We start from the raw sequence: 72,089 nt of genomic DNA, 5'->3' as shown, positions 1-72,089 counted from the left end.
GAGATTGGGAGTGTGAGAGAGAGAGACTGGGAGTGTGAGAGAGAGATTGGGAGTGTGAGAGAGAGAGAGATTGGGAGTGTGAAGGAGAGAGACTGGGAGTTAGAGAGAGATTTTGGGAGTGTGAGAGAGAGAGAGATTGGGTGTGTGAGAGGGAGAGAGATTGGGAGTGTGAGATAGAGAGATTGGGAGTGTGACAGAGAGATTGGGAGTGTGAGAGAGAGAGAGATTGGGAGTGAGAGAGAGAGAGACTGGGAGTGAGGGAGAGAGAGATTGGGGGTGTGAGAGAGAGAGATTGGGAATGTGAGAGAGAGAGAGACTGGGATTGTGAGAGAGAGAGAGAGATTGGGAGTGTGAGAGAGAGAGAGAGAATGGGATTGTGAGAGAGAGATTGGGAGTGTGAGAGAGAGAGAGACTGGGAGTGTGAGAGAGAGAGATTGGGAGTGTGAGAGAGAGAGAGATAGGGAGTGTGAGAGAGAGAGAGATTGGGAGTGTGAGAGAGAGAGATTGGGAGTGAGAGAGAGAGATTGGGAGTGTGAGAGAGAGAGACTGGGAGTGAGAGAGAGAGAGATTGGGAGTGTGAGAGAGAGAGATTGGGAGTGTGAGTGAGTTAGAGATTGGGAGTGAGAGAGAGAGAGATTGGGAGTGTGAGAGAGAGAGATTGTGAGTGTGAGAGAGAGAGATTGGGAGTGTGAGAGAGAGAGAGAGATTGGGAGTATCAGAGAGAGAGATTGGGAGTGTGACAGAGAGTTTGGGAGTGTGAGAGAGAGAGAGATTTGGAGTGAGAGAGAGAGAGACTGGGAGTGAGAGAGACAGAGATTGGGTGTGTGAGATTCCTGGGAATCTACAATGTAAAGCGGGAAGCGAGGATCTCTTTTGGGCGATTAGAGATAAGGAATAGGCTTGCATCTGCAAGGAAGCTGCAGTGGCCACCTACCTCTCTGCGAGATGCCCTCTGCTCTGCCTCTGGCCCCAATGCCTGCCAAGCCCCTCCCGATCACGTCCAGCACTGCCTCCTCTAAGGAAGTGATCACTGGAGTCTTGCTACCCCTCTCCCGGTCGGCTCCTGCTGTTGCTTGCCATGTGCTTGCTTTTCCTGGAACAGAAAAAGACTGGCGATTGTGAAGGAGTGTATTGGCAGGCGTGTTTTTGTGTGTGTGTGTGTGTGTGTGTGTGTGTGTGTGTGTGTGTGTGTGATGCCTCACATGGTTGAGGAGCTGTGAGATGTGTCTGAGGTGTGTGTACTCTTCTGATGGGTACATTAAAACCAATAGACTGTAACTAATAAAACTTTAAAAGAACCTTAACAAATTAAATTAAAATTTAATTGGCCGAGGGGATTTTGGACTCCAGTCCCCGTGGCACCCACCGGTCATGGAAGGCCTCAAGCATGCCGGTGGACACCACGTGCTCCATCTCCAAGGCCACCCGGGCGCGGACATGGCTGCGGAAGAGAGAGGCAGGCAGTCAGGCCCCCTCGACCACCCGCTGCCTGGGCCAGTTGGTTGCATTATCACCCCGGCCAATGAAATTTTAATGTAATTTGTTAAGGTTCTAGGTAATAGAAAAAGGTTATAGCCTAAAAATTAAAGCCAAGCCTTTCAAGGTGGGAAGTTAGGAAACATTTCTACATGCAAAGGTTGTAGGAATTAGGAACTCCCTTCCACAATCAACAATTGTTACTAGGTTATTTGTTAATTTAAACTGAGATTGATATATTTTTGTTAACCAAAACTATTAAGGGATATGGGGTAAAGGCAGGTCTATAGCGTTAGGTCACAGGTCAGCCATGATCTCATTGAATGGAGGAACAGGCTCGTGGGGCTAAGCAGCCTGCTCCGGCTCATATGTTCCCTCCATCATAACGTCAGGAATGGGCCTGTTCACTAATAGTTGTAGTACTCAGCTCCATTCACAACTCCTCAGATAGTGAAGCAGACATATATATGAGTGAGAGGGGAGCAGAGCGTTATGCAGATAGATTTAGATGAGGAAAGGCGGGAGGAGGCTCTAGTGGAGCACAAACAATGAAATGGACTGGTTGGATCGAATGGCCTGTTTCTGTGCCTTATAATTGTGAAAATTGACAGACAGGATGTACTAGAAGGGCTGGGTATGCTTAGAGTGGATAAGTCGCCTGGTCCAGATGGCTTGCATCTCAGAATGCTAAGGGAATTGGGGGAGGGGAGAACGGAAGTGCTTGCTATATTTTCCAATCTTCCCTGGATGTGGGGGAGGTGCCTGAGGATTGGAACCTGGCAAATGTGACACCATTCTTCAAGAAAGGGTGTAAGAACAATCCTAGTAACTGCAGGCCAGTCAGTTTAACATCAGTAGTGGGTAAAATTTTAGAAACAATAATCAAGGAAAATATTAACGGGCACTTGGAGAGGTTTAAGCTACTTAAGGAGAGTCAACACGGGTTTGTAAAACGAAGATCGTGTTTGACTACACTAATTGAATTTTTTGATGAAGTAACAGGGAGGATCGTTGAAGGGAATGCAGTGGATGTTGTCTACATGGATTTTCGGAAGGCGTTTGACAAAGTACCAAATAGAAGGCTGGTTAACAAAATTGAGGCTCATGGAATAGGTAGGTCAGTGGCAGCTTGCATAAGGAATTGGCTTAAGGACAGAAAATAGCTAGTTGTGGTAAATAGCTGTCTTTGAGACTGGAGGAGGGTAGACAGTGGTGTTTCCCAAGGGTCAGAACTGGGACCACTGCTTTCTTGATATAAATAAATGATCTGGATATTGGAATACAGAGTAGAATTTCTAAATTTGCTGATGACACCAAACTTGGGGGTGTGGCAAACAGTGAGGATAATAACAATCGACTGCATCAGGACATAGAAAGGCTAGCAGAATGGGCAGACACGTGGCAGATGGAATTTAATACAGAGAAGTGTGAGGTGATGCATTTTGGCAGAATGAACAGGGAGAGGCAATATACACTTAATGGCACAGTTTTAAAGAGTGTGCAGGGACAGAGGGACCTGGGAGTTAATGTGCATAGGCCCCTGAAGGTGGCAGGACATATTGAGAGAGTGGTTAACAAAGCATATGGGATCTTGGGCTTAATAAATAGAGGTATTGAGTAGAAAAGTAGAGAAGTTATGCTGAATCTTTATAAAACGCTGGTTAGGCCACAACTGGAGTATTGTGTCCAGTTCTGGTCACCACAATTTCGGGAGGACATGAATGAACTTGAGAGGGTGCAGAGGAGATTTACCAGAATGGTTCCGGGGATGGGGATGTTAGCTACAAGGACAGGTCGGAAAAGCGGGATTTGTTTTCATTAGAGCAAAGGAGGTTGAGGGGTGATTTGATAGAGGTGTACAAGATTATGATGGGTTTGGATAGGCTGTTCCCACTAGCTGATGGTACAAAGACTAGGGGACACAGATTTAAGGTTTTGGCAAGAGTTACAGTCGGGATGTGAGGAAAAACTTTTTTATGCAGCGAGTGATGAGATCCTGGAACTCGCTGCCGATGGAAGTGGTGGAAGCGGAGACACCCAATGTTTTCAAGGGGGGACTGGATAGGCACTTGAGGGAAATAAACTTGCAGGGCTACGGTGATAGAGCGGGGGAATGGGACTGACTGGACTGCTGTACAGAGAGCCGGCATGGACTCGATGGGCCGAATGGCCTCTTTCTGTGCCATTATGTCTCTATGGCCCTATGACATTGTCCCTTTAAAGAGACACAGAGACACTGCCCCTTTAAACAGACACAGAGACACTGCCCCTTTAAACAGACACAGAGACACTACCCTTTAAACAGACACAGAGACACTGCCCCTTTAAACAGACACAGAGATACTGCCCCTTTAAACACTCACAGAGACACTGCCCCTTTAAACAGACACAGAGACACTGACCCTTTAAACAGACACAGAGACACTTTCCCTTTAAACAGACACAGAGATACTGCCCCTTTAAACAGACACAGAGACACTGCCCCTTTAAACAGACACAGAGACACTGCCCCTTTAAACAGACACAGAGACACTGCCCCTTTAAACAGACACAGAGACACTGCCCCTTTAAACAGACACAGAGACACTTTCCCTTTAAACAGACACAGAGACACTGCCCCTTTAAACAGACACAGAGACACTCTCCCTTTAAACAGGCACAGAGACACTGCCCCTTTAAACAGGCAGAGAATTATATCGCCGATCCTTTATCGTTGCTGGGTTAAAATCTTGGAACTCCCTCCCTAACAGCACTGTGGGCTTCCGCGACCGCTGGGCGCCACGGGGACTGGAGTGCATAATTCATTTGGACAACCAAATTTTAATTTGATTTGTTAAGGTTTATTTAAAGTTTTATTAGTTACAGTTTATTTTGCTTGGTCCAATCAAAAGAGGAACAGCACTGTGGGAGTACCTTCACCACACAGACTGCAGCGGTTCAAGCAGGCGGCTCACTACCACCTTCTCAATAGCAACTAGGGATGGGCAATAAATGCTGGCCTTGTCGGTGACGCCCACATCCCATAAAAAAATTAAACAAAATATAAGTGTTGCCCTAAAGCGGACAAACCAAATTTTAATTTGATTTGTTAAGTTTTAGTTGAAATTTTGTTCATTTACAGTCCAATTTGGGCTTTTTTTGGTCCAAACTAAAAGAGTGCCCTAAAACGGGCACTTGTTCCTCTTTTTAATGAACCAAGTAATATCAACAATAAAACTGTAAATAAACCGTTAAAAAAAAACTTCAAATAAACCCTTGGAAATCAAATTAAAATTTGGTTCTCCAGCCCAATTATGCACTCCAGTCCCCGCGGCGCCGACCGGTCACGGAAGTGATCGAGCGCGCCGGCGGACACCGCGTGCTCCATCTCCAGGGCCACCCGGGCGCGAACATAGCCGCGGAAGAAAGGGAGGCAATCCGGCCGGACGACCCCCTCGACCGCCCGCTGCCTGGACCAATTAATGACTTTCTTAGCCAGGCCCAGGAGCAGACCCACGAGGAGGTCCTCCAACCTGCGCGCTCCCCTCCACACCGGGTGAGCGTAGATCAAGAGCGTGGGGCTGAAGTGCAGCCAAAACTTGAGGAGCAGCCCCTTCAAATAATGAAAGAGGGGCTGCAACCTCTCACACTCAATGTAAACATGAAACACGGACTCCTCCAGACCGCAGAATAAACAGGTGGTCTGGAGTCTGTGAACCTACTTAAGAACCTATTGCACGGGACTGCCCTGTGCAACACCCTCCAGGCCAAGTCCACAATAGAACAAGGGAGGACTCCCGCATAGAGAGCCCCCCATTGGGAACTCCGCCTCCATCGGAAGGTAAAACGGCACGCCACGGCGTGTCCGGACGGCAGGCGAAGATGGCAAAGTGGAAGGTGTGCAGGAGCAGCCCGTACAGGAAACCCCTCCGTGCGGAATGAAAAGGCACGGAGGGTATTTCCTCGAGACAGCTCAAGTTGTGAGGCGCCGGCTCCCGAGGGGGGTTCGGGGCTGGGCGCCGACAAGGAATTCCGTCTGAACGGGGGAAAGCTCAGACGGGATCACCCCATGCGCCTGAGCCGCCTCGATACGCCTAGTGGTGCCGGGGCGCACTTTCGCCTTTATCGACTCGATGCCATCGGCCGCGAGCTGGACGTTGACCCAAGACATGCGCCTCGCCAACTCCTCCGGCGCCATCCAGCCTGCTCCTCCGCCATCGAGCAGGTCCCCGACTCGAGTCATCTTGCCAGCCATAGCTCTACGCTCCACCAGCCACCCGAACCTGCGGACGTGGAGGTGCGGATTCCTGAACAGTGGCTCCCGAAGGACAGCCACCATTCCTGTCGGGGGAGAGCTGCGCCTGGAAGCAACCTGATTCCAAATCCATAGCAGTTCCTGGTAGAAGACAGGCAGCTCTCGCAGGCTGGCACACGTGCCACCCACATTCACAAACAGGAGCTGCGTGTCATAATTGATGCCGCGCAGCTGGCGGAAGAAATACGTCGCCAGCGCACACCATCTTGGAGGAATCTCAACAGACAGGTATCTCTGCAGCGTCTGAAGATGGAAAGTCGCAGCCTGGGTGCGAAGGCACACCAGCGCCTGACTGCCCTCCCAAAGTGGGAGACTCAGAACTGCGGCAGAGACCCAGTGCATCCTGTTGTTCCAGAAAAAGTCGACGAGATTCTTCTGTATCTTGGCGACAAACGCAGGGGGAGGGATCAGAGTAACCAACCGGTACCACAACATGGCGACCACCAGTTGGTTTATGACCAAAGCCCAACCCCTGTAGGACAACACTCGGAGCAATCCTGTCCAGCGTCCTCAGCGAGTGGCGACTTTGGCCTCCAACTCATGCCAGTTCGCCGTCCAGGCGTCCTCGGCCGGGCTGAGGTAGACTCCCAAGTAGAGGAGGTGCGTCATGCTCCAGACGAAGGGCCTGAACTCCTCCGGCAGGGAGTCCACCCGCCACTGACCCACCAGGAGTCTGGAACATTTCCTCCAGTTGATACTGGCGGAGGATGCGTCCGAGTAAATCTGCTGGCATTCCCGCATCCTCCGCAAGTCAACGGGATCTGTGACCATGAGGAGCACGTCATCGGCGTAAGCTGAGAGGACCACCTCCACGCCCGGCCCTTGCAGAGCCAGTCCCGCCAACCTCTTCCGCAAGAGGCGCAGGAAAGGCTCTATGCAAATGGCATATAACTGGCCGGACATGGGGCATCCCTGATGCAACCCCCTCCAGAAGGGAAGGGGCGCCATCAAGGACCCGTTAACTTTAATCAGACACTCCGCGGCAGCGTACAGAAGTCGGATCCGGGCGACAAAATGCATCCCGAACTCGAATGCGCGCAGAGTCCCGAAAAGGTACTCGTGATCCACCCTGTCGAACGCCTTCTCCTGATCCAGGGAAAGGAAGGCGACCGACAGACCAGCCCTCTCGGAATGGTGGACCAGGTCGCGGACCAGATGGATGTTATCATGGATAGACCGGCCCGGGACCGTGTAGGACTGGTCGGGGTGGATCATGTGGGCCAGCACGGCACCAAGGCGAGCAGACATGGCCCTGGCAAAAATTTTGTAATCCGTGCTGAGGAGGGAGAACGGGCGCCAGTTCTTAAGGAGGCGGAGACCGCCCTTCTTAGGCAGCAGGACAATCACCGCCCTGCGCCAAGAGATGGGCATCTCCCCGGTTGCCAAACATTCCCCCAGGACCCGCGCTTGGTCGCCCCCCAAGACGTCCCAGAACGCCCTGTGGAACTCCACGGTCAGCCCGTCCAGCCCCGGGGACTTCCCCCTAGAGAGCTGGCGGAGGGCGCCGGTCAGCTCCTCCAGAGTCAGAGGAGCGTCCAATTTTTCGGCACCCTCCAGGCCGACCTTCGGCAGGTCCTCCCATAAAACTCTGCACGCACCCTCGCTGGACGGATCCGGAGAGAACAGAGCCCCGTAATAGGGGCGGGTCTCCGCGCGGATTCCCTCCGGATCTGAGACCAGAGATCCGTCGTCGGCCAGCAGCTCCAAGAGCTGCTTACGGACCCCCCGTCTTTTTTCCAGCGAGTAGAAGAAGAGGGTGCCGCGGTCCAGGTCCCGCAGGAACTGGATCCGCGACCTCACGAACGCGCCTCGGGACCCGACGAGCTGCAGGTCCTTCAGCGCGCCCTTCTTCTCTTCGTACACCAACCGCAGGGCCGGGTCCTCGACGCCTTGACTGAGACGGGACTCCAGGTCGAGCACCTCCTTCTCCAACCGCCCGACCCGGGCCTCCCGCCTCTTGGTCGACCCACTCGCATACTCCTGACAGAAGAGACGGAAGTGAGCCTTGCCCACGTCCCACCATAGCCTCAAGGAGGGGAAGCCCCCCTGCTTCCTTCTCCAGCAGACCCAGAACCAACTAAACGAATCCCGGAAACATGCGTCCTCCAGCAGCAGGTTGTTAAAGTGCCAGTACGTGGACCTCCCCCACGTGCGCAGCGGAACGAGCTCCGCCCACACCAGGTGGTGGTCCGTGCATGGCACTCCCGCATGGAAGCCGCCGGAACGCAGGAGACGTATGCTCGGGAAATGTAGAGGCGGTCGATTCTGGACGCTCCTCTCCCAGACCTCACGCAAGTGAAGGCGCTGGAGTCGGGATGGAGATTTCGCCAGACGTCCACCAAGTCGAGGGACCCGACCAGGTCCCTCAACTTCTCCATCGCCGCCGGGTTTCGCAGGCCGCCCGTGCGGTCCTTTGCCTCGAGGGTGCAGTTAAAATCCCCCCCGAGGATGACGCACTCGCCCGCGTCGATGGAGCCCAGAAGAGTGGACACTTCTTCAAAGAAGCGCGCTAGCTGCGCACCGGTCTGAGGGGCGTACACGTTCACTAGATGGAGCGGCACGCCCCCCAGGTGAACAGTGACCTGGAGCAAGCGGCCCGGCACGAGCTCCTTGACCCCCAAGATCTCCGGCTGAAAATGCGGTGCCAGCAAGATAGCCACCCCACTGGAAACACTGGAGAGGTGACTCATGCTGACCCCTCCTTGCCACTCCAGGAGCCACGTGGCCTCATCTCCCGGAACGGTGTGGGTTTCTTGCAGGAAGCACACCGCATACTTCCCGTCCTGAAGGACCGAAAAGTTATTAAATCTGCGGCTAGCTTCCCAACAGGCACTTTTTGCGATGATTGTTGTTTGATCCTCTTTTTGTGAAAACATAAATTTAGACAAATAAAAACTGTAAATAAACCATTAAAACTTCAAATAAACCTTAAGAATCAAATTAAAATTTGGTTTTCCAACCCAATTATGCACTCCAGTCCCCGAAGCGCCCACCGGTCACGAAAGTGATTGAGCGCGCCGGCGGACACCGCGTGCTCCATCTCCAGGGCCACCCAGGTGCGAACATGGCCACGGAAGAGAGGGAGGCAATCCGGCCGGATGACCCCCTCGACCGCCCGCTGCCTGGACCAATTAATGGCGTTCTTTGCCAGGCCCAGGAGCAGACCCACGAGGAGGTCCTCCAAACCGCCCGCTCCCCTCTGCACCGGGTGACCATAGATCAAGAGCGTGGGACTGAAGTGCAACCAAAACTTGAGGAGCAGCCCCTTCAAATAATGGAAGAGGGGCTGCAACCTCTCACACTCGATATATATATGAAATACGGACTCCTCCAGACCGCAGAACAAACAGGCGGTCTGGGAGTCCGTAAACCTACTTAAGAACCTATTGCAAGGGACTGCCCTGTGCAACACCTTCCAGGCCAAGTCCCCAATAGAACAAGGGAGGACTCCCGCATAGAGAGCCCCCCATTGGGGACCTCCACCTCCGTCGGAAGGTAAAACGGCACGCCACGGCGTGTCCGGACGGCAGGCGAAGATGGCAAAGTGGAAGGTGAGCAGGAGCAGCCCGTGCAGGAAACCCCTCCGTGCGGAATGAAAAGGCACGGAGGGTATTTCCTCGAGACAGCTCAAGTTGTGAGGTGCCGGCTCCCGAGGGGGGGTTCGGGGATAGGAGCCGACAAGGAATTCTGTCCGAACGGGGGAAAGCTCAGACGGGATCACCCCACACGCCTGAGCCACCTCGATACGCCTAGTGGTGCCGGGGCGCACTTTTGCCTTTATCGAGTCGATGGCATCGGCCGCGAGCTGAACGTTGACCCAAGAGATGCGCCTCGCCAACTCCTCCGGCGCCATCCAGCCCGCTCCTCCGCCATCGAGCAGGTCCCCGACTCGAGTCACCTTGCCAGCCACAGCTCTGTGCTCCGCCAGCCACCCGAACCTGCGGACGTGGAGGAGCGGATTCCTGAACAGTGGTTCCCGAAGGACAGCCACCATTCCTGTCGGGGGAGAGCTGCACCTGGAAGCGACCTGATTCCAAACCCATAGCAGTTCCTTGTAGAAGACAGGCAGCTCTCGCAGGCTGGCATGCATGCCACCCACATTCACAAACAGGAGCTGCGTGTCATAATTGAGGCCGCGCAGCTGGCGGAAGAAATACGTCGCCAGCGCACACCATCTTGGAGGAATCTCAACGTACAGGTATCTCTGCAGCATCTGAAGATGGAAAGTCGCAGCCTGGGTGCGAAGGCACACCAGCGCCTGACCGCCCTCCCTAAGCAGGAGACTGAGAACCGCGGCAGAGACCCAGTGCATCCTGTTGTTCCAGAAGAAGTCGACGAGCTTCTTCTGTATCTTGGCGACAAACGCAGGGGGAGGGATCAGAGTAACCAACCGGTACCACAACATGGCGGCCACCAGTTGGTTTATGACCAACGTCCGACCCCTGTAGGACAACACTCGGAGCAATCCTGTCCAGCGTCCTAAGTGAGTGGCGACTTTGGCCTCCAACTCGTGCCAGTTCGCCGGCCAGGCGTCCTCGGCCGGGCTGAGGTAGACTCCCAAGTAGAGGAGGTGCGTAGTGCTCCAGGCAAAGGGCCTGAACTCCTCCGGCAGGGAGTCCACCCGCCACTGACCCACCAGGAGTCCGGAACATTTCCCCCAGTTGATCCTGGCGGAAGAAGCGTCCGAGTAAATCTGCTGGCATTCCCGCATCCTCCGCAAGTCAACAGGATCCGTGACTATGAGGAGCACGTCATCGGCGTAAGCCGAGAGGACCACCTCCACGCCCGGCCCTTGCAGAGCCAGTCCTGCCATCCTCTTCCGCAAGAGGCGCAGGAAAGGCTCTACGCAAATGGCATATAACTGGCCGGACATGGGGCATCCCTGACGCACCCCCTCCTGAAGCGAAGGGGCGCCATCAAGGACCCGTTAACTTTAATCAGACATTACGTGGCAGCGTAAAGAAGTTGGATCCAGGTGACAAAATGCGTCCCGAACCCAAATGCGCGCAGAGTCCCGAAAAGATACTCGTGATCCACCCTGTCGAACGCTTTCTCCTGATCCAGGGAAAGGAAGGCAACCGACAGACCAGCCCTCTGGGAATGGTGGACCAGGTCGTGGACCAGATGGATGTTATGATGGATAGACCGGCCCGGGACCATGTAGGACTGGTCGGGGTGGATCATGTGGGCCAGCACGGCGCCAAGGCGAGCAGACATGGCCCAGGCAAAAATTTTGTAATCCGTGCTGAGGAGGGAGACCGGGCGCCAGTTCTTAAGGAGGCGGAGATCGCCCTTCTTAGGCAGCAGGACAATCACCGCCCTGCGCCAAGTGGGGGGCATCTCCCCGGTCGCCAAACTTTCCCCCAGGACCAACGCGTAGTTGCCCCCCAAGACGTCCGAGAACGACCTGTAGAACTCCACGGTCAGCCCGTCCAGCCCCGGGGACTTCCCCCTAGAGAGCTGGCGGAGGGCGCCGGTCAGCTCCTCCAGACTCAGAGGAGCGTCCAATTTTTCGGCGCCCTCCAGGCCGACCTTCGGCAGGTCCTCCCACAAAACTGTGCGCGCATCCTCGCTGGACGGATCCAGAGAGAACAGAGCCCCGTAATAGGCACGGGTCTCCGCGCGGATTCCCTCCGGATCCGAGGCCAGAGATCCGTCGTCGGCCAGCAGCTCCAAGAGCTGCTTACAGACACCCCGTCTTTTTTCCAGCGAGTAGAAGAAGGGGGAGCCGCGGTCCAGGTCCCGCAGGTACTGGATCCACGACCTCACGTACGCGCCTCAGGACCCGACAAGCTGCAGGTCGTTCAGCGCACCCTTCTTATCTTCGTGCACCAACCGCAGGGCCGGGTCCTCAACGCCTTGACCGAGACAGGACTCCAGGTTGAGCACCTCCTTCTCCAACCGCCCGACCCGGGCCTCCCGCCTCTTGGTCGACCCCTTCGCATACTCCTGACAGAAGAGATGGACGTGAGCCTTGCCCACGTCCCACCATAGCCTCAATGAGGGGAAGACCCCTGCTTCCTTCTCCAGCCGGCCCAGAACCGACTAAACGAATCCCGGAACTGTGCGTCCTCTAGCAGCAGGTTGTTAAAGTGCCAGTACGCGCCCCCCCCCCATGCGCACAGCGGAACGAGCTCCACCCACACCAGGTGGTGGTCCGTGCACGGCACCGGCCGCATGGAAGCCGCCGGAATGCAGGAGACGTATGCCCGGGAAATGTAGAGGTGGTCGATTCTGGACGCTCCTCTCCCAGACCTCACGCAAGTGAAGGCGCTGGAGTTGGGATGGAGATTTCGCCAGACGTCCACCAAGTCGAGGGACCCGACCAGGTCTCTCAACTTCTCCATCGCCGCCGGGCTCCGCAGGCCGCCCGTGCGGTCCTTTGCCTCGAGGGTGCAGTTAAAATCCCCCCCGAGGATGACGCACTCGCCCGCGTCGATGGAGCCCAGAAGAGTGGACACTTCTTCAAAGAAGCGCGCTTGCTGCGCACCAGTCTGAGGGGCGTACACATTCATAGATGGAGCGGCACGCCCCCCAGGCGAACAGTGACCTGGAGCAAGCGGCCCGGCACGAGCTCCTTGACCCCCAAGATCTCCGGCTGAAAATGCGGGGCCAGCAAGATAGCCACCCCACTGGAAACACTGGAGAGGTGACTCATGCTGACCCCTCCTTGCCACTCCAGGTGCCACGTGGCCTCGTCTCCCGGAACGGTGTGGGTTTCTTGCAGGAAGCACACCTCATACTTCCCGTCCCGGAGGACCGAAAAGTTATAAAATCTGCAGCTAGCTTCCCAACGGGCACTTGTTGCAATGATTGTTGTTTGATCCTCTTTTTGAGAAAACATAAATTAGACAAATAAAACTGTAAATAAAACCATTAAAACTTGAAATAAACCTTAAGAATGAAATTAAAATGTTGTTCTCCAGCCCAATTATGCACTCCAGTCCCCGCAGCGCCCACCGGTCACGGAAGTGATCGAGCGCGCCGGCGGACACCGCGTGCTCCATCTCCAGGGCCACCCGGGCGCGAACATGGCCACGGAAGAGAGGGAGGCAATCCGGCCGGCCGACCCCCTCGACCGCCCGCTGCCTGGACCAATTAATGGCTTTCTTATCCAGGCCCAGGAGCAGACCCACGAGGAGGTCCTCCAACCCGCCCACTCCCCTCCGCACCGGGTGACCATAGATCAAGAGCGTGGGACTGAAGTGCAACCAAAACTTGAGGAGCAGCCCCTTCAAATAATGGAAGAGGGGCTGCAACCTCTCACAATCGATATATATATGAAACACGGACTCCTCCAGACCACAGAACAAACAGGCGGTCTGGGAGTCCGTAAAACTACTTAAGAACTTATTGAACGGGACTGCCCTGTGCAACACCCTCCAGGCCAAGTCCCCAATAGAACAAGGGAGGACTCCCGCATAGAGAGCCCCCCATTGGGGACCACCACCTCCGTTGGAAGGTAAAACGGCACGCCACAGCGTGTCCGGACGGCAGGCGAAGATGGCAAAGTGGAAGGTGTGCAGGAGCAGCCAGTAAAGGAAACCCCTCTGTGCGGATTGAAAAGGCACGGAGGGTATTTCCACGAGACGGCTCAAGTTGTGAGGCGCCGGTTCCCGAGGGGGGGTTCGGGGCTGGGCGCCGACAAGGAATTCCGTCCGAACGGGGGAAAGCTCAGAAGGGATCGCCCCACACGCTTGAGCCGCCTCGATAAGCCTAGTGGTGCCGGGGCGCACTTTCGCCTTTATCGACTCGATGGCATCGGCCGTGAACTGGACGTTGACCCAAGACATGCGCCTCGCCAACTCCTCCGGCGCCATCCAGCCCGCTCCTCCACCATCGAGCAGGTCCCCGACTCGAGTCACCTTGCCAGACACAGCTCTGCGCTCCGCCAGTCCCCCGAAGCTGTGGACGTGGAGGTGCGGATTCCTGAACAGTGGCTCCCGAAGGACAGCCACCATTCCTGTCGGGGAGAGCTGCGCCTGGAAGCGACCTGGTTCCAAACCCATAGCAGTTCCTGATAGAAGACAGGCAGCTCTCGCAGGCTGGCACGCGTGCCACCCACTTTCACAAACAGGAGCTGCGTGTCATATTTGAGGCCGCGCAGCTGGTGGAAAAAATACGTCGCCAGCGCACACCATCTTGGAGGATTCTCAACGTACATGTATCTCTGCAGCGCCTGAAGACGGAAAGTCGCAGCCTGGGTGCAAAGGCACACCAGCGCCTGACCGCCCTCCCTAAGCGGGAGACACAGAACTGCGGCAGCGACCCAGTGCATCCTGTTGTTCCAGAAGAAATCGACGAGCTTCTTCTGTATCTTGGCGACAAACGCAGGGGGAGGGATCAGAGTAACCAACCGGTACCACAACATGGCGGCCACCAGTTGGTATATGACCAACGCCCGACCCCTGTAGGACAACACTCGGAGCAATCCTGTCCAGCGTCCTAAGCGAGTGGCGACTTTGGCCTCCAACTCGTGCCAGTTCGCCGGCCAGGCGTCCTCGGCCGGGCAGAGATAGACTCCCAAGTAGAGGAGGTGCGTAGTGCTCCAGGCGAAGGGCCTGAACTCCTCCGGCAGGGAGTCCACCTGCAACTGACCCACCAGGAATCCAGAACATTTCCCCCAGTTGATCCTGGCGGAGGATGCGTCCGAGTAAATCTGTTGGCATTCCCGCATCCTCCGCAAGTCAACGGGATCCATGACCATGAGGAGCACGTCATCGGCATAAGCCGAAAGGACCACCTCCATGCCCGGCCCTTGCAGAGCCAGTCCCGTCAACCTCTTCCGCAAGAGGCGCAGGAAAGGCTCTACGCAAATGGCATATAACTGGCCGGATATGGGGCATCCCTGACGCAACCACCTCCCGAAGCGAAGGGGCGCCGTCAAGGAGCCGTTAACTTCAATCAGACACTCCGCGGCAGCGTACAGAAGTCTGATCCGGGCGACAAAATGCGTCCCGAACCCGAATGCGCGCAGTGTCCCGAAAGGATACTCGTGATCCACCCTGTCAAACGCCTTCTCCTGATCCAGGGAAAGGAAGGCGACAGACAGACCAGCCCTCTGGGAATGGTGGACCAGGTCCCAGACCAGATGGATGTTATCATGGATAGACCGGCCCGGGACCGTGTAGGACTGGTCGGGGTGGATCATGTGGGCCAGCACGGCGCCAAGGCGAGCAGACATGGCCCTGGCAAAAATTTTGTAATCCGTGCTGAGGAGGGAGATTGGGCGCCAGTTCTTAAGGAGGCGGAGATCGCCCCTTTTTGGCAGCAGGACAATCACCACCCTGCGCCAAGAGAGGGGCATCTCACTGGTCGCCAAACATTCCCCCAGGACCCGCGCGTAGTCGCTCCCCAGGACATCCCAGAATGCCCTTTGGAACTCCACGGTCAGCCCGTCCAGCCCCGGGGACTTCCCCCTAGAGAGCAGGCGGAGGGCGCCGGTCAGCTCCTCCAGACTCAGAGGAGCGTCCAATTTTTCGGCGCCCTCCAGGCTGACCTTCGGCAGGTCCTCCCACAAAACTCTGTGCGCATCCTCGCTGGACGGATCCGGAGAGAACAGAGCCCCGTAATAGGCGTGGGTCTCCACGCGGATTCCCTCCAGATCCGAGACCAGAGATCCGTCGTCGGCCAGCAGCTCCAAGAGCTGCTTACGGACCCCCCATCTTTTTGCCAGCGAGTAGAAGAAGGGGGAGCCGCGGTCCAGGTCCCGCAGGAACTGGATCCGCGACCTCACGAACGCGCCTCGGGACCTGACGAGCTGCTGGTCCTTCAGCACGCCCTTCTTCTCTTCGTACACCAACCGCAGTGCCGGGTCCTCGCCGACTTGACCGAGACGGGACTCCAGGTCGAGCACCTCCTTCTCCAACCGCCCGACCCGGGCCTCCCGCCTCTTGGTCGACCCCCTCGAATACTCCTGACAGAAGAGATGGACGTGAGCCTTGCCCACGTCCCACCATAGCCTCAAGGAGGGGAAGCCCCCCTGCTTCCTTCTCCAGCCGGCCCAGAACCGACAAAACGAATCCCGGAACCGTACGTCCTCCAGCAGCAGGTTGTTAAAGTGCCAGTACGTGGAGCCCCCCGGCGCGTGCAGCAGAACGAGCTCCGCCCACACCAGGTGGTGGTCCATGCACGGCACCGGCCGCATGGAAGCCGCCGGAACGCAGGAGACGTATGCCCGGGAAATGTAGAGGCCGTCGATTCTGGTCGCTCCTCTCCCAGGCCTCACGCAAGTGAAGGCGCTGGAGTCAGGATGGAGATTACGCCAGACGTCCACCAAGTCGAGGGACCCGACCAGGTCCCTCAACTTCTCCATCGCCGCCGGGCTTCGCAGGCCACCGGTGCGGTCCCTTGCATTGAGGGTGCAATTAAAATCCCCCCCGAGGACGACGCACTCGCCTGCGTCGATGGAGCCCAGAAGAGTGGACACCTCTTCAAAGAAGCGCGCTTGCTGCGCACCGGCCCCAGGGGCGTACACGTTCACTAAATGGAGCGGCACGCCCCCCAGGTGAACAGTGACCTGGAGCAAGCGGCCCGGCATGAGCTCCTTGACCCCCAAGATCTCCGGCTAAAAATGCGGGGCCAGCAAGATAGCCACCCCGCTGGAAACACTGGAGAGGTGACTCATGCTGACCCCTCCTTGCCACTCCAGGAGCCACGTGGCCTCGTCTCCCGGAACGGTGTGGGTTTCTTGCAGGAAGCACACCGCATACTTCCCGTCCCGAAGGACCGAAAAGTTATTAAATCTGCGGCTAGCTTCCCAACGGGCACTTGTTGCGATGATTGTTGTTTGATAACTGTGGGGGCAACCCAGTCTCACCCTTATTGGTCCATCAAAAAGACCCAATGACTGAGGATCGGTTTCGATTCGCAGCGCCTTTTCCACTCAAATCTTTTATTTAAATCTGGTAATACTTATTACAATACATCAACTTCATAATAAATCCATTACATTCATTAACCACAATAAGGCTAACCTTAACAAAAATCAACTTTAAGATTAACAGTACAAATAAAATAATAAATTTTTTCAGACAAATACAATGTCAACAATACAATTACCCATAATAAAAAACAATACATACCGGTCCTACTGACAATCTAGTAACTCCTCATTTTTGCTTAGTATAACCTGTTGTCTTTTTAAATTTTAACATTCAAGTACAACAGCACTTATACAACTCAACAGTTACATAATAAATCCATTACATTCATTCACCAATTATAGTCAACAATATAAATATAACAATAAATTTTACAGGTTTATCAATAATATTTAACAGTACAAACTGCAACTATTCAATAAACCAAGAATCCGTACACGCCAGTCCAACTGGCATTGTTCAATCATTCATTCCTCCATTCGTCCATTCGTTCGCTCAAGCGTAAATTCCATGTGCATGTGTGCCGTTTCTATCTGCATGCATGCCTATGTGTTCGTTCATCTGTCCGGCAGACCTCACGCTCACCAGGCGGCACTCGATTCACCTTGGGAGCGAGGGTCCTTCATTCAGTCGAACGCAAGTTCCAATGTATATACGTGCGTATCATTTGTCTACCTGTATGCATGTGTGCGTTCGTTCATCCATCCGGCAGGCCTCACGCTCACCAAGTTTCCCCCATCCCGGGGAGCGGGCCCTTCATTCGGTCGAACGTAAGTTCCATTATGTATGTGTGCGTGCGTGCATATATTTGTATCCGCATGGGTGCGTTCACTAGAGCGTTCGTTCGTTCGATTAAGGAAGGTTATAACATTAGATACCACCACAACATATACAGTCCCACACCCATATCAAAAATCACTTCAAATAAACTATTTTTAACCAAAACCCCAAAAACTTCTTCAACAAAGTAATACCAGTCCAACGCCAGTCCTATTGGCTCTCTCATAACTCCTCGTCTTCACTTGATGTTATCCAACCATATAATGTCATAATCCTTATCCACAGTCTTCAACCTTTCCACAGAAAAAGAAGCCGTCCACTTTCTCAAATCCCGTAAAAGAGGAAAACAAATACAAAAAATTTCCTTCTTCTTGCTGTTATCACTCACAGGACCCAACCATCAAGACATTCGTTATCCCTTGCCAATACTTATTTTGCCTTTTATCTTCCTTTTATTTTCCTTTTTCACTTTTAATCCATTCTCTTTTCCCATCATTGGCTGTTCAAACACGATACTATAGATGGGAACAGTCTGTCTTTCCTCCACCAAAATGGCGGCACAAACCCGATCCCATCACCGAAACAAAGCCTCACAGCTGCCAGCAGATGGAGCACAGGCGGGGCAGCTGGAACTCATTCGGGCCAGAGACCGTTCTTCGACCTTAGTAACCGTACAACATGCTCACCCACAGCATCATCCGACTCCGCTCCTGGCGGCCAGCCGCTCCACCCTAAGCCCCCCGCCGCCTTCCGCACTGGCGTTCCCCCCGAGCAGCCGAGGTGTGGAGCAGTCTGTTCATCCAGCACCGAGCCGAGCTGAGCTGAGCTCGCACATACGCACCAATAATTTGGGTTGAAAGAGGCTCCAATGGAGAGATAAACATAGGAGGAATAAAGTTCCATGTTGATCTGCTTGTTGACAGCATCCTCACAGTCCTTGTGATAGTTCTGACGCACTTGGGAGGCCATCTTAACTCTTCCTGTTGCAAAGCACTGAGCTCAAACTCCACTGTAGTAACAACCTCACACTGGAGAGGTGACTCATGCTGACCCCTCCTTGCCACTCCAGGAGCCACGTGGCCTCGCCTCCCGGAACGGTGTGGGTTTCTTGCAGGAAGCACACCACATACTTCCCGTCCCGAAGGACCGAAAAGTTATTAAATCTGCGGCTAGCTTCCCAACAGGCACTTGTTGCGATGATTGTTGTTTGATAACTGTGGGGGGGGGGGGGCAACCCAGTCTCACCCTTATTGGTCCATCAAAAAGACCCAATGACTGAGGATCGGTTTCGATTCGCAGCGCCTTTTCCGCTCAAATCTTTTATTTAAATCTGGTAATACTTATTACAATACATCAACTTCATAATAAATCCATTACATTCATTAACCACAATAAGGCTAACCTTAACAAAAATCAACTTTAAGATTAACAGTACAAGTAAAATAATACATTTTTTCAGACAAATACAATGTCAACAATACAATTACCCATAATAAAAAACAATACATACCGGTCCTACTGACAATCTAGTAACTCCTCATTTTTGCTTAGTATAACCTGTTGTCTTTTTAAATTTTAACATTCAAGTACAACAGCACTTATACAACTCAACAGTTACATAATAAATCCATTACATTCATTCACCAATTATAGTCAACAATATAAAGACAACAATAAATTTTACAGGTTTATCAATAATATTTAACAGTACAAACTGCAACTATTCAATAAACCAAGAATCCGTACACGCCAGTCCAACTGGCATTGTTCAATCATTCATTCCTCCATTCGTCCATTTGTTCGCTCAAGCGTAAATTCCATGTGCATGTGTGCCGTTTCTATCTGCATGCATGCCAATGTGTTTGTTCATCTGTCCGGCAGACCTCACGCTCACCAGGCGGCACTCGATTCACCTTGGGAGCGAGGGTCCTTCATTCAGTCGAACGTAAGTTCCAATGTATATACGTGCGTATCATTTGTCTACCTGTATGCATGTGTGCGTTCGTTCATCCATCCGGCAGGCCTCACGCTCACCAAGTTTCCCCCATCCCGGGGAGCGGGCCCTTCATTCGGTCGAACGTAATTTCCATTATGTATGTGTGCGTGCGTGCATATATTTGTATCCGCATGGGTGCGTTCAGTAGAGCATTCGTTCGTTCGATTAAGGAAGTTTATAACATTAGATACCACCACAACATATACAGTCCCACACCCATATCAAAAATCACTTCAAATAAACTATTTTTAACCAAAACCCCAAAAACTTCTTCAACAAAGTAATACCAGTCCAACGCCAGTCCTATTGGCTCTCTCATAACTCCTCGTCTTCAATTGATGTTATCCAACCATATAATGTCATAATCCTTATCCACAGTCTTCAACCTTTCCACAGAAAAAGAAGCCGTCCACTTTCTCAAATCCCGTAAAAGAGGAAAACAAATACAAAAAATTTCCTTCTTCTTGCTTGTTATCACTCACAGGACCCAACCATCAAGACATTCGTTATCCCTTGCCAATACTTATTTTGCCTTTTATCTTCCTTTTATTTTCCTTTTTCACTTTTAATCCATTCTCTTTTCCCATCATTGGCTGTTCAAACACGATACTATAGATGGAAACAGTCTGTCTTTCCTCCACCAAAATGGCGGCACAAACCCGATTCCACCACCGAAACAAAGCCTCACAGCTGCCACCAGATGGAGCACAGGCGGGGCAGCTGGAACTCATTCGGGCCAGAGACCGTTCTTCGACCTTAGTAACCGTACAACATGCTCACCCACAGCATCATCCGACTCCGCTCCTGGCGGCCAGCCGCTCCACCCTAAGCCCCCCGCCGCCTTCCGCACTGGCGTTCCCCCCGAGCAGCCGAGGTGTGGAGCAGTCCCTTCATCCAGCACCGAGCCGAGCTGAGCTGAGCTCGCACATACGCACCAATAATTTGGGTTGAAAGAGGCTCCAATGGAGAGATAAACATAGGAGGAATAGAGCTCCATGTTGATCTGCTTGTTGACAGCATCCTCACATTCCTTGTGATAGTTCTGACGCACTTGGGAGGCCATCTTAACTCTTCCTGTTGCAAAGCACTGAGCTCAAACTCCACTGCAGTAACAACCTCACACTGGAGAGGTGACTCATGCTGACCCCTCCTTGCCACTCCAGGAGCCACGTGGCCTCGCCTCCCGGAACGGTGTGGGTTTCTTGCAGGAAGCACACCGCATATTTCCCGTCCCGAAGTACCGAAAAGTTATTAAATCTGCGGCTAGCTTCCCAACAGGCACTTGTTGCGATGATTGTTGTTTGATAACTGTGGGGGGGCGGGCAACCCAGTCTCACCCTTATTGGTCCATCAAAAAGACCCAATGACTGAGGATCGGTTTCGATTCGCAGCGCCTTTTCCACTCAATCCCATGCGACCTGACAAGATGCTGTCTCTCAATCAGCACGGACACCCATTGGACGAGAAAAATGCTGACGTCACTTGTCACAAGGATTTGATTAACGCTGCGGTTTGATTGGTCAACGCACGGTTAGAGTCCCGTATAAAGCAGAGCTGTGGGCTGAAGAAAGGTAAATACAGAGGTGAGAGACGCTCAGCGAGGTTTGACCTGATATTCTGTGGAAGTAGTTTCTGGAGTTACAGCAGAGCAAGTTTTAGTGAGCGGGCGATTGTTTCTCTCCCTGCTCTGTTTGTTTTCCTTCTGTGTTTAGTTGGGAACCAAAAGTTTCGGGTTGAAGTTGGAGCAGTTTCTGTGCTGATGATGTTTGAGATAGTTGCTGTAATCTCTTATTTAATTATTTATAAGCCGCTGGTTAACCGGCGTGTTTGGTTTTCCAGGTCTTGGGGCGGTCTCCTGGTCTCGGCTGCTTGAATCCTTCTGATTTAGGCTAAGCCTCTTTTGTAAGCTACTCGGCCGGGAGTGCAGCGCTGCAATCAGAAGAACATAAATAGGCCACTTGGCCCCTCGAGCCTGCTCCGACATCATTTCTGAACCTCCTTCACTCTTTGCTGCCACATTACCGTGTCTTCAAGATATGTTAATGACCATTCCTAACTGAGCTGATTGTCTCCTTCTGATGCAGATCCGATTAAATGTCATTCGGTGTAAAACTAGCAGATATGGAGTGGTGCCAAAATCAATTTACCTTGTATACCTTGGAGATGTGGCGTTCCAAAGGCTGTGGTGAGCCCTCTGATTGAACGGGAAGAACTCTGCGATTCCGGTAAGTTGCTTTTTCTTTCTACTCACTCGGTCTCTGAAATCCAGATGTTTGGGAGATCCCTGGTTTAGCGGCCGAGTCTGGAGAAGGTTCACTCGGTGTCCTGGATGTTTAATGTCTCCTGACTATTAGAATGATCTCTCTTCTAATGGTGTTAAGAATCTTAAACTTTCATTCATGTAGCGTCTTTCATGACCTCGATGTCCCAAAGCACTTTGTGCCCAATAAGACATTAAGTGTAGTCACTTAAGTTGTGATGTGAGCGTGGAGTTTAATCTCAGTCCAGATCTAATGGCTTGCCCCACATCTTTCCACTGTCTCTAATCTTACTCTGGGTTTGTAGAGAGGAACTAGATGTGAGTAGAATTTTTACCTTGCCAGTTGGGTGTTGGAGGGGCCCTTGCTCTCAAGAGCTGTGACGGGGCACTAGTTCACTTGCTGGGCCTTAACGGTTTGGTAAATTTGGAAAATACTTTGCAAACTTGTGAGAAATATATCAAGGCATTGTAACATTTAATTTGTAATCAAACTGGGTCAATTAATTAGAAAACAAATTAAACCTGGTCCATCTGCAACTCGGTCATGATGGGCGGAGTTTAATGCCCACTTTACTGATCAACTTGTGTCGAACTGTGGTTCTGCTGGTACCGCCCACACCTGAAGGTTATGGGTTAATTCCCGTTACAGACACTTGAGCATAATAAAATCTAGGCTGAGACTCCAGCGCAGGACTGAGTTCTGCATTGGCTGGAGGGTGAGATGTTGAACCGAGGCCCTGTTTGCTCTCGGAGATTTACAAGATTCTAACAGTGGTTGAAGAGCAGGGAGTTCTCCCTGATGTCCTGGCCAATATTTATCCTCAATCAGTATCACTAAAGCAGATTATTTGGGCACTATCATTGCGGGAGCTTGCTGTGTGCAAATTGGCTGCTGCGTGTCCCACACCGACAGTGACTCCACTTCAAAAGTACGACTTTGGCTGTAAAGCGCTTTGAGACGTTTGGCGGTCGAAGAGGCGCTATACTGATGCAAGTCTTTATTTCCCAAGAAAATCTGAACTTTGACCAGAACCGATGCTATCGGACAACAGGAAGAGGAGGAGGCAATTTAGCCCCTCGAGCAATATTCTGCCGTTCAATGAGATCATGGCTGATCTGTGACCTAACTCATTCCCGCCTTTGCCCCTTCTCCCCGAATACCTTTGGTTAACACATCTCTGAGTTAAATTTAACATTTGAGCTATCAATTGTTTGCGGATGAGTTCCCAAATTCTACCGCCCTGTGTACTGTCATCTCTCCGAATAAAGTTTCACTTTCTGCACCGAACCTGGTACTGCCGGGTTAGACACTTTCGATGTGAAGTTTACTTTTCAAACTTTGTCTCGGTGACCTACCCGTCCGACCCGGCTATTCACGTGGGCCACTCGAGTGATCTTTCCAATCCAGGCTTTCGGGAGTCTGGGCTCACAACCCACAGACCAGGCTGGGTTCAAATTACTGCCGTGAACAGACCGAGCCTGGAGAGTGTTCAACTTCTCACTGGGACCGAACCCATTGCCTGCCGCAGTCTCTGGGCTGGAAGTTCCCGGAGGATTATAACTGGCTGGGTTAGAATGAAATGTCGTCATCCTTTGCTGAAGTGGCTTGGGAGAGAATGAACTGTTCTGACTCGGGTTATTGTGTCTCTAACGCTGGGCTGGGATCCCTTTCAAGGCTTGTCATGCAAGATGTGTCTATCGTAGAATCCTTTTACAGCGCAACTTCTGCTTTTGTGACCGACAACCTGCGATGCTCCGTGAGCGCCCGCCGTTTAAACCGAATAACGAGTTCGGAATGGATCTGTTTGGTGCCTGTATATATGCTCCTAAAATCAAGCGAACCCGAGCGAGTGATTTTGAAGGTTTGGCGGCCGAGGATTTACCCCGTTCCTTTATTAACCGCTCACCCTCTGTACACGGAAAGGCTGCGAATTCCTACTCCGGGGGGTGTCTTTTGTGGGATCGAGGGCTCAATCCAGACTCGGATCCTGGAGTTTGTGAAAATGGCTGTAGACTGCTTAGAATACCGGCTTGGCCTCAGTATCAGGGGGCGGTCAGAACTCTTATATACCATCACCTAAACTCCTGCCTCTCTCCTCCTGTCTGTGCAGAGGGCGGAGCGTCGAGCGCTGGAATCCCCACCACTCCCCCGGACACGGTAAATTCGCTGGCGGCCAGGAGACGGTCCACCGACGGCCGACTGTTCGCTGCTGAGGGTCCGGCCCAGCCTCTGGGGTAAGTAATGCCGAGTCTCCGTCAACCTCCAGCGGCGGAGTCCTTTAGATTAGCCGTGTCACCATTCAGTCTCCGCGTTGGCCGTGAAGACCAGGCTCAATGTGAGGAATGAGTTCGGGTTTCCAGGAATTATCCAGGATCTCTGAAGACCCTGCCTGATCCGATCTGGCTTGTCTGTACTCCCCCTCCGCCGCCCGGTGACTACCGAAGGATTGGTGATTAGCTTCGTTGAGTTGGGGTTCGAACTGGTTTAGCATAGATTTTAGGGGGGATTGTTGCTACCAGAAATGTAACATAGCATTAATTTAAAAAGCAGACCCTCCAAGGTAGCAATCTCTGGATTATTCCCAGTGCCACGTCCTGTGAGTAGAAATGGGAGGTGAATGAATGGCTAGAGACATTGTGCAGGAGGGAGGGCTTCAGAACCCTGACACATTGGGAGCAGTTCTGTAGCGGGAGGGGCCTGTTCAAGAAGGCCGGCTTGCACCAGAACAAAGCTGGGACCAATACTTCTGGACAAGTTAGTAAATGTTGGGAGGGTTTAAACTAATTCGGCAGTATGTTTGGGCACCAATATGTAGTATTTATAAAGTAGAAATAAGATGTACACTACGGAGTTCTAGTTAGAAATACAGAATTGGGTGGGATCATAGAAAATAAAGTCCAAGTTAGGTTTGGAGTACATGTGTGCACAGGTTGGTGAGCTGCAGGCGCTAAAAACCACGAATATGTGGCACTAATGAGAACTGGTTCAAATGTGAGGATGGGATGCTTCATATGGTGATTCCGAAGTCTTCAGGAGAGATGGGGAGGGGACCAAGCACGAAGGGTAGCACTTTTGATTGAGGATCAAAGACAGAATCTTTGATTGTAGTTGAGAAACAGTGTGGAGATATTGGGCTACTTGGTGTATTTTATAGGCCATTAAATAGTGAAGGAGATACATGGGCAGATTTTTCAAAAAATAGAGATGCATGAACGATAGTAGTGATAATGGGAGACATTAACTCCCTCTACGGAATGGGGCAATGATTTTTTTTTCAAGGAGGGAATTCAGGTGTGCTCAAGAGAAATTTATTTATCAGGTTTATTAGCCAAAGAGGAAAGGAGGCATTGCTGGATGTAGTCCTGGAACTAACTCGATCAATTGGCGAATGTCACATTTGGAGAGCATCTCGAATATTTATCATAGTATGGTAAGATTTAGTCCAATTACGGAGGGCTATTTTCAGTGAATTGATTAGGATCTGGCCCGGGTAAATTGGAGTTGCAAGACTTGATGTCAGACATGACAAACCATGAGGGTGAAACCAATCGACTGCAACAAGAGATAGAAAGGCTAGCAGAATAGGCAGGCAAGTGGCAGATGGAATTTAAGTGAGGTGATGCATTTTGGGAGAAGGAACAGGGAGCGGCAATATACACTTAAGGGCGCAACTTGTGTAGGGACAGAGTGACCTGGGAGTTAATGTGCATAGGCCCCTGAAGGTGGCAGGACATATGAGATCTTGGGCTTATTAAATAGAGGTATTCAGTAAAGAAGTTATGCTCAACCTTTATAAAGCGCTGGTTAGGCCACAACGGGAGTATTTCATCCCGTTCTGGTCACCACGTTTTAGGAAGGATATGCAAGTCTTTGCGGGTACAGACGAGATTTACCAGAATGGTTCCAGGGATGAGTAATTGCAGTTACGTGGATAGCGAAGCTGGGGCGGTTCTCCTTGGAGCCGAGGAGGCTAATCGGCTGTTTAATAGTGTTTAAAATCAAAGGGTTTAGAAAACTTCTTACAATGGCTGAAGGGTAGCTCACGAGGACACAGATTTAAGGTGATTGGCAAAAGAACCAAAGGCGACATGAGAAACTTTACGAGTGGTTAGTCTTTGGAATGCACTGCCTGCTGGGATGGTGGATGCCGACTGAACAGTAGCCTTAAGGGAACTGGATAAATGCTTGCAGGGGATAAAAGTGCAAGGATTGCACGCCGAAAGAACAGGCGCAGGCGCAGACTCTCACTACTCTCTGGATATCGTGACTGTCGGCCTTGCTCTGGCGGCTCCTCACTTCACAGTTCACTGGCTGCAAGTGCAAGTGGAACAGTCAGCTCGAATGCTGTTTGAAGACTCGCCTTGTTAATTCAGCCTGGTTACAGCCCGGGAGCCAGGGCTGTGGTTCATTGAGCCTCTTTAAACTGTGGCCAGAAATCGGCTGGCTTCTCCCACCTGCCCAATTTGGTCTCCTTTGAGAACTGGCTGGTCTTGGTCGTAATTTCTCCCACCGCCAGTTGCTCATATCTAGACTTCACCAGTAATTTGTCCGGTAAATTAAGCTCGAGTTCCTTTCCAGAACAGTGGCCGATTCACCAGGTAGTTAACTCCCACAGTCAGGACTAACTGAATGTGGTATTAATAACCAACAGGTTTCACTTGGTTCCATATAACGCTTCCTTATTTCAGCCTGAAGATGGTCTCCCTCTGATAAAGATAATTGGATGTTCAATGAATCGCCTTCTCTTCCGGCAGGCTTGCTGCAGCCCAACAATCGGGAGGTGCTCGAGGTCACGTGGTGATCCCCCGGAGTCCCAAGCTGACTCTACCTCGAACTCCTACCGTTCTCAAGTAAGTTGCAAACACGTCGGTCCGAACTGGGCTTGTTCCTTCAGTGTCCAGCTTCCCCAATGATTTGACTTTTTAGGGCGGTGCATTTTAACCGAGAATCAATCGGTGGGATAAATGCATGGCTCTTGTTGCAACTGTTCTTTCTCACGGTCCCGGGTCTGATGGGGGCCAGGGAAAGATTGCCTTGTTTCCCTTGCTAATAGTTGGGCTAGAGCCCTGCATACAGCTTTGGGGTCGCCATTAAATGAAATGTGATTGCACTAGAGAAGGTACAAGGGGATTTACCAGGATGATGAAAGGACTGGAGAACTTTAGCAATGAGGAATGATTGGATGGGCTGGGGTGGTTTGCATTGACTTGTATAAACTGGGGTCTAGATAGTGGATAGGACGGACCTATTTCAGTTGGAGGTCAATAACTAGAACAGATTGAAAGTCGTCTTTAGAGGTGTTTTAGAAATGTTCACCTGGGGTGGTGGGGTCTGGAACTCGCTACCTGAGAGGGTGGTAGAGGCAGAGACCCTCATCGCATTACATAGTACTTGGATATGCACAAAGTGTAGTAACCTGTAACGATACGAACCAAAAGATGGAAAGTGGGATTAGACTAGATGGCTATTTCGACATTACATGATGGGACGAATGGCATCCTTCTGTACCGTAAACTTCCGATTGTGATTTCCATCAATCCCGATTCACCACATTGAGCCTCTATCTGCTGTTGTCACCCGTGCTAACTGCTCTCCTGTCAAATCAAACCTCGAGTTTCGGATTTGCCTCGGATTCATCAGGATTAGTTAAGTGAACTCATGCCGCCCAAAAGTCAGTGTCCGGATATCGCCTTTTGAGACCTGTGAATTCTAAATTCACGCTGCTTCTTGCAGTGATTCCCTGGGTTAAACGCACCACTTAGGAACTAAGCTTCGATCGGTTTTAATTATTTAGTCTGGACCTGATTTCTACCGCTTCAGCGGAGTGTTGAGCCATCAGGTATCCCCACTATCCATTTAGAATAAGAGGTGGGGATGGGGAATGGCTCCAGTGTAGTGTCACCTCTGGTCTCGTAAATCTGATTCTGAGGCGTTGGCTCCCTGTCTGTTGTCCGTGCGTGAGGCTCCAACCCGCGCAGTTCAATTATCTAACCAGGAACTAGCGACCCTCCAGTGACTCTGGGGCCGAGGGGAAGTAGGACTGGGAATAGAAGTGACCATTGCAGACCTGGTGATTTTTGAAGTTCAGAGCCAGATTAGCTATCGCAGCCCCGCTAATGGGTGACCTGTGCTAAGGAAGTCTACAGGACTCCGAGCTGGTCTCGCTCACCCCGAAGGTTTGAGCTTTCACTCGATGCTGGAGGACATTTTCCCTCCGAATAACCCTGAACTTAAACAGCCCGAGACCTGGCTAGAGGATGATCACCAGCTGACTCATGACTCCAGTGAAGCCCCCTATAGTTCAGGTCCTGGCACCTGTCCCAATTCCTGCTCACCTTGTAAATTACTGGGGTTGGGGTGCAAATTGAACCTGGATTTCCTTAGGAATTCGCCACTTTTGTGGGAGTGAGGCAGGGAGGAGACAAGCGAGGTTGTTCCCAACTGAGCAGCAGCTGAGTGAGGAGTTTGTGGTTTCAAGTCTCACTGCAAAAACCTGTACAATAATCTAGGCTGACACTCCAGTGCAGTACTGAGGGAGTGCTGCACTGTTGCTGGTGCTCACCTTTCAGATGAGACATTAAACCCAGGCCCTGTCTGTTCTCAGATGGACCTAAAATCTCCCATGGCACTAAAACAGCAGGAGTTATCCGTGGTGTGCTGGCCAATATTCCATCAATCAACGTCAGTGAAACATATCTAAAAATACTGCAGATGCTGGAAATCTAAAATAAAAACCATGCTGGAGGTCAGGTAGCATCTGAGAAACAGATTTAACGTTTCATGTCGATGACCTTCCGTCAGTACTGGAAAAAAGCAGGAAATGGAACAGATTTATAAGCAACTGCAGGGGCTGGGAAAGTGGGGAGGGGATGAAAGAACAAAGGGGAAGGTCTGTGATGGGATACAAGGCAGGAGAGGTTCAGATAGTCAAGGCAAAAGGAGGTGGTAATGGGACAAGTTAAACAAAGTATCAGATTAAACGTTATCTAGTCTGTTTGTGGGAGCTTGTGTCCAGATTGGCTGGCACGTTTCCTACATTACGACAGTGACTACACTTCCAAGTTTTAAAGCATTTTGGGACGTGAGCTATATAAAACAGGTCTTAAAATAAACTTGCTTTCTTTCTCTTTGGAGAGCTTGAATTGTTGGTGCGAATCAAGTTCATGAAGAATAGACTGTCTAATTTGTAGTGTTGGCCAGACTGCGTGAACTAACTGCCAACTCCGCTTTTCTGGGTGAACTAATCACATCTGTGCTTCCCTTTATCCCTAGGCGGTCCAGGAGCCATGTATACTGGAGGCCAATGAGCTCGGAGGAGCGGGAAATGTCGACAATCGCTCGATTACAAAGGGAGACGGCAGAGCACAGGCGGCTCAACGAAGCAATGAGGCACCTCGCGATTGCTGGCACAAGTAAACTGGTTGACTGCGCGTGGCTGATTTGGAAGAGATTCCAGGTGTCCCTTTTGTAGGGAGGTGTCTATAGCCAGTGTTGGAGAGATGAAATGCAAGGTTCATTAATGCTATTTCGTGAGGCTGACTAGATAGCCCACAGGCTATTTGTAACCCACTGAACTATGGGGAGAAGGCTGGTGTGTATGGGGTGCGTAGGTTGTATTGCCTTCCAAGTAATTCAGATTCTGTTTCTACAACTGGAGCTCTACCTGCGATCATGTACAGAGTTCAATTTGATTCCCAACATTGTCCATTCTAAAAGCTCATTTTTCATGATTGCCACTGTCACCAGTTTCATCTGAGTCTGTTCTACAAGGGAAATAATCCCGGACCATTAGCCAATTCCATCAGTTAGTTGATCAGAGGCTGATGGTCAGTATTTAACACAGCGGCAGAGGCTAATAATTGGGTCCGTTTGAAGATCGGCTTCTTTAAACTGAGTTTGGAGTCACCAGTCGTCTGTATCTGTATTGTCTCTTCCACTCGGAAGTTTCTTCCCAGCAGGATGGCGTGGCACCACATCCCTACTGAGCATCCCGGGGATGGATAGCACTGAATGCTTTCACTAGCACTGAGTGACTTCAGAGTGGCCTCAATTCCTTCTGGGGCCCTGGATCATTCTTCCTGTGCCGATACATAAGGCAGTAGCCACACGACACCGCTCCATTCTGTCTTGGGCTTTTAACTCCAGCTCATCCTTTCAAGTTCACTTCAGCTGCATCCCTGTTGGGTTGCGCCCAGCTCCACATTTGTTTAGGATCTTTGTCAGGAATACAGGATATGATTAATCCAGGTCCATCTTCTGGCTGATGGCATGCAGTACACTTGGACCATCAGATCACGGTAAAGCTATTAGGATAAATGATCGTCCACGAGAAAACATTGGGTGTGGTCTCCCACTATCAATGGCCTCCAGGATCTTGCCCAAGTGGTTATGTTTGAGATGGTTCTATGCAGGAGCGGGCACATCTCTGAGCCTGATCATTGCCATATTCCAATGTAGAGCTGCTGACATGTCAAGTGGTGTCCCTCGTGTTTCCCTCTTCTGAGATGGATGATGGCCAGTGAATTGCTGTCGTTGATGCTCTGCCAGAGTCCAGCAACTCTGCCCCAAGGCGTGAGACTGTCCTGAGCCTTAATCAGCACCACATAGGTGGCCCGTTTCTCAAGTTCTGGGAGAACTTGAATATTGACCTTGTGCCCTTCTGAGCTGCGTCACTTCAAACGCCCTCCTGTTAATTCTGAAATGGTCCCCTTGCTCTGCTGATGTATCCAGTTTTATAGAATGTTTCTTGCTGTTTGCCTTCACTTGCACTGCAGCAACCTCTTCAGCTCCTGCTGTGGACTTTCCGTTAAGGGTTCAGAAAGTGAAAATCCCACAACTTTTAAATTTTGGGGGTGACTGGAGAAGTGATATCCCAAGTGGGAAGCAGGGAGATCCATGAGGAGAGACACCCAGATTTCCAATATGCATCGAAGATTCCACATGACAAACTATAGGTTGACTAAAAGGTTCAGAGATTACATTATAGGCTGTGGAGCAAACAGGCTATTTGGTGCAACCTGTCCATGCTGGAATTTATGCTCAACTTGAGCCTCCCCCTGTCTTTCGTCATCTAACACTATCTGTAGCCCTCTATTCCCTTCTCCCTTAAGTACATCCATACTATTTGCTTCAACCACTCCCTGTGGTAGCGAGTTCCACATTCTCACTGAGTAAAGAAGTTTCTCCTGAATTCCCTATTTGATTTCTTGGTGACTCTTATATTGATGGCCTTTAATTTTAAAGACCTCTTGGGTCACTACTCAGCTGTCTCTTTCAAGAGAAAGGAGACCCAGCCTGTCCATCCTTTCCTCAAGCCAGCTAGTTATCCATTTTGCTACTTGTCCCCTGACTCTGCATTCTCTGACTTTGTTCATCAGTCTCTTTTGTAGTACCTTATTTGAAGGCCTTCTGCAAATCTAGATAAATTACACCTACTGCATCACCCTTGTCTGCTCTCCCTGTTGCCTCTTCAAAAAAATTCAGAGGTTGAACAAACAAGCTTTCCCTTTTGATTTCAATGTTGACTATTCCTTTGGCGTTTCTAGATTTTGTTTTCTTCTTTAGTAGGTATTCCATTTATATTTCCTACCATCATTAAGCTGACTGGTCTATAGTTCCCTGGACATGTTCTATCTCTCCTTAAATATAGGTATATTCGCTAACCACCAGTCCTCTGGCACCACCATTTTTAACGAATTACTAAATATATGTAGTATGAGCCTATCTCTTCGCTAGATTATTTTAAAATGTGCAGATGTAACCCATCTGAACCAGGTTTTTCCTTAGGTTGATTAGTTTATTTAATATCTCAATGCACATTTCTAATTTTGCCTTCCAGCGTCATGTCCACCTGTTCTATCTCCCTGGTAAATATAGAAGCCAAGTAATTATTTAATTTCTGCCATCTCTCTATCGCTGCCTGTGGTATTATCCTGTCCATCTTAGTGGCCCTATTCCCATTCCGACCTCTTTTTTTTTTTTTAGCTTGTCCAAAATATATTTTACTACATGTTCCTTGATTTAATTTCATAGTCCCTCTTTGCCTTCCTAATTGTTGACTTCTCTCCTAATCTCGTCGTATTCTCCCTTATGCTCTCCCCTTGCTGTCCACGTAATGTATGCCTCTTTCCTTACCCTCATTTTTCCCTTGTGGCTTTAATCATCCATGATATCTCATTAGTGTTCAGTTTGTTTTTAGCACAATCTCGAGAATGCGAGCTTGGGTGAAGGATACAGTGGGCACTTGCTAGTCAGGCTGAGGGTCAAAGGTGAGAATCGGGTCTTGTGGGCAGACTGGGGAAGGCCTGATGCCTTTCCCATCTTGAGTTAATCTACAGGAAGACATTGGATTCATCAATTCAATGTAAAAATGGCAAATTTGTAGCTAAACCTGGGACCGGGTAAAGAGGTGCTTGTGTGGGAGGAAAAACCGGAGGGAATTTGGATGGAGCAGTGCCTGTTAAGTACCTATCGGTAGTGTGGAAATGGCAAATGCGTGTTCGGTCTGTAAGCGGACTGAGCTATCCGATGCCGCCTTAATCTTGTGATCTCCTCTCCGGTCAGAACATGAGGAATTCCATCCCGCTCACCAGGCCGATCAATATACAGCTCCACACACAGGCCAGCCGAAGGTCACCGGGAGTTCGGATCAGACCAAGAGTACAAACTGTCGCACTTCATCAAGGATCTCCGCAAGTACCTGCCCTCGGTGAGTGAACACCGAGAACCACGGTAACATTTCACCATCCATTTAACGCTGAGGAAGAATCCCAAGATACCTTGAGCAGTTTGTCATTAAAAGCCCTGATGCCTACATAAACAGGAGCAGGCTATTTAGCCCCTCGAACCTGTTCTGCTATGAGATCATGGCTGATCTGTGACCTAACTGCATATACTCGCTTTTGCCCCATATCCCTTAGTACCTTTGGCTAACGATCGATCCATCTTAGATTTAAAATTAACAATTGATCCCAGCATTAATTGCCGTTTACAGAAGTTTCAAACTTCTAACACTATTTTATGTCGAAGCGTTTACTAACTTCACCCCTGAAAGGTATGGTTCCAATAGGCTATGTCCCCTAGTCCTAGACTCCAACCAGGAGTAATAGTTTCTCTTTACCTTCAGTTCGCTTTTAACTTCAACCAAATCCACTTAACCTTAAATGCCAGCTAATACCACTCCTGTTTGTATAATTTCTCCTCGTAAGTTAACCCTTGGCAGTCAGGTATTCTGGTAAACCTACACTGCACTCCCTCCAAGGCCAAGCCAATATACGTACCCGTACGTACCAGATTTAGGAACCGCTTCTTTCCCAGGGCTGTCATCCTACTGAACGCCACAAATAAACTCTAAAGCCTGCACATCTGCCAATGCACTTTATTATGGTTATGCTTATGTTAATGTATTACAAGCCAAATGTATGTTGCATGTTTAAATGTCTTAATCTAAATGTACACTCAGGAACCGCAAGCCTATATTTCGTTGTACTGCACTTGTGCACTAACAATGACAATAAAAGTTGATTTGATATCCTTAAGGTGTGGTGCCCAGAACTGCTCAGTTCTCCAGGTGTAGTCTAACCAGGGCTTTGTCTAACAGTAGCATAACTTCTACCTCTTCCCCCTTGGTTAATCCTCGAGATATAAGACCAGCATTCATTAGCTATTTTTGATTTTCTGTAGCTGTCCGTGAAATTTTAACGATCTATGTACATGGCGGGAGGCTTTTTTTAGACCTCTACTGTTACTAGCTTCTCACCATTTGGAAAGTACTCTGATCTATCCTGCATTCAAAAGTGGATGACCTCACACGTGCTTTGAAATCCATTTGCCACAGTTTTGCCCATGCGCCTTTCTATCCCATTTAGGTAATAAATAGTGAATAGTTGAGGCCCTACACATTCGTGTGGGACACCACTAGTTACATCCTGCCAATTATCCCTACTGTCTCCTGCCACTCATCCAATTTCCTAACAAGGTTAATGATTTGCCTTTAATTCTATGAGCTTGAACTTTTAGCTAACAGTCTTGAGGAGTTTATCGAATGCCTTTTGGAATTCCATAGACCCTCCTCCGACTCCACCTCCGTCAGGCATGACCTGCCTTTCACCGATCCATGTAGGCTTTCTGATCAGCGGCTTTCTGATCAGCTGCCACTTTTCAAATGTTTAGTCTCTGCATCCTTGGATTCTAGTAATTTCACAACAGGTGTTGGGCTAACTGCTCTAATTCCTGGTTTCACACTCCTTGAATAGCGAGTATCATGCAGTTTTACCATTAAAGGAATAGTTGTTGAATCGAGAACAATTTGGAACATCATAGTTGGCGCATCTGGCATGTTCTTATCTGCTCCCTTTAAATCCCTGGGATGGGAGCCATTGGGTCACTTAGTGCCATTACTGTTTGCTTTCATTGAGTCCACATTTCGTTGATGTCTGGCATTATTCAACATGGCCACCATTTCCGTATTTTCACTTATCGATTTTCAAGGGGGCGCATGTCACTCACGACCACCTGCTTTTTCCTAATAATATAAATGTAAATAATTGATTGGTGCCATAATCTGAGCAGATGAAGTCCATGCTGTAATTGAGTAAGGAAATGGCAGACTTGCGAAATAATAAGTGGAAACTGTAGAATTAATTGGCTTTAAATCTAAGAATGGTAATGGGGGCTGAAGATTGACAAATCTCCACGACATTAGTGGTAGATTGACTGAGCACTTGGACAACGGAGCCAGCATAGCGTTGTAAAGGGTAATTGATTTGCCTATTTTTCTTGGTCACGTTGTAAATGTATTTAAATGGAAATTAATTTAAAGGAGTTTTGTGCATCTTGGTAAGGAAATGAGTGCACAATCCTTGGTAAACAAGAATTGAAATGGAGTAGAGGAGAATGTCTCGCAGATTCTCAAATCAAAAGTAGCAACAGCAAGGCCGGTTTAAGAGCGCATACAAACCGAACACTGGGTTTTACTAGAAGCAAAGAATTGAAGAGCAGAAGTTCTGGTTAATTTGTATAGGACTTCCTGTACTGTACACGTGATCTCTATTGAAAAATGAGGCACTGGAGAAGGCTCATCGGTGCAAGAAATTGCACGGATCAGGAAAGACTAGCTGGCTGAGGCTGAGGTGACCTGATGGAAGTCTCCAGTTATGCGGGGCTTTGGAGGAAACAACTAGACAGATGTGTCTTCTTGTAGAGAACCCAAAACTAGATCATAAGATCGTCCCTAATTAAACCGAGTAAGATTTCAAAAACTACTTGATAGAATGTGGAACTGGATACCACGAGGGTAGTTGAGGCAAATAGTATAGATGCATTTAAGGAGCAGCTACATTAACGAGGGAGAAAGGAATACAAGGTTGTACCCATGGAGTTGATGAACTAGGGTTGGAAGGAAGCTCTTGTGTAGCTTACAGCAGTAGGACTGAGCGGCCTGTTCCTGTGTTGGGGATTCTATGTAATTCTACGGATGTTATTTATATGGACTTCAGAAGGTGTTGGTTTACGGTTTCACGAAATAGACTGTTGGCATAAATGAAAGCACATGGAAAAGGAGGCAGCCATTTTAACATTGGTTAGCAAGCAGGAGACAATACAGCTACTGGACATGTCCTCCAATTGGCAGGTTGTGACTGGCGGTTCCCCACGGAATCCGTACTGGGGGGGCGGCGGCTTTTCACTTTCAATGAGTTGGATGAAGGAATAGAGATCCGTATATCCAAGTGTGTTGACGAGAGCGAGTTGGATGGCGCAGTTAGTAGTGTAGGTGGGAGCAGCAATTTTCAAAAGGCCACTGATCGAGCAAAACTGTGGCCAGCTGGAGTATAATGTAGGGAAGTGAGGTCATCCACTTTAGACCCTGAGGAACTTGGATCCGAGTATTTTTATAAATGGTCAGCTAGGAACTGAAGGAGTAGAGATTGAGGCACATGAGCAGATCATTAAACTAGTGGACAGGTACAAAATAACTTTACAAGGCTATGGGATGTTGGGCATCCTCGAGTAAAGGCCATCAGTGGAAGTACTTGGTTGTACAGAGCTCTGTTTGGACCACCTCTGGAGAACTTGGTTCAGTTCTGGGCAACGCGCCTCGGGAAGGATGTATTGGCCTTGGAGAAGGTGCAAGACATTGTATGCATTGATATCAATCCTGGGATTGGCGAATAGATTGAGATTCTGCACTAACGCTATTGTCATTCCAGACACACAACCAGAGGATGCACCGTGCCAAAGCCGTTCAACTTGTCTTGCCCCAAGAAAAGGGAGTGCAACGATGCGGCTCTCGGGCAGTATATCTCGATGGCAGAGTACATTGACATGTTTGAACATCGCACACAAGCGAGAGGCGGCAAGCGGGCCAGGCGCCAGGAGACACCAGGTACTACAGTCGGCTCTTCTCCCGACCATTCTCGGAGGCCCTCTCTTCGCTCCCCCCTCCTCCTCCTCCTTTCCCCCCCGCCCTGCCTTCTCCGCGCTCTCTGCCCATAGTCTTCAATTCAGAAACCTTGAAATGAGAACCGATTTAAACGTTGATTTCCGCCCCCCAAAATTGTCATGTTCGAGCATCTCTGGACACGCCCAGCTCTTACTGCCCGACCCGAACAACGCGGTGCCCGAGCTAGTATCGGAATCTGCCGCTCTGACCAAGGCCCACGGCGGGGCTGTGTCTGTTGAGAAGTGGCTTGAGGCCCAAGTATTTTTAGAGCCGGGAGAGGCCTCGCCACCTCCGGGCTGGATTTGAATCTGACCCGAGGTAAACTGACAGCGTCTGAGCTTTGAGACTCTGCCAACTAATGGCTCTGGACATTGAGACCCAGGAATCGTCCGTTTGTTTCCCAACAGGACCCTGGGGATTGGAGTCTCGTTCCCTGACGGGTTATTGGAGGGAGGTCGGATGAACGGGCCCGCACTCTTCCTCATTGTCAATCTGCTCTTTGTGCTATTAACGTACAAAGAACTGGGTAAAGGGAAGCTTGTTTAAACTGGACTGAAATAACTGGGTGGGCGCGGGTAACCATCAAACCCTGGATTTGTATCCCTTCTCCCAGCGGGTTGCGACATGAACGGGAAGATCTCGGGTCCTGCTGAGTGACTCGGTCTATCGCGGGCTGTCCGGGACACAAACTATTAGAGCGGGGCCGGGTGAGTCCAGCTAGTCAGAAGTCACTGTCTTGAGACTGAATTCCGCGTTTCTCTTTCCCTCTGCACTTTACAGATGAACAAGGCGGGTTGAGGCTAAAGGGAGACTGTGAAAACCGGGATCAGTGAGCAGTCGAGAGCCGGAATTTCCTGATCAGTGTCCGTTTGTCGTTGCTCAGTCCGGTCTTATCCAAGGGCCTCCTTTGTGAAAACTCTTCCATGTTTTAGTTTTACTACTGCCACCGGTATAATCCTCATCTTGCGGTCAGTGAATGATTCCGGTCCGGTTTAGTGTCTCGTCAAAACCCAACCAGGCAGCGGAACTGTTTGCTAAGCTGAAATTTTGAAAACGGGCCAGCGCCCGAGAGGTAACGTTTTAAGACCGGGGTTTATTTCACTGCTCCAAGGTCACGCGGGGCCTCAGCGGGTCAGTGAAATTTTATTCATTCTTCAGACCGATCCGCCCTCCGCTGGCGCTCACCCGGCCGATTCGTCAGTCGCTGACCTTATTGGATCAGATATGTTTAACTTTGTTTGAATAGTGATGCACGAGTCTCTAATCTCCAAGATTTGCTCTTCCTGACCCCCAGAGGGGAATCTTCCCCAATCCAAATCTCCTTTCCCTGTATCTGGTGTCGAAGATGCTGATGGCCGTTACTGCGGGACTGTGGTCCCAGGGGAGCCGGGCAGTAAGTGGCCAGGGATTGTCAAACTCGGTACATGTATGGATGTGGTTTTAATGTTTAATACTTGTTTGTACTTAATAAAGACCTTCCACGTAAGGTTCTGGTCTCCGGTGTTTTGGATCTTGAACAGCCTAGCTTATTATTTGTGAAGTGAAATTCGCTGTCGCAGGAATAGCAAATGAGACTGGGCCGGAGCTGGTTAAACTCTGGGTTAGATCGTGTTGTATTGCGAATATCCGGTGGTGCATTAACAGATTTCGGGAATGACCAGTTTTGGAATAATGTGACTTTTTTTTTTATCCTGCCCCCCTCCCTCCTTTCCTGCGGACCTGGCCTTATTAGGCCGCTCCTCCTGTTCACGGACTCGCCCCGCTGGCAATGGAGGCCCAGCCGATTCACCGAGTTTAATGGGCTAACTCAGGACTCGGGTCCCCAGTCCCAGCACGGTCAGTGTTCCATATTAAATCATCAGTCTGAACCGCTGCTGCCACCTGCCTTTAACCTTTAATAACAAAGCATTATTACCTCGAGTGCTGGACCTCCTTCTCCTCTTTCCCCCCCGCTCCTTCTCATCATGTTGCAGGATTTCACAGGGCTGGCAGCGTGCGTATGGAGTCATAAGCGCCCCACAAGTTCCAGCTTTCCACATGCAATGGTGCCCATCTGCTAGAAATTCACTTACGCTGGGACAGGGTTGGGCATAAATTGAGGGGCCTAAAAGTGGACAGAAGAGGGGTCAGAAACCAGGGGAGACAGATTTAAAGTAATTGGGGGAAGGATTTGAGGGGAAATGTCTTCGCCCAGAGGGTCGTGGGGGTCTGGAACTCACTGCCTGAAAGGGCGGTAGAGACAGGAACACTAAACACACTTTAAAAAGTACTTGGATGTGCACTTGGAATGCTGTAACCTGCAGGGCTACGGGCCAAGAGCTGGGAAGTGGGATTAGGCTGGATAGCTTTGTTGGCCGGCATGGACACGATGGGCTGAAATGGCCTCTTTCCGTGCTGTAACTTTCTGATTCGCCCAACAACGGCCCAGCCAATACCCACAAAACCCTTGCGCCTTCTTGCAACTGCATAAAGCTTTAAATAATTGTTAAATACAAATTTTATAACTATTTACATTGGCTTGCATTTAAAATTAGGTCAATTTTTTTTCCTGGTTAAAGTTTTTGTTTACATGGTAATACATTTTGAACCTGATTTACTTTTACTTCAGTGTTTAATTATTTTTGAGGATTTCTATTCTGCTTGTGGAGGGTTCCCTACTTAAATGGAATCCCCATGAGCACAATGGGAATCCCCCTTTGTCATTGGTTGGCCTGGCCCAGGTGATCCCAGAGACGCTTGCGAACCTCCTGCGCCCCCTGGTGTACGTGGGCCTTTATGCAGGTGGACCCCTGCCGGCCCAGCACCGCCAGATTCAATTCCCAGTCAAATGTGCCGGTATCGCATTTACCCTGACTATACGCAGTGGTACCCCTCGAACCTTCCTGATTGAGCTGTCACGCTGCTTGTCTGACATCAAGCATATGCTCAAACATTTTTCCTGTAATACTGGCCAGACTGAATCCCCAATCTGCGGTTGCCAACCCACTCCATCACTCCCCCTGACGGCTTTGAATGAGGCGGAACCAGACCGTTCGCAATCTCGGCGCCTTATATGACTTTCATTTTATATAGCGCCTTCCGCTACCTCGGGACAGTCTAAAAGCGCTTTTGAGCTGTTGTATTGTAGAAAATGCGGCAGTCAATTTGCGCACCGCAATGTGATAATTACAAGATAATCCGTAAGTGATCTTGACTGAGAAATATTGACCAGGACACCGCGGATTACTCCCTCGTTCTTCAAAATGGTGCATGGGATCATTTACGTCCATCTGAGAGCAGGCCTGGCCTCAGTTTAACAGCACCTCCAACAGTGCAGCAATGCCTCAGTCCTGCACTAGAGTAGCAGCCTAGATTTGAACCCACAATCTTTTGACTATCCTAACTCGCAGCAAGTCCCCTTCACTCATCACCCCTGTGACCTCTGATCTACATTGGCTCCCGGTCTGGCAACGCCTCGATTTAAAATTATCACCCTTGTTTATTAAAACCCCTCTCTGCTACTGAGATCTGTGCGCTCTTGTACACCCAAATTTATTCTTCCACAATTGGCGGACGTGCCTTCAGTTGCCTAGGCCCTAAGCTCTGGAACACCCTCCCTAATCCCCTCCACCTTTCTGGTTATTTCTCATTGATTAAGCGGCTCTGTAAAACCTACCTCTTTGACCAAGCTATTGTCACGTGTCCTAATATTTCTGTGGCTTGAAGTCAAATTGTTTGATGCCACTCATGTGAAGCGCCTTGGGACGTTTGATTGTTATGGGTGCTATATAAAGGCAAATTGTTTTGACCTTAATGGCATTTGGGTCTCTTTATTTAAGGAGGGATATATTTGCATTGGAGGCAGTTCAGAGAAGGTTCTTTAGGTTAATTCCTGAGTTGAAGGGGTTGTCTTGAGAAATTTGAGCAGTTTGGGCCTATAATCGTTGGAGTTTACAAGAAAGATGTGATTGTGGCGGAGCCACCAAGGGTCTCAGAACAATTAGTAATAATCCGTTCATCTAGTGTAGTGCAGCCGCAGACTGCACCTTTGAACTGCCTGAAAACTACTGTATTGTGTTTTCCTGCACTCCACGTGAAGATGTCATGACGCCAATCACGTGACCACCAGTGCTGTGAAGAACGTCATGACGTCAGCTTCCAGAATCTTCCAGTAGTGGTCGAGTACCCAGCAAGCTGACTAGACCTGTGTACTGTTTCTCTTGTAGTTTCCCTGTTAACTTCGTTGTTCATTAAAACCTGTTGATTTGATTCATCGAGTCGAATACCTTTATTCAGATAGGAACCTCTGTTCCTACATTGGTGACCCCGATCTCGGTGGATAACTTTATTTGAGGATGAACACGAACGCCGTCGCCCTTCAACTGCCGCAGTTCTGGGAACAGCATCCAACAGCATGGTTTTTCCAGGCAGAAGCAGTGCGCTCTCCGGGACGTCACAGCAGACGTGACCCGTTATTATGTGGTTGCCGCTCTCGACAGTGCCACGGCCTCGGGGGTCGTCAGCATCCTTGGAAGCCAACTGGAGGAGGGCAAGTACAAAGCGCTTTAAGCCCGTTTACTACAGGTACTTGATCTTAAGTCGGAGCGGGCACGCAAGCTTATTTCCATGCCCGGCCTCGGGGACTCAACCGTCAGAGCTGATGAGTCAAATGCTCACGCTGTTGGGCGCGGAACCCCAATGTTTTTTATTCCGTCAGCTTTTCCTCTGCCGGCTTCCCGAACTGGTTCAGGTGGCCTTGGCCAACACTGCCATCACAGACGGTGCTGAACTCGCTGCACAGGCAGAGAAGATATTTACTATTACTCAGCAATGTTGTGGAGCCACGAGGCGCCTGTCTCCCCCACGCGAGCGAAGCCCAGCCCTCCCCCAGCAGGATGGTGCGTGTACCACGCCCGTTTTGGCGCCAAAGCTCGCTGCTGCCGGCCTCCTTGCAGTTTCCCTCAAGAAAAAAATAAACACTCCAACAAGCCCGTGTCCTCCCGGACGGACGACAAGGTCTAAAAAGCATAGCAAGTTAGCTATGGCGCCGGGCTCAGCGGGCAAACTCATTTATGTTACGGATTCCGTTATGGGCCAACGATTCCTGTGCAGCATCCTCCCAGCCTCAAAGCTGGACCTACTATCCGGCGGCCAGGGGCCTTCCCTCGTAGCAATAAATGGCGCTGCCATGCGTACATTCGGGAAACGGATGGGAAACTTAACCTTCGCCGGTCAGCGTTTTGTCTGTGACTTTATTACAGCTAAAGTCTCGCAGGCCATCCTGGGGGCTGATTTTTTTTTTTCTGCGCCAATGGTCTGCTGGTCGACGTCCAACACTGCTGACTCATTAATGCGTCCACTTTCCATGCAATGCACTGCCACCGCAGCACCGCCGTGGCCTGTGCGGCTCTGTCGCAAGACGGGTTTACGCGCCTGCTCGGCGAATTCCTGGAGCTCACCAGGCCCACTTTTTTGGCTGCAAGCACACGGCACGGGGTGGAGCACCATATTTCCATGACCGGAGCACCCGTTTATGCTCGGGCACGACGATTAGAAGCTGGCAGCTGCAAAGGCTGAGTTCCAGACCATGGAATGCCTGGGGATCATCTGGCGTTCGGACAGTCCTTGGTCCTCCCCACTGCATATTGTACCCAAACCAGGCGGCGGATGGCGACCTTGCGGGGATTACAGACTCTTAAACGACGCCACGACACCAGACAAGTACCCTATTCCCCACATCCAAGATTTTTCGGCACATCTGGCTGGCAACACTATTTTCTAAAGTGGATCTCGTTCATGGATATCACCAAGTTCCGGTGCACCCTCCAGACATCACCAAAACGGCAGTCATCACTCCGTTCGGCCTTTTTGAGTTCCTCCGCATGCCATTCAGTCTGAAAAACGCAGCGTTTGATGGACTCTATATTACGGGACCTGCCCTTCATTTTTGTATATTTGGACGACATCCTAATAGCCAGCAAGGATACGACAGCTCACATGGCACATTTTACGTACACTTTTCGCCCGACTCAGCCAACACTGCCTTATTGTCAATCCAGCCAACTTGAGACCCAACTGGGTGGACTGGCTCCCATGGGTGATGCTAGGCCTCCGGACAGCACCAAAGGAGGATCTTTAGTCTTCGTCGGCTGAACTGGTTTATGGCCAGACACTCTGGGTGCCAGGTGATTTTTCTCCCTCCGCACACCGAACCGTGGTCCACAGCTCAACAGCTCCTACTTCATCAGGAGGCGGCTAGGAATTTTCTGCCCATCCCAACCTCGCAGCATGACATGCAGAGGCCTCGCAGCCTGACAGAGCTCATGAGTTCGGACTATGTCTTTATTCGACAGGACGGTCACAGAGACCCACTCAAGCCACCGTATACCGGACCTTTTCGTGTCATCCCATCGGGGGAAAAGTTTTTCAGTTGAAGTCGGTGGAAAGTCTGATACCGTCTCTATCGACCGACTCAAAACAACCCACCTGGATCGGAGTGAGCTTCTCGTGGCTGCCCAACCGCCTTGCCGCGGCCGGCCGCCAGACCAGCCCGCTGTCTAACAGCCCGATCCGGCCTCAGACGCAGCTGCACCTCTGCCTATCATTTCTGCCCCGCCCAAAACGCTGTTTCTGCCGCAATCCGGCACTGCTTCTACTAACGTCCCGTTTCCGCTGCCGGAGTTTCATTGCCGTTCAGCCAGGATCATTAAGCCTCCTACTCGGTTGACAATGTCCGTTTAAAGTGGATTCTGGGGGGGCGCCTGTTACAATTAGTAATAATCCCTTTAACTACAGTGTACTGCAGCCGCGGATTGCACCTTTTAAACTGCCTGTTAACTACTGTATTGTTTTCCTGCACTCCGTGATGACGTCATGACGCCGATCACGTGACCACCAGTGGCGCAAAGAATGCGATGACCTCATGACGTCAGCTTCCAGTAGTCGTCGAGTGCCCAGCAAGCTGAATAGACCTGTGTACCGTTTCTTCTGTAGTTTCCCTGTTAACTTCGTTCATTAAAAACTGTTGCTTTGATTCATCGAGTCGAATACCTTATTCAGATAGGAACGCCCGTTCCTACATGATCTTATTAAAACGTAAGATTGAGGGCTTGACAAGGTAGATGCAGCGAGGATGCTCCCCTCGTGGGGAATCTAGAACTAGGGGACATAGTTTCAGAATAAGGAGTCGCCCACTTAAAACTGAGGAGGAATTTCTGAGGGTCGCGAATCTTTGGCATTCTCTACCCCAGAGAGCTGTGGTGGTGGAGTTGGTGGATTTCTTTTCAGGTGGAGATAGATTTCTGAATGGGAAGGGAGTCTGGGGTTATGGGGAGTAGAGGCCGGGAGGTGGAGTTGAGGCCAAGATCAGATCAGCCATGATCTTATTGAATGGCGGAGCAGGCTCGGGGGCCGAATTGCCTATTCCTGCCCTTATTTCTTATGTTCGTGTCATTCTCGGAATAAGGGTGTCACAAGCAAGGCAGGTAATTGTTGCCCTGAGCAGGGGGTGATGGGCCGCTGCCTTGAACCGCTGCAATCCCTGTGGTGAAGGTGCTCCCACAGCGCTGTTTGACCCAGTGACGGTGGTATTTGCCGCGATGTGATGCAACTGAATGGCTTGCTGGGGCACTTCCGAGAGCAGCCGTGTTGGTGAGACTGGAATCACATAGGCCAGACCAGGTAAGGACGGCAGCTTCCTTTCCCTAAAAGACATTAGCGAACCATTTGGGTAGTTACGACAATCTGACAGCATCGTGGTCAGTTTTTTTCGGATGTCAACTTTTATTATAAACTGGACTCAAATTCACAAGCCTAGTGCGATTTTAAACCCGTTATCTGGATTATTAGTGACATGACCACGACACTGCCGAACAGCACACTGGCTTTCAATGCAGTTTTTTTAAGATAAATACTTGGAAAGCAGAAATTATGTTTCAGGGAGCATCTGTAAATGAGAGCGGTGTCAGACCGTACAGTCCCTCTCCACATCCATTTGTCTCCAGGTTGATCAGCAGCCCAACCACTCCTTCCCACTTACTTCCTCCAAATAAAATGTCACTATGGGAGATATTGGGGGGAGTATTGCTATACATACTTTAACTCTAATAGGAAACATTGAAACTCTAGTGAGCACCGTATATTAAATCGTCACTGAGATAATAACCTAACCCATTATACGCCGTGTATGAGCTAAATACCAGTTCTAACATTATAAATCACATACCAGTGACTCCCGTCAACAGCTAGACAGTGTGTCATCATAAACTGCTAAGACTAACACAGTCCCCCCAGGAGCGCTACCTTTTGTATATGGTTAATTTGGTCCTGGGTTAACGCTATTATGTCAGTGTACTTTCTCTCCAACAGGCCTAAAGACTTGCACTTGCATCGCGCCTTTCACGACTGCGGGACGTCCTAGAGAATTTCACAGCCAATGAAACACTTTTTGAAGTCTAGTCACTGTTGTAATGTAGGAAATGCAATGTCACCTGCACAGTAACCTCTGTTTAATCACTAACGAGAAACCATGGATTGGTTATGTCCATTTTATCACTTCCCAGTAAATTCCTAAAACAAGCGTATTCATCCCACATCAGAGTCACTTAAGAGAAGAAATAGGAGCAGGAGTAGGCTATTCAGCCCTTCGAGCCTGCTCTGCCATTCAATGAGATCATGGCTGATCTGCCTCAATTCCATTCACCGGCCCTATCGCCATATCCCTTGATGCTCTTACTAATCAGAAATCTATCGACTTCTGTTTTGAATATACCCATGACTGAGCCTCCCGAGAATTCCAAAGATTCACCACCCTCTGAAGAAATGTTTTCTCATCTCAGTCCTGAATGGCCTTCCCTTTTCCCTGAGGCTGTGGCCCCTGGTTCTAGACTCTCCAGCCAAGGGAAACATTCTCCCAGCCTCCACCCTATCAAGCCCTGTAATAATTTTGTACGCTTCAATGAGATCCCCCCTCACTCTTCTGAATTCAAGAGAATACAAACCTCGTTTACTCAATCTGTTCTCATACGACAGTCCCACCATCCCAGGAATCAATCTCGTGAACCTTCGTTGCACTTCCTCGGGCAGGTATATCCTTCCTTGGGTAAGGAGACCAAAATTATAGACAGTACTCCAGGTGTGGTCTCACCAAGGCCCTATCTAATTGGAGTAAGACTTCTTTACTCCTGTACTCAAATCCTCTTGTAATGAAGGCCAACATATCATTTGCCTTCCTAATGGCTTGCTGCACCTGCACATTCACTTTCAGTGACTCATGTACAAGGACAGCCAGGTCCCTTTTGAGCATCTGCATTTCCCAATCTTTTCCCATTTAGGAAATACTGTGCCTTTTTTTTCTACCAAGGTTAATCCACGTTATATTCCATCTGCCATGTTTTTGCCCACTCACTGAGCCTGTCGAGATCCCCTTGAAGCCTCTTCACGTCCTCAACTGACACTGCCACCTAACTTTATCAGTAGCAAATTTGGAATTGTTACACTTAGTCCCCCTCATCCAAATCATTGATATTGATTGTGAATAGCTGGGGCCCAAGCATCGCTCCATGCGGTACCCCACTAGACACAGCCTGCCATCCTGAAAGACCCATTTATCCCTGCTTTGTTTGGTCTGTTAACCAATTTTCAATCCATGCTAGTATATTACCCCCAAATCCATGTGCCCTAATGTTGTTCACCAACCTCTTGTGACCTTATCGAAGGCCTTTTGAAAATCCAAATATGCCACATCTACCGGTTCCCCTTTGTCTACTCCAGTAGTTACATCCTCCAATAGGTTTGTCAAACTGGACTTCCCTTTCATAAATCCATTTTGACTCTGCCCAATCTTACTATTAGTTTCTAAGTGCACAGATATTGCATCCTTTATGACAGATTCCAGCATTTTCCCAACTACTGATGTGAGGATAACAGGTCTGTAGTTCCCTGTTTTCTCTCTCCCTCCTTTTGTAAATAGCAGGGTTACATTTGCTATCCTCAATCTGCAGAAATCGTTCCAGTATATATAGAATTTTGGAAGATGACAACTAATGCGTCCACTATACTAACGGCCACCTCTTTTTCAAAACCCAAGGATGTAGGTCATCCGGTCCTTGGGATTTATCGACTTTTAGTCCCATTAATTTTGCTAGTACTATTTTTTTTTTTACTAATTTCTTTAACTGCTTCATTCTTGCTATACCTGTGGTTTTCTCGTATTTCTGGTAGGTTTTTTTTGTCTTCCTCTGTGAAGACAAACAAAGCATTTAATTTCTCAGCCATTTCCTCATGCCCCATTATAAGTTCTCCTGTCTCTGACTGATTTGCTATATTTTCTATTGGATGGCTAATGAGAATGTTTCCACCTTTTCCAGGCCTGTCTCTGTATAACCGGTAGCTGATTCGTGTTAATATGTGGACATATTTACGAAGCTCACCATGGGTTTTCTACTTTCTACACCTATACTTGCATTTCCCAACTTGAGGCTCCAAAATAACCTGGTTGCATCCTCGAAGCCTACTTTCCTGTCCGTGCTCACATTCCCGTCACTTACAACAGTCTGCTTCTGTCGGGGGCAATGTTTACTTGAATTTCTGTGACATTGTGGGCCCTTGCAGGCAGCAATATCTAATCTCCAATTTTAGTCATTCTGGTTGGTGTAAGCGAGAATGTTGACCACATGAAGGGCCCCGTGCATGTAGAGTTTCTCATAAGCTGTAATCACAGGAGATCTCATTGAAGTCTGACAGGGTAGATGCAGGAGGATCTTTCCCCTGGCTGGGGACTCTAGAACCAGGGGACACAGTCCTAAATGGCTGACCCCTTATTCAGAGACTGAGATGCGGAGAAATGTCTTCACTCAGGGTGGTGAATCTTTGGGAATCTCTAGCCCAGAGGGCTGTGGAGGCTCATCATTGAGTAGATTCAAGACCGAGATCGATAGATTTTTGAGTATTAATGGAATCGAGGGATATGCGGCTAGTGTAGGAAAGTGGAGATGAGGTAGAAGATCAGCCATGATCTTATTGAATAGTGGACCAGGCTACAAGGGTCAAATGATCAACTCCTGCTCCTACTTCTTATGTTCCTCGCTTCAGGAAGTGCCAAAAAGATTTGCAAGGATGGCACCAGAACTGAGATTAGCGATTGGAAAAAATGAACAGGTTGTGGTTTTCTCTTCAGAAGAGACCTGATCGACGTCACTAAATTATGAATGGCTTGGTGAGAGGTGGAGAGAACGTTTCCACTTGTGGGAGAATCCAAAACAAGGGGCCATAAATAAAAGATAGCTACTAATAAATCAAATAGGGAAATAAGGAGAAATATCTTTACTGAATGGTTAGAAAGTGGAACTCGCTGCCACAGGAAGAAGTTGAGACAAATAGCTTAAATGCTTTCAAAGGGAAAGAGACGAATACACGAGCGAAACAGGAATAGAAAGATATGCTGAGAGGTTGAGATGAGGTCGATGCAATGGGAGGAGACTGGTGTGAATCATAAACAGCAGCACAGACTAGTTGGGCCGAATGGTCTGTTTCTGTTATATCTAATTCTATGTATTGCTGTTGTCCCAGGATTCAGTCCCAAAATAATGTCATTCCTCTTGCAAGGCTCCATGGTATCATACACCGATCTGAATCTTCACACATTGCCCCGATCCATATCCCCATCTGATTTCCAGATATTCATATCTTTGGCAAATATAACATTTTGGATCCTATCGTGTTCTACAACATCCACCTCTTTCTGAACCTGATTCAGCGCAAACCCTCCATACATACGGCACGTGATTGCCCGTGAGACCAGTTGCTCCTTGTAATCTTTGTTGTTCTGAATGATTACTGTATTAATTTTATTGCTAATCTGCCCGACCCCTTCTGCCAGTTCAGTCACTGACCCTGCTTGCTCTGTAGCACCATCCCCTGTCTGCCAGTTTATTCTTTTAGGCCAGCCCTGTAATTGTTAGAGCACTGTCCCATCACCTTCCCACACCGTCCCATCATCTTCCCGCACTGTCCCATCATCTTCCCGCACTGTCGCTGTTAATTCATCTAAATAACCTGACTTGTGATTAGTAAAATCGTGTATCATTTCTATTAGCACCGCAGACTACAAATTCAACACACAATCAAGTACATAAATAGAAAGGCAAAGATACAGAAGAAAAGCTTAACAGTAGGAATAATCGGGAGTTTCAATCCACCCTATAAATCTTTTAGGTGTACGTGTCCCTACAAGTCATTTACAGGTCCTTCCAGAAGATGGCGAGCCTCCCAGCTCACAGTTTTATTTCAGTCGCTGCCTGTTGCCTGTGTTATACATCACCGCGAAAGAGCTTGTTCAAGAAGTGCTTTCGTAGTCGCTAAAGCAGTACAGTGACGAAAAGGAATAGCTTCAACCCACGAAAGGAAATAATCAACAGTAACTAGAAAATATTTATTTGCCTCTGCCGTCTGAGGCAGCTCGCCTGTGTAGTCAATTTTCAATCGTTTACAATATCCCTTCGGGGGTTGGCTAAGGAGGGAGTCTCGCTTCTTGCAGGAGGATGGATTGTCATGTGCACAAGGGAGCCGAATATCAAGGTGGGCCTTGACCTCATCTTTGCACCGGCAGCTAGCAGCCGTGACCCCCTGTAATAAAGAGCAGGAAATCCCCCATGGCTCATCTGGGGAGTCCTGGAATGGGTGAAGAAACGCATTTGTCAATTTTCTAATAGCCTTCTGTCATCATGGTTAGTGTATTTGGTAAATAGACCCTCAAATTAAAGCTTGACATGTAACATAGAAAATTAGGAGCAGGAGTAGGCCATTCGGTCCTTCGAGCCTGCTCCGCCATTCAATATGATCATGGCTGATCCTCTGTCTAATACCATATTCCCGCTCACTCCCCATACCCCTTGATGCCTTTTGTGTCTAGAAATCTATCTATCTCCTTCTGAAATATATTCAGTGACTTGGCCTCCACACCCTTCTGTGGTAGAGAATTCCATAGGTTCACCACCTCTGAGTGAAGAAATTTCTCCTCATCTCAGTCCTAAATGTCCTACCCCGTATCCTGAGACCGTGACCCCTCGTTCTAGACCCCCCAGCCAGGAGAAACATCCTCCCTGCATCCTGTCTGTCTAGCCCTGTCAGAATTGTATACGTTTCAAAGAGATCCCCTTTCATTCTTCTGAACTCTAGTGAATACAGGCCTAGTTGACCCAATCTCTCCTCATACGACAGTCCTGCCATCCCAGGAATCAGTCTGGTGAACCTTCGCTGCACTCTCTCTATGGCAAGTATATCCTTTCTTAGGTCAGGAGACCAAAACTGCACACAATACTCCAGGTGTGGTCTTACCAAGGCCCTGTATAACTGTAGTAAGACATCCTTGCTCCTGTACTCTCATCCTCTTGTAATGAAGGCCAACATACCATTTGCCTTCCTAACTGCTTGCTGAACCTGTATGTTTGCTTTTAGTGACTGGTGTACAAAGACACCCAGGTCCCTTTCTCCATCAGCATTTCCCAATCTAGCACCATTTAAAAAAGACTCTGCCTTTGTTTTTTTCCCACCGAAGTGGATAACTTCACATTTATCCACGTTATATTGCATTTGCCTTGTAATTTCCCACTCACCCAACTTGTCTAAATCACATTGCAGCCTCTCTACAACCTCCTCACAACTTATAATCCCACCTAGTTTCGTGTCATCAGCAAACTTGGAAATATTACATTTGGTTCCCTCATCCAAATCATTGATATGTATTGTGAATAGCTGGGGCCCAAGCACTGATCCCTGCGGTACCCCACTAGTCACCGCCTGCCACCCTGAAAAAGACCCATTTATTCCTACTCTGTTTCCTGTCTGTTAACCAATTTTCAATCCATGCCAGTATATTACCCCCAATCCGAGGTGCTTTAGTTTTGCGCACTAACTTCTTATGTGGGACTTTATCAAAGGCCTTCTGAAAATCCAAATACACCACATCCACTGGTTCTCCCTTATCTATTCTACCAGTTACATCTTCAAAAAACTCCAGTAGGTTTGTCAAACAAGATTTCCCTTTCATAAATCCATGTTGACTTTGTCTAATCCTGCTGATATTTTTTAAGTGTACTGTTATCACATCCTTTTATAATAGACTCTAGCCATTCCCTGCTACTGATGTTTGGCTAACCGGTCTGTAGTTCCCTGTTTTCTCTCTTTTTTGAAATAGTGGGGTTACATTTGCCACCCTCCAACCTGCAGGAACTGTTCCATAATCTATGGAATTTTAGAAGAGGACAACCAATGTATCGACGATATTCCCATGGCTACCTCTTTTGTTACTCTGGGGTGTGGATTATCATGCCCTGGGGATTTATCAGCTTTCAGTCCCATTAATTTCTCCAGCACACTTTTTTTACTAATACTAATTTCCTTTAATTCCTCCTTTTCACTAAACCCTTGGTTCCCTAGCATTTCTGGGAAGTTATTTGTGTCCTCTTCCGTGAAGACAGAACCAAAGTATTTGTTTAATTGCTCCTCCATTTCCTTGTTCCCCATTATAAATTCTCCAGTTTCTGACTAAGGGGCCTACATTTGTCTTCACTAATCTTTCTCTTTTTACATACGTGTAGAAGCTTTTACAGTCTGCTTTTATGTTCCTTGCAAGTTTACTCTTATACTCTATCTTTCCCCTCTCAGTCAATCTCTTGTTCCTTTTTTGCTGAACTCTAAACTGTCCCCAATCCTCAGGCTTGCTACTTTTTCTGGCAGCTTTATATGACTTCTCTTTGGATCTGGTACCATCCTTAATTTCTTTTGTTAGCCATGGTTGGGCCGTTTTTCCGTTTGTGATTTTGCGCCAGAAAGGAATGTATAACTGTTGCAATTCATGCATTCGTTCCTAAATGTTAGCCATTGCCTATCCACCATCATGCTTTTTAATGAAGCTCCCCAATCTATGATAGCCAACTCACTCCTCATACCTTCGTAGTTTCCTTTGTTTAGATTTAGGACCCTAGTTTCGGATTGGACTTCTTCACTTTCCATCTTAATGAAGAATTCTATCATGTTATGGTCACTCTTCCCGAAAGGACCCCGCACAACAAGATTATTAATTAACCCCTTCTCATTGCACAATACCCAATCTTGGATTGCCTGTTCCCTAGTTGGCTCCTCAATGTACTGGTCTAAAAAAACATCTCGTACACACTCCAGGAATTCATCCTCTACAGTAGTATTGCTAATTTGGTTTGGCCAGTCTCGATGTAGATTAAAGTCTCGCTGATTACTGTAGTACCCTTGTTACATGCATCTCTAATTTCCTGTTTTATGCCATCCCCTACATTACCACTACTGTTTGGAGGCCTATAGACAACTCCCACCAATGTTTTCTGCCCCTTGCTGCTTCTTAGCTCCACCCAGACTGATTCTACATCTTGATTTTCTGTGCCAATATCCTTTCTCACTATTGCTCTGAATTCATCCTTTACTAACAAGGCCACCCCACCTCATTTTCCTTTTCGCCTATCCTTCCTAAATATCGAATATCCTTGGATATTCAGCTCCCAGCCTTGGTAACCCTGCAGCTATGTCTCCATAATCGCAATTATATTGTATCTGTTTGCGCTGTTAATTCGTCTACCTTATTACGAATGCTTCGTGCATTCAGATATAGTGCCTTTTGATTTGTCCTTTTAACATTTTTAGACATCTTAACATTTTTTGTACTATGCCCCTATTTGTCTTATTAGTATTTTTTCTTACCCGGACCCTATTTGTTAATGCACTCCTTTGTCTGTACGCACTGTCCCTTCCTGACACAATCTGGTTATCCTTACCCCAATCACTTTCCTGCACTGCTTCCTTGTCTTTTCTCCTCAGCATCTTTAGTCATTCACTTATCTCATCCATTCCAACACTAACATGTTCATAAGGGGGAGAATCTATTCACTGCTCTGTATGTGGAAAGTGATTCCATCGACCATCCCATTTACTGACACACCAGCACAGTCACACCTGAGAGAGACCGTTTAGATACGTCACGTGTGGGAAGGGATTCACTCCGTTGTCCCACCTGTTGACACTCCAGAGTGTCCACATTGAGAACTGTTGCTGTAAATACTCTGAATGTGAGAAAAGCTTTCAAATTCAAAGAAGCTGATGCACGATCATCGCATTGATGCTGGAGAGAGGCGGTTTCAATATCCTGTGTGTGGGAAGAAATTCACCCTACCTGCTGAGACCCCAGTGCGTTCACAGGTGACTGCAGGGGTTTGGATTCTGTTCTTAATCACATCCAGGACAGAACCATGGCAAAGTGGGTTTCTGTGTGAATTACTGATTAATTTTCTCTCTCTCGGATCAGGGAAACTCATTCTCCATTCACGAATTGGCACTTTCAATGGCGGGGCTTGTCCCCAGCATGCCCCCCGGGGGAGAATGTGCCTGATAACAACTGGAAGAGCACAGTGCGCAGGCGCACTTCCCGACAATATTCGGCGCATGCGCAGTGTCACTGAGACGAGCAATGCGGGTACCAGAAGTGGACAAAGGCGGGAGATGCGATTTTTGCGTCGATTACGATTCAGCGGGGCGCAGGGAGGTAACGCACTCGGTGGGCGGGCTTCATAAACACCTGGTGTAGGCGGCAAGTCCCGAATGAGAACTTATAGTTTCCGCGTTTGCAACTCCGGGGCTTTTTCCTGCTAATAGGCCGAGGCTGATTGCGGCCATCTTTGTAAAGGAAAGCTGCAGATGTGTTTGTCGCAGACTTGCTTCATCAAGCGGTAGAGCGCGTGCGCGGCCATTTTTGTAAAGGACCCATCAGTGGACGGGGCTTCAGCATCCCACTGAGTGAACTGAACCCAGCCAGAGGCAGTACCTTCAGGGGAGGAGAGGGAGGGGAATCAGTGAGTGTAGAACTGAACCCAGCCAGAGTCATAACCTTCATAGAAACATAGAAGATAGGAACAGGAGTAGGCCATTCGGCCCCTCGAGCCTGCTCCGCCATTCAATGAGATCATGGCTGACCAAATTCAGTACCCCGTTCCTGCCTTCTCTCCATATCCCTTGATCCCTTTAGCCTTAAGAAATATATCCAACTCCTTCTTGAATATATTTAATGCATTGGCCTCGACTGCCTTCTGTAGTAGAGAATTCCACAGGTTCACCACTCTGGGTGAAGAAATTCCTCCTCATCTCTGTCCTAAATGGCTAACCCCGTATCCTTAGACTGTGACCCCTGGTTCTGGACTCCCCGACCATCGGGAACATCCTTCCTGCATCTAGTCTGTCTAGTCCTGTTAGAATTTTATATGTTTCAATGAGATCCCTTGTCATTCTTCTAAACTCCAGCGAGTATAAGCCCAATCGACCCAATCTCTCCTCATACGTCATCCCTGCCATCGCAGGTATCAGCCTGGTGAATCTTCACTGCACTCCCTCCATGGCAAGAACTTCCTTCCTCAGATAAGGCGAACAAAACTGCACACAATACTCAAGATGTGGTCTCACCAAGGCCCTGTACAACTGCAGCAAGACATCCTTGTTCCTGTACTCGAACCCTCTCGCTACGAAGGCCAACATACCATTTGCCTTCTTAACCGCCTGCTGCACCTGCATGCTTCCCTTCAACGACTGGCGCACAAGGACACCCAGGTCTCGTTGCACTTCCCCTTCCCCCAATCTATTGCCGTTCCGATAATAATCTGCCTTTGGGGAGGTGAGGGGGGGAACCAGTGAGTGCAGAACTGAACCCAGCCAGAGCCAGCACCTTCAGGGGAGGAGTAATGTTATAACGGCGCAGAAGGAGGCCATTCGGCCCATCGAGTCCGTGCCGGCTCTCTGTAGAGCAGTCCCATTGCCCTGCTCTATCCCTGTAGCCCTGCAAGTTTATTTCCCTCAAGTGTCTATCTAGTCACCCCTTGAAAACATTGAGTGTGTCTGCTTCCACCACTTTCATTGGCAGCGAGTTCCAGATCATCACCACTTGCTGCGTAAAAAGTTTTTCCTCACATCCCCCTGTATCTCTTGCCCAAAACCTTAAATCTGGCTTCCCTAGTCCTTGTACCATCAACTAGTGGGAACAACCTTACCCCGTCTAGCCTATCCAAACCCGTCATAATCTTGTACACCTCTACCAAATCACCCCTCAACTTCCTTTGCTCCAGTTAAAACAAATCCAGCTTCTCCAACCTGTCCTTGTAGCTAACATACCCCATCCCCAGAACCATTCTGGTAAATCTCGTCTGCACCCTCTCAAGGGCCTTCACATCCTTCCTAAAGTGTGGTGACCAGAACTGAATGCAATACTCCAGTTGTGGCCTAACCAGCACTTTATAAAGATACAGATTCACCATAACTTCTCTACTTTTGTACTCAATACCTCTATTTATGAAACCCAAGATCCCATATGCTTTGTTAACCACTCTCTGAATATGTCCTGTCACCTTCAGGGACCTATGCACATTAACTCCCAGGTCCCTCTGTCCCTGCACACTCGTTAAAATTGTGCCATTAAGTGTATATTGCCTCTCCCTGTTCCTGCTACCAAAGTGCATCACCTCTCACTTCTCTGTATTAAATTCCATCTGCCACTTGTCTGCCCATTCTGTTACCCTTTCTATGTATGTCCGTTGCAGTCGATTGGTATCATCCTCACTTTGCCAGACCCCCCCATGTTTGGTGTCATTGGCAAATTTAGAAATTCTACTTTGTATTCCAATATCCAGGTCATTTATATATAGTACTGACCATTGGGGAACATCACTGTCTACCATCCTCCAGGCTGAAAAACAGCCATTTACCACAACTCGCTGTTTTCTGTCCTTAAGCCAATTCCTTATCCAAGCTGCCACGAACCAACCTGTTCCACGAGGCTCCATTTTGTTAACCAGATGGAGAGAGGGGACTCAGTGACTGTAGAACTGAACCCAGCCAGAGTCAGCACCTTCAGGGCAGGAGAGGGAAGGGAACCAGTGAGTGTAGAACTGAAGCCAGCCAGAGTTAGTACCTTGAGGGCAGGAGAGGGAGGGGAACTAGTGAGTGTAGAACTGAACCCAGCCAGAGTCAGCACCTTCAGGGCAGGAGAGGGAGGGGAACCAGTGAGTGAAGAACTGAACCCAGCTAGAGTCAGCACCTTCAGGGCAGGAGAGGGAGGGGAACCAGTGAGTGTAGAACTGAACCCAGCCAGAGTCAGCACCTTCAGGCGAGGGGAGAGAGAGGGGAGCAAAAGACAAACTGTCCTGAGATGTGTGATTGTTTTGTATTTTAGCACATGGAGGAGGGACAATGTGTGGGACGGGGATTTACAGCTTTGGGGGAACAAGAGAGGAAAGAATGTTCCATAGAAACTAGAATTGTCTGTTCTGAATTTCTGTCCTGTACTTACAGTGATGAGTGTTGTAAACTCCTTTTACAGGGTATTAGAAGGGGAGGATTTGCAGACGGAATCTTGAACCAAACATCATGTCAAGATCTGTCAGTCTCGATTCATCAGGACCTGAATATCGTCGGCCTTTGAATTTGGAAGGAGAATTGTTTGTCTGTTCTGTCTGGGAAAAGATTTCAAACATCAATGTGACTGGAAAAGCACCGAGACACACACACCCGAGTGAGAGTGTTCCAGTGCACTGACTGTAGAAAGAGCTTTAACCAGTTACACAGCCTGGAAAAACATCGCACCATTCACAGCGGGGAGAAACCGTTCACACGTTCTGTGTGTGGACGAGACTTCAATTGATAGTCCAACCTGGAGAGACACAAGGACACCCGCACCACGGAGAAACCGTGGAAATGTGGGCACTGTGGGAAGGAATTCATTTGTCGTCTAATCTGGAAATTCATCGGCGCAGTCACGCTGGGGAGAGGCCGTTCACCTGCTCCAACTGTGGGAAAGGATTCACTACTTCATCCCACCTACTGAGACACCAGCGAGTTCACAAGTGACCGGGGTTGGATTCTGCTGTTATTGCTGCTTTCAATCACATCCCGACTGAATCATGTCCATTCTGACAGTTGGAGTTTGTTTCTGCTGATGTTAATAACCCCTATAACTGGGCTGGAGTTTAGTTTTTTGATATTTCAAATAACACAGTGTGGCGATATTTGATGTCTCCAAGAGGAGACTAATTGATGTCCTGTTACCAACTGCTCCATTTTTGGGCCTTATTTCCTTTCTAACTCGAGATTATTTCAGTTCTCCTACCTTCGGTTACTCTCAAGGACAAGTCCCAGCTCCCCATACCTTCCAGAGTGCCTCTCCTAGCCTTGGTATCCAGGGAAGGTCTCGGTAACACGCCCGAGATTACTAAACACAAAACCCAGTCTGTTAATCACGTTCAGCTACTGGACTTAGCGTGTGTCCAACAGCATCTCTCTCACCTTTGATGTGTGAATAGAGCATCACGCCTGCAAACCTGCTTTCAATTTAAATTTGAATCCTCTCAGTAAGTGTATTTTTAAAAATTACGTACAATTAAACAGATCACATCAAATAATTGGCAAAGATTTAGAGTCAACAAGATGAACAAGTGAACACATCATGGCCCAATACCCCAGCTCTATATTCACAGGAGAAAGTCTGTTATCTAACTCCTCGAGTGGACAGAATAGAGAAAGATCCCAACTCTAAGAACATCTAGAATCTGTTGTAAATATCTTTCAAATCCTGACTGGTCCAATCCGTCAGTTTCCTTTCAATTGAAGTGAATGGAAGATGAGAGGGGTGTTGACATATGGACCTCGGTTAATTCAACTTCTGGAAGGTGTTCATGTTTAGTTCATTTGATATTGGGGAAAATGTGGTGGGTATCATTAGAGAGAGAGAGATTTCACTGAGAAACAGCTGGTGTTTGCAATCAACTGGCCTTGGATATTTTCATCACAGAATATTTCAATCAGAAATATGATGTTGGGATAAGAAAAGTCTGGAGACTAGTGGTTTGTGCTGCCCCAGGAAGGCCAGTGTTTTTACTGCTTCTAACGTTGTTCATGTGTGTTGAAGAAAATGCAGACTTGTGTCTCTGGACTGTGCAGTAGCCAGAGACGACCATATTAGGCAATGCCAGCTCCAGTTTGATAAGAGGTTGATGGCAGAGCAAGAGATCCAGCAGTTTTAAGAATTTATCTCCCGTTATCTGCAGACATCGAATGTTGCAGCATGCTGACAAAATTGGACTTAAGACATTAACCTATTGGGTTAAATTATTGGGATCGATTGTTATAGAATTGAATTGTTATAGAATGGAAAAGTAGTGAAGTTATGCTAAACTTCTTTCGAACCTTGGTTAGACCACACTTGGAGCACTGCGTACAATTCTGGTCGCCATATTATAAAAAGGATATAGAGGCACTGGAGAGGGTGCAGAGAAGACTTACAAGGATGATACCAGAAATGAGAGGGTATACCTGTCAGGAAAGGATGGACAGGCTGGGTCTCTTTTCTCTTGAAAAAAGGCTGAGGGGTGACCTAATTTCATGAAAGGTCTTTAAAATTATGAAAGGTTTTGCTAGAGTAGATAGAGAGAGAGTGTTTCCACTTGTGGGGAAGAGCATAACTAGAGGCCATCAATATAAGATAGTCACCAAGAAATCAAACAGGGAATTAAGGAGAAACTTCTTTACCCAGAGAGTGGGGAGAATGTGGAACTCGCTACCACAGGGAGTGGTTGAGGCGAATAGTATAGATGCATTTAAGGGGAGGCTAGACAAGCCTATGACTGAGAACGGAATAGAGGGTTATGCTGATAGAGTTAGATGGGGAAAGACGGGAGGAGGCTCGAGTGGAGCATAAACGCCGGCATGGACTGGTTGGGCCGAATGGTGTGTTTCTGTGCCATATATCCTGTGTAATCCTATTTTCCAAGACACATTGCTCGAAGGGGAGGATAAATGACTCGCATCCAAACACAATTGTTACTTTTGTCTTCTTTGTAAAATCACATAGTCTGAGCATAATTTGTTTGTGAAATTAAAATTGATTACATGGACAAGAAGTAATTGAATCAGGAAATGTATTTTATAATGATGTGCATTTTGAAATTGTACTTGGAACATCTCCTCATTAAAGACCACCCATTGTTCCATTACAGTTTTTCCTGTCAGTCTTTAGTTCCATTTTACCCTGGCTAGATCCTTTCACATCCCATTAAAGTTAGCCCTATTCCACTCTAGATTGTTCCTTGCTCCTCTCCATTGCTAATCTAAATCTTATGATAGGATGATCACTCGTACCCAAGTGTTCTCCCACAGACACTTGGTCGACCTGGCCCACCTCATTCCCCAGCACCAGATCCAGCGATGCCTCCTTCCTAGTTGGGCCAAGAACATACTGTTCCAGGAAATTCTCATGAACACATTTCAGAAATTCCCTCCCCATCCTTTCCCTTTACCCTAGTGTAAGTGAGGAAAATCTGGATGGTAAAACAGAACTAACAGACTCAGGTGTTACCCAGTTTATTACGAGTGCACATGGGAGAACCACCTCAGCCAACCCCAGCTGGAGGCTCCGTTCTCAGAGGAAAAGTGACAATACAGCTTAGTTTATACAGTTTATTAGACAACACCCACTTATTACTAATGGGGGGCGTATACATGGGAATATTGATACTTCATTGGTTTACATGGTTAATCAATCAACTACTAAGCCTGTCCTTCGAACTCGAGTACCCCCTGAATACATCAGTAAAAAGCTTATGGGCTGCAAAGGCATCATTCTAACTTCGCATTCATGAGCTTATCTCTTATTCTTGTTATCAAAATAGGGAGGCAGGCATCTTCAGCACGACATGGCCTTGCTGAACAAAGCCCTCGTCAAAAAGGGCCAGCTGACTATTCTCTAAGATCTGTCTGCAAAGGTCTCATCAATGTGCCTTTGTGCCTTATCTCTTTCAAGAGGCCTCCTCCAAACATGTACTCGGAGTAATTTACGAGCGGAGCTTTGGAATGTCCTTGGTCATCTACTTGTTAGTTTAAAAAGAGTTAATATAGCCAAGTATCCCATGGTGCTTTGCATTTTGTTTTCCAGCTAACAAGACTAAATGGTACCTTTCAGACAGTTTTATACCGGTTGAATATTGAGGACCCCTTTATATCTTTTAAACCAAATTTTATCCTAACAATCCCCTCTTTTGGCCCTTGGCTAAGCCCAAGGTAGCCAACCCCTATCTGTCACCTATATGCAGGATGCTGTACCTCATCTTAACCAGATTCCCTTCATGGTGGCCACCAGTCCGGGTGGAAGAGAGACAGAACATCTGAAAGTCCTATCAAACTATGATTGTCTCCCCTTTTATATGCACCTTACCCCGGTATATACTACTCCCGGTACCACTCAGACGTGTCCTTTGTTGAGATCAAAGAGGCACTGGGGACATTCTCACCCAGTCTCTGCTTTACTGCCTTAGCCAACCTTTTCATCCTCTGCCTATGACATTTATTACAGGCCATGAAAATCAAGAAGCACATTATAACAAACTGCACTACTACTAATACATGTGAGATTAATCTAATCCAAGGATGGATCTGTATATTCAGCCCCCAACTCCAAAGGTCATCCCACCAAGCGGTGACTTTAATTTGATCAATGTCATGCTTAATGTTTTTATTGTTCTGTTGTAGGTTATAATAAACCTTCTGGGAGAGGCATATCTCCATTTGCAATACTTTCAAGTGTTCGGGCAACAGGGGTATCGGATACCCAAATGTGTTCTGATAGTCTTTTAAGTCTTTCTTGATATCTTCAGAAACTTGTAAGATGGTGAGGTTATGCTGGTGTATCTCCACCAATTCCTCGTGTCCAATCCGTACCGGGATTTCAGGAGTGAAGCAGAACTCTGAACTTGGAATATCACAAGTTAGATTGGCATATTTAAACATTTTCAAATTAGTTGTAACGCAATATTCACCCTTTCCGGCGTATGCCACTTGAGTGGTTTTTAAATCCGCCTCTAGGGCCTCCATGGTACAATTAATATCCTGATTGGTACCAGTATTGTTAAACCCACACTGTGCCTCTGGGCTGTGTCCAATACTATGTGGACATACAGTGATAGTGTGTGTAAGATTCGCGAAATTTTCATAAGTAATCACGCAAGAAGTCAGGGTTAATAAGACAGCTTTATTGACCAAAAGAAGCTTGTACAGAGAAACCTTTGATAAAAGGGCACACAAAATGGCCGCCAGACCTCGTGACCAGCTTCTGGGACCATTTGAATTTCTGTTACTGCAAGCCAGACAGGCTTGTGGATTGAGGACATTAAAGCCTGCGAAAAACCAGTTTCAGGAAACCAAAACTCATGGAACTGAGTATACATATTGATTAGATTATAAGTACAGGACAGATTTGGGTAGCAGGATGAGGCCCATCAAGAAATGGGCGGACAATTGAATGAACACTTTAACCCATTTACTGTACAAAGAGAAGCCGTTTAACAGCCATCAAGGGCCATCTCCAGACCGATCAATATACAAGCCGAGTTACGGTGACAAAGCAAAGACATTATCGGCCCAGGAAGGCCAGTTAAGCTATCACCGACTCCCGTTATGAAGACAAAACACCCCTGCAGAGAGTTCTGCCCGCCAAAATTATTACAAAGACAGGACTATGATTTGGCGGGAGATAAGAATGTTCCAAAAAGGTATAACTGTGGATTGAAAAAAAGTCCAGGAGTAAGCTTCACTTCGGCTTCACTTCTTGGATGCTTCAAAAACGCTTCGGAACAGACTCCATCGGAACCAAGCAGCATTTCGGTTCGGACCGTGTTCGGTGCTCGGGCAGGCAAGGCCCGGCCACGACGAGAAGACGATGAGGGTGGCCCGGGTACTTTTGTCAGGAGATCATCGACGACCCAGGCCGAAGAAGAAGACACCCTGTGCTCCAGCTCTGCTTCAAATCAGAAGGACAATTATGACTGTATAAAGAAAGCTTTTTGGGACCAGCGTCCCGCCCCGAGGAAGACCATCGGGAGATCGACGACCCAGGCCGGAGAAGAAGGCACTCAGGGCCCAGCACTCCAGTGTCTCAACATCACATCGTTAATGGATTCACCCATGTGCATCCAGTTCTTAAAGTCACGTCGGTAACGGATTCATCCACGGTGAGCGCTCACCAAGGCTGTACCGGCTGCCTACATCGCAGGAGAACCAAGAGGAAAACAAGCTGCGCCAGAACTTTCCAAACCCACGTGACGACGGAAAGCTGTGTCGAAAGGCTGCAAACCCCTTTTCGCAATTCTTAAAGTAGTGAGCATGATCCCGAGTTCCTCAAGTCGAAACTTAGTTAGGTCTAGGGGAGGGGGTTAAGGGTTGTTGTAATGTGTTACCCCTTTTACGATGTGCCGTGTGTTCCCCATTTCCATAGAGTTAAGTTTATAGATGTGTGCATGCTTGTAGTTTCTTTAATCTGTGCATATGACATGTATTTTATAATGTTGCAAACTGTTCAATAAAGGCATCCATTTCGTGCTATTCGACCTGGTCTATTGAGTTTTTCTGCACTACAGCTCCCTGCACCTAAGTCCAAGGTCGAGAACCGTAGGGGCGAGTGGGTCGAACCACTCACGGGTAATTATTGCAAGAAGCCTGTCAGGAGACCAGAACGAGCAAGAGAAACCCCCTACAGAGATGGTGCCTGCGGCAGGACCTTGGCAGCAGGAATGTAATGTTTTAGATCAAGGTCTGAATAAACGAAATGTGATGGATGAGAGAATAGCGGATTATGTTTTTGGGAAGGTAAACTTTACAAAACAGTGGATATCTGACCTATTAAGAGATAGGCACCCGCTAGACGCAGCCATCAAGTGGACAGAAAGCAAAGAGCACAGAAGATCTGTAGAAAAAGCGGTCTGGCTAATGTGCTACAAGAAGCATGTCCAGCTTTTGGACCAAGTCGTTGTAGCACAGACGGCCCAGATAAAAGGGTTACTAGCAGAAGTAGAGGAAAAGGTTGCGGGAGGAAAGAAACTGATTGAGTCGCTCAACGAGCTGAATCAGGAACGCCAATCCACAACCCATCGCCATGAGACCAAGATAGGTTACTTGGAGTGTCAGGTCATTGAGGCCAAGGCCAGTGAAGGTAGAATAAGGGACAGGTGTTTCCGCCTAGCTCAGCATGTAGAGGCACAGGAGGAAAGTATTCTGGGAGCTAGGGCAGCATACAAGATGGCTATCGAGGATAGGTCTGAGAACGCCGACCATAGCGCTTGGCAAAGGGAACTAGAGGACCTGAGAACGGCCCTAGCGAAGGCAAACGGCTTGGTGTGTCTCATAAACCCACCAGCGAGCCAGCTACTGTTAGCCAAGGAATCCAAAAGACCGATTCCACAAGAGGCAGTTGTGGGACCAACCACCATGCCATCGGCACCTCCCAGCTATAGTGAGTCTTGGGATGAGGGGAAGGAAACGGTGAAGTTAGTCAAAGAGATTCCGGAGGTAGAGCAACCCCAGGTAGTAGTGTCTAAGCCGGTACCGCTGTGTCCCGTTCGACACCGGAGGCTCGGTCCAGGCAATGACGATGGCGAGGACGGACCCCTCGTCAATCAGATCATAATGCCCCACAGCGCACAACAGCTCAGGCCAATGATAAGCCACATCCCAAAACTCTCCGAGTCAGGAGACCACTTCGTCCATTTTAGGGACGTGGAGCAGAACGCAGCAGTTAATGACTGCGACGGGAGAGAACAGTGTAAAATGCTGCTGTTCTCCCTGGACAGCTCGATACTCCAGTGTCTCTCTGACGAGAGCAAGGGAGGGCACGGGGAGTATGAGGACTTACGGGACGAGGTCCTGCAGGTTATGGGGGAAGATGACGGAAATCCGTTCCTCTGATTGGGTAGGACGGTACAGCTAGAGGGAGAGCCCCCACGGGTTTTTGCCGGAAATTTGTGGTCAGTGTATCGGCGCAGCTGCCCGGGCGGGCCGGCCCGGAACGGGCTGGACGATGGCCAAAGGGCTCATTGGCTCCGGTGCCTGGTCACCAATTGCTTGCCCCAGGTGAGGGAGCAGGCCAAAACATGGTTTGACCCCAATAACCCCCGCTCCATGGAAGAGTTAGTACTAGATCAGCTCACGATAGGTTACAGGAACAGCAGGAGTAAGGAAGTGCCTCCCCCGAAGGGAAAGGTGCATGAAGCGAGGCCTGCAGCTCCTGTTAAAAAGGAATGGCATCAGGAGGGGAATCGCCCTCCCCAAGCCAAAAGTAGTTGTTACGGGTGTGGGAAGGAAGGTCACTGGCACCGGGACTGTAAAAATCCTTGGAAAGATTCAAAGGGAAAAGCTCCCTCAGCCCCAGCCCAAACGCCCGTCTGGGAGAAGGGAGCCGATGTGTCGATCCATCCCGATGCGATCGAGTCAGTTTTAGAGGCAATGCGGTCTCTAATGACCTCGCAGGGGAAGGTGGCAGTCGCCAACGGCCCTGTTGCTCCCCCAGCCCAAACCGCAGAGCCCAAATGACTAAAGCCAGCGCAGCCCGTCTACCTGTGTCTGCTCCGTTATGATGCGTGGAGAAGACCCCTTGTGGAGATGGAGGTAGGGAAGGAAAAGGGTAGTTACCTGTTGGATACGGGGGCATCATGTACCGTGATCCACACAGCTAAACCTTTTGCCTCACCTCTGTCTACCCAGGCTCCATTCTCAGTAGCGGGTTTCACAGGCAAAGAACAGGCTGGCGCATTCTCCATCCCGCTCTCCATTCATTTGGGAGCACTCCAAACCACATGGACGTGTATCCTGCTGAAGTGGAGCGAGGGGGGGGAGGAAAGGCATCCTCGGGTCTGATTTCTTGGTGGAACACGGGATCCTCGTGGACCTTAGAAATCACTGTCTCTGGGGAGCCGAGAATGGGTTAGGCAAGGTAGTCGTGATCTCAGGGAAGGGAGAAAAAGGGGCCCTGTGCACCATGAAGCCGTCAGGAGGTTACGACCTCGAGCTTATGGTCGTGGATGTCCCAACGGACTTGCAAGCATGTGTGTCGGACAATCTGACCGCGTTTGCCACCCACAAGCACGACTGTGGGAGGGTCACCGGTTTTGAGGTCAGCGTAGACGGGGACCCCATGATCCGACCCCAAAAGCAGTATAACTTCCCCAAGGAAGCAGAACCCGACATGGAGACAGCAATATCTTCATTGGTGCAGCAGGGCGTGTTGAGGCCGATAGCCACTCACGTGAACTCCCCTTTATGGCCGGTAAAGAAGCCGGACAATTCGTGGAGGGCCATGGTGGACTACAGAGTCCTCAACATTAACATCGCAGCCTGCGCGCCCACGGTAGCAGCAGTTGCCGACCTAATAGGGAGTATTCCAGCATCCACGACCACGTTCACGGTGCTGGATATCTCGAACGGTTTTTGGTCCATTCCGTTGTGGCGGGAGGATCAGCACAAGTTTGCCTTTACTTTTAAAGGGCAACAGTACACTTGGAACTGCTTGCCACAGGGTTTCAACAACAGCCCCAGCATTTTCCATCAGTGCATGGCAGGAAGTTTAAAATAATTTAGCCAGCCCAATCAGATAGTGCAGTATGTGGACGACTTGCTCCTGTTCACCGATTCAAGGGAGGAGTACGGCCCACTATTAGCCGAATTATTGGAGCTACTGGAAAGGAAGGGTTTTAAAGTAAACCCAAAGAAAGCACGGATCGGCCAGCAGGAGGTGAAATTCCTGGGTCTGGCCATCCGCGCTGGGGAAAGAGCCATAGATAAGGCTAGACGGGAATCGGTACAAGATTTGCCGATTCCTAACACAGTAACGGGTGTGAGGTCCTTTTGGGGACTGACCGGGTACAGCAGAGACTTCATCGAGGAGTATGCAGCCACAGCAGCCCTGCTACTCCGACTCTTACACAAGGGAGTCGAGTGGTCTTGGGACGAGGGTTGTCAGGCAGCATTCGAGAAGTTGAAGAGGGACCTGCAGACCTCGCCAGCCCTAGGGGCCATAGATGGGGGGGAGGAGTTTTTCTTGGAAGTAGCCACCAGTGGAGACAGCCTGAGCGCCGAGCTGCTCCAGGAGCAACATGGCAAGCTGAGACCAGTGGTCTTCTCCTCCAGGGTGCTTACGGATGTGGAGAGGAGATTTTCCAATTGCGAACGGCATCTCCTGGCCACGCATTGGGCTGTGAACAGATCAGTGATCTTCACAGGAACCTCTCCCATCACTCTCCTCACCCACCACACACCCACAAAGATGCTTCTGGATGGAAGGATTAAGGATGGGACTGTAAGCAGCGCTCGGATTGCGCGCTGGACCCTCCTCCTTTCTCAGATGGATCTCAAAGTTAAAGGTCTTTGCGAGCCGAAGCTCGCGGCCAACCTGGTATATCCCGGAACAGCCCATCGGTATTCCGTCGAAGGGGTATGGGAGATGAACATAGGTTTATGGGCCGGGATACACCCCACAGGCCGCGAGATCTACGTAGATGATTCTAGCATGGTATCTGCTGGCGAACGACTCACAGGGTGTGGAGTTTATGACCCCGCGGCAAACATTGCCCTGGCGATTAGGCTCCCCAGCACTATGAGCGCACAGCAGGCTGAACTGTCCGCGGTGGCGTACGTGGTTACCCACCCCGAGATCTTCCCAACCCCATACACGATTTGCTCGGACAGCATGTTCACATGCAATTCGTGTACAGAATACCTAGCCATTTGGTCTCATCGCGGATACACCTCCGCAGACGGACGACCTTTAACAGTTAAGCCCTTGCTGGAAAAGATCCTGACAGCAGTGGGGGAGGAAGGGGAAGTGTTCATCCACAAGGTGAAGGCTCATTCCACCACAGAATCCCGCAGTCAGGGCAACCAGCAGGCGGATGCGCTAGCCAGGGAGGGTGCCCGCAACGGCATTTTCTGGGACCCCTATGGACCCGGACCCGTGGCAGCGATCCGAGGCAGGAAGGGGACTCCAGGGAACACAGGGGTGACACCGCCCCTAGACCTAAAGACCGTCCAAACCCTGGATCCCGCCCTGAAAACAGTCCTCAATGCCATCACTGAGGGCAAGCAGGTAAAGGGTCCGTACAGTATGGCAGCCCTCTCCATCAAGGAAGGCATGTTGTTCCGAGAGAAACAGTGGGTTGTGCCGCAGCAGCACTGGAGGGAATTCCTTCAACTGGCCCATGAGGGTCCAGGGGCAGGACACCCCGGGCCTGAGGTTACCTGGCAACGGGTAGAGCAGGCGGGATGGTGGCCGGGACTTCGAGACGATGTCCGCGAGTTCTGTGCAAGCTGTCTTGTGTGCGCTGCAAACAACCCAGACCCCCAGAAAAGGAAGGAGCCCATGGGGCACATCAGGAGGGTAGAGGGACCATGGCAGTCGATACAGGTCGACTACATAGGGCCCCTGCCCACCGCCCAGGGAGGTTATAAGTACTGCCTTGTCCTGGTGGATGTGTTTACCAAGTGGGTAGAAGCCATCCCGTGTAGAACAGCTACGGCGCTGGGTACTGCCAAGATCTTGATCCGGGAAGTGTTCTCACGGTGGGGGCTCCCCCGGCTTGTGGAGTCCGACCAAGGGAGTCATTTCACTGGCCAAGTGATGCAGAACACCTTCATGCTCTTGGGCATTGAAGGGAAGTGGCACGTAGCGCACAATCCCCAATCATCCGGGATTGTTGAACGCATGAACCGGACCCTCAAGGAAAAGCTGAGGAAAGAGGCAATGTGCTCGCCCAAGAAATGGATGAGATCCTGCCTCTAGTCCTCATGGGGATCCGGGCCAGCCAGTCCAAAAGTACGGGGTACTCCCCGCCCGAGTTAATGACTGGAAGGATCATGCGAACACCCACCCATGTACTAGCCCCGGTGCTCACTGAGGGCCAGCTCCAAGAGGTGAATCGGGACAAGTTCGTCCAAACCCTTTTGCAGTGCCTGAAACAGGTTTATGAGCAAGCGGCTGGGAACATGGGGAGACAGCATCAGGGCAATCGACTGTTGCTGGAACCCCGTAAGAAGCAAGAGTGGGAAGTCGGAGACCAGGACATGGTTAGGAACTATGCCCGAGTAGAGAGTCTAGAACCACTGTACATGGGGCCCTACAGCATTGTAGACCAGGCCAGCCCCATGGTCTACGCAGTGAAGGTGCCCCAACGTACTAAATGGTTTCACATTAACCAGTGTAAACTGTTTAAGCCGGGTGCACAAGGGCCAAAAACCGGGGCCAGGTCTGAGGACAGAAATCCTCAGCCTGAGACAGGGTCACAGATCACACAGGCTGGAACTGTAGCCTGCGTGAGGGGAGGAGTCATCCCAATGGAGTGGAAGGTCTCCCCGTTGATCTGGGATTCGGACGAGGAAGAGCCCGAACAGCTCGACCCCGCCCCGGACCCGATCACGGAGGAGAAGGAGGAGTCAGAGGCCGAAGGTCCCGACCCCGACTCGAGCTTAGGGGAGGTAGGGATTGGAGGCAGAGACTCACCACCTGTGGGGACAGGTGGAGGGGAGTCGGATGCCACAGATCCCGGCCCCGGGGGGGTGGAGCCTGAGGGAGGGGAGCCGGAGCCGGCAGCTGTGGTGGGACCACAGGCTGCGATGCTGAAGGTCCCGATCCCCGGTCCGTTAGCCCTGGGAGCATCGCCCAAGGCGCTCCCTCGTAGGTCGACCCGAACGCCTCAGCCTGTGAGGTCTTGGCACGAGTCACCCACTCCCAGTAGACGCCGACTTCAGAAAGCCCAGGAAAGACACGATTCCCGTTCAGCAGCAGCGACAGGCTGCGGGGGATCAAAGCCGAAGGTCAGTGCAGCCCCGCCACAGGGGGCAGAACGCTGCAGCCCTCACAGGAATTAGGTAGGCCACCCGAAGGAGGGCGGCGCTGTACATAAGTTTAGGTAATGATAAGTTAAGTTGAGTAATTTTAATGTTAGTTTAAGACATGTAAAGTTTAAGATGATGGGGTTGTTTTAAACGGTAGTTTTCGAAGTCTGCCCAGTGTGTGTGTATGTTTGGAAGCAGGGTCAGGGGACCCGAGCGTCCGTTTAATTAGGCCAGCACCTATAGGGAGCCTGGCTACACCATCTTATCGTTTTCAGAAACCAGGGATACAATGGAGAGGATTCTCGTGGTGCTCGCGGCGATCGGGTGCGGGTTGGCCTACCGAGGCCGCACCAAGGACGTCATCGTGTTCGGATGCTCCGGGGACAGAGCCCCCATCGTGACGGATGGGACGGGGAAGTGAGAGGTTGAGGAAACCGCCACCTACTTCCACCAAGGGAGATGGCCAGGATGGCTGGGGTCGAATTCTACTGAATACTCCAGCAAATCCGGGTTTGCCTACCAAGAGACTTTGTTACTGTGCCCTCGGGTGAGGATCATTGCACCCAGAGTCAGCGTTACTGTGGGAAAGAGGATCTGTTTGGTGTGTAATGGGAACGTACCGCTAAGTAGATGGTGGTGGCTCCGAAAGCTGGGAAAGAATATGAAGAACTCTACAATCGAGTGGGAGCGACTGGGTAACAATACCCATCGGACAATTACAGGGACTCACGGACAATTACGTGTGTGTTGGGACAAATGGTGGGAACCAGATGAAGGGATATATGTCTGCATGTGGGGTTCGAAGCGCATTTGCCCCAAAGGCATATCCATCTTTTTCCAGAGGCAGTGGCAAGATGAAGGGAAAGGGATGAGGTGGGACGTCAGCACCCGGGCGTGTGGAGCCCCATTCTCCCCGATTCCGGTAAACGCCACTGAACTCATCACCCGCCCACGCAAGCCCCTGCCCACGATTCCAGTAGCACTAGCCCAGAAGGAAGGGTGCCCCACCACCACAAAGGGACCCGGGAACGGTTTAGTGTTGGTACCCACCGGTCAGATGCTGTACCAAGGGGTACACTACGCGGTGGCCTCAGTGATTTTAAACCTCACTGAGGTACGATTGCCGGAGTGGTGTCCCAAGGAAACGGAGCAATTGTACCAGGTTCTGTTAACCAGGATGTTAAGACAATTTTATGAATTTGACTTTGCCGACATCGACAAAGCCAAATTGTACACCACACCACAGGAAGTTTTGGATCGGGTAGGAAGGCAAAGAAGGGGTACTGTAAATGACATTTTCACTGCTTTTAGTACCGGGACATCTGTCGTCAATGCTCTAGACAACATGGAGCTGCAGACACAGGTTAATGGTCTAAAGGCCCAGTTAAAGAACATACTGACAAACAAAAATAAGGTAGTGGGCTCTGAGCTACATGAGGACCAGGCTGTGGTGTATGTGCCTTTAAGAGCAATTGTGGTGTATGTGCCTTTAAGAGCCCCAGGTGTGCGTAATGCCGGTAATTGCCACTTGGGCTATATAAGCCTGTGTATTGTGTATATCCTTTAGAACCCCCCCCCAGACTTGCTTAGTAAATACCTATGAACCAACTCCTGTCTTCAGTGTCTTTATCTACACACGGACACTACAGTGGCGACGAAGTGGAAACGGACTTACCTGTAATTCGGCAGCACCTCAAGGACATTGATTCCTCCAGCGTCCAGAAGACTCAAGGAAGTTATAGAAACTGTGGTTTCACCAGCTGTCCAAGCTGGTGGCAGGTACTGCGCTAATCCTTCCTGGGCGTCAGGCTGGGGCTCCAGTGTCGGGCTCGACAGCTGAGACAGGCAGCAAAATCGGAGGCAAGCAATAACGGACTGGGAGGGTGCACTCGGGAGACGGCCGGCGTGGCAAGCAGGTCAGCGTTCAGACCTCCGTCGGGAACGAGTCACCAACAGTGAATAAACGGAAACCACAGTAAAACAGCGTTGTTATCGGTAGCAGCGGCGGGAAAGCGCAGGAAGCGCCATATCATTGCTACAGGGAAGAAGAAAAAAGCGCGGGAAGCGCTATATCTTTTTTTTTGAAATACCTAAGTCTGGCAATGTGGATGCTTTTGATAATGAAACAGAGCCTAACTTTGGCAATATTGATGTTTTTGATAACAAGATAGAGAATTGGACCACATATGTAGAAAGAGTGGAGGTGTTTTGCACCGCAAATGGAATAGAAGATGAAAAAAAAGCTTCAGTGCTTCTGGATCTAATGGGCGCAGAAACATACAAGCTGTTACGCAACTTAATCACTCCAGCCGAACCGATGGACAAGAATTTTGAGGAGATTGTTGATACCCTGCACTGCCAATTCGAGGCAGATTCTCTGCAAGACAAATTCACCTGCGATCCCCTAAGTGTAGAAACACAAAAAAAGGTATCTTCTGGAAAAGATTTAACACTGGACAAGGCTTTCAGTGCAATAGGAGCGGCAAAGATACAACGAAGGCCACAGGACTTCGGCACCCATGAAATGACACGGGGTTTCAAGAGATGTTATCGCTGCGGCAGATCCAACCATGACCAGAGGGATTGCTGGTTCAAAGAAAAAGCATGCAGGCGATGCGGAAAGATGGGACACATTCCACATGTATGCCGATCTGAAAATAAAAAATCCACTAACGGGAAAAGAATCAATAAGGAAAAGCACAGAAAGGTACAAATGATGACGGACAGTAGCTCCAAAGACCAGAAGAGCGATAGCGACTCCGGGAACAAGAGACTAAGCTCTCTCAAATTACATAATGTAATTGCCAATGAAGATTACCAGACCATTTGGGTTACCCTCATAATAGCAGGGTCCCCAGTTAAAATGGAGCGAGATACAGGATCAGCTCTAACCGTAATAAATCGACGAGATTACGAGAGGCTATTTTCGCATATACCTCTAAAAGACACATCCATTATCTTAAAAACATATACGGGGCAGAAAGTATACCCCAAAGGAAAAATAAAGGTGCCTGTGGTATACAACGGCAAAGAAATACAAAAGTTGTATTTATACATTCTACAAGATGGTGGTCCACCGTTGTTGGGACGTGAATGGATAAGGAAGATACGTTTAGACTGGCACTCCATTCAGGCACTGACGGTGACCAGTAAGGAAAAAAACAAGGATGACATCATACTTGAACGATTAAAAGACGTCTTGGCCAACGCCAAAGAAGTGTTTCAAGAGAAACTAGGAACCTTGAAAGGCATCACCGCCTCAATAAAAGTGGAAGATGCAGCAATTCCAAAAATCTTTAAGGCAAGACCGGTGCCATACGCAATACGTCCGGCAGTCGAGGCAGAGCTGGAGAATTTGGAAAAGGCAGGCGTATTATCCAAAATAGATTGGAGCGAATGGGCAACACCCATTGTTCCAGTCATGAAAAAAGCATTGAAAAATAACTCTGAGGAACAGAGAAAAATTTGCATCTGTGGGGACTTTAAGGTGACTGTAAACCCGGTCCTTCACACGGTACAGTATCCTCTTCCGAGAATAGAAGATATTTTCGCCTCACTATCCGGAGGAAAACGTTTCACAAAAATTGACTTGGCACAGGCATATCTGCAGATGGAAGTTGAGGAGACCTCTAAAAAGTATCTCACAATAAACACACACAAAGGCCTGTACCAGTACAATCGACTGGTTTTTGGAGTAGCATCAGCTCCAGCTATCTGGCAAAGAGCTATGGAGCAAGTCCTGCAAGGGATTCCGGGGACTCAGTGTTACCTAGACGACATCCTTATAACAGGAGAAAACGACAACGAGCACCTTGCCAATTTGGAGCAGGTGCTCACTAGGCTGAAAGAACGGGGCCTACGAGCAAATCGCCCCAAGTGCGAATTTTTCCAAAATCAGATATCATATTGTGGCCACATAATTAATAAGGAAGGGTTGCATAAGTCACCTGAAAAAATTGAAGCAGTTATAAAAGCCCCAGCACCTGAAAATGTTTCACAATTGAGGTCATTCCTGGGATTAATAAATTACTATCATAAATTTTTACCGAACCTATCAACTATTCTACACCCTCTTAATGATCTTCTACACACAGGAGTGATTTGGAAATGGAACGAAGACTGTAAACGTGCCTTCCATAAATGTAAAGACTTAATCACATCCGAGAAAGTTTTGGCTCATTACAACCCATCACTACCAATCAGACTGGCGTGCGATGCATCCCCTTACGGCATAGGAGCGGTATTGTCCCATAGATTCCCTGATGGCTCAGAA

At 49.2% G+C, this 72,089-nt stretch overlaps 1 protein-coding gene across 1 annotated transcript; it reads left to right on the top strand.

Moving 5' to 3' along the window:
- The first annotated feature begins 21,012 nt into the window (after positions 1-21,012).
- On the top strand, positions 21,013-37,616 carry LOC147119689 (targeting protein for Xklp2-like). Its single transcript, XM_085983766.1, has 8 exons — positions 21,013-21,087; positions 21,514-21,654; positions 23,801-23,924; positions 26,445-26,540; positions 28,963-29,102; positions 32,254-32,398; positions 35,898-36,073; positions 36,911-37,616. Exons 5-8 carry the CDS (start codon positions 28,994-28,996, stop codon positions 36,961-36,963), a joined length of 483 nt encoding a protein of 160 aa, XP_085839892.1. The 5' UTR covers positions 21,013-21,087; positions 21,514-21,654; positions 23,801-23,924; positions 26,445-26,540; positions 28,963-28,993; the 3' UTR covers positions 36,964-37,616.
- The last annotated feature ends 34,473 nt before the right edge of the window (positions 37,617-72,089 follow it).

Source organism: Somniosus microcephalus, chromosome 4 (genome assembly GCF_052327205.1).
Source record: "Somniosus microcephalus isolate GS21.2 chromosome 4, FLI_Smic_1.0, whole genome shotgun sequence".
NCBI classification, from domain to species: domain Eukaryota; kingdom Metazoa; phylum Chordata; class Chondrichthyes; order Squaliformes; family Somniosidae; genus Somniosus; species Somniosus microcephalus.
This window is presented reverse-complemented; position numbering and strand designations above follow the sequence as displayed.

Coding starts and splice junctions, on each gene's coding strand:
- LOC147119689 (XM_085983766.1), top strand. CDS start 28,994: ATGAGCTCGGAGGAGCGGGAAATGTCGACAATCGCTCGATTACAAAGG. Junction 29,103..32,253: donor CCTCGCGATTGCTGGCACAA/GTAAACTGGTTG, acceptor CTCTCCGGTCAG/AACATGAGGAATTCCATCCC. Junction 36,074..36,910: donor CAGGCGCCAGGAGACACCAG/GTACTACAGTCG, acceptor TGCACTTTACAG/ATGAACAAGGCGGGTTGAGG.